We start from the raw sequence: 72,089 nt of genomic DNA, 5'->3' as shown, positions 1-72,089 counted from the left end.
CCAGAGGGTTTGGTGTAGGAGTATCTGGAGTGGAGCATGGCTAGGGATGTCCATCCCCCTAGGCTCGATTTGTTCCCATAGGAGACTTTAGGCCTAACAGAACTCTTGTACCTGAATTCTGTGGGGCAATGGTGCCCATGAGACAGAATCAGTTTGACCTTAGCACTCCTTGGTCTACAGGCCTCTCCTGGGGCCCTAGCCTTGCCACATCGGCTTGCAGTGAAGGCCACAGGAAGTTCCTGTGGCCTGCATCATAGCTTCTGGGCTGGTGGGCCATGCCTGACTAACAGAGTGCCCCAGTGGAGCAGCCCCTCCCCGTAAACATGCACCAGTCTGCCTGTGGTCTCCAACAAATGCAGTCTCACCCTTGCCACTTTTCCTATAGGAACTCGCCATGGCTACCCATTAAATTGCACTGCTGGTGCATGTGTAAATGAGCAGACAGCTTTCCCTTCCCCACCTATGTGCATGTGTGCATGCACCCTGCCATGCCACTGCTGCTGCTGTTTTTGTGAGTGTGCTCCCTCCACTCTATTGCACCACCATTCTGTCAGAGCATTTGCAGGCATAGAGCCCTCCAGCTGTCCCCCGCCTTCCCCACCATCACCAGCCCCTGCACTGGGGTGGCCTTTGCAAAACTAGGCACAGGAAACAGCACCTGTGTGGTCACTGCTACCAGCATGAACATGCACAGAAGGTGCACACAGTCCTTTGCTCGTCAGCACCCCACCCCGTACTAACCCTACCATCGGCAAGAATGCATGCAGTTGCTGGCAGGGGCATGCTGCCTACCTGAGTCATACTACCACTGCCACTGGTGCAAATACTGGCATGGAGCCTGGGATTCCAGCACCTTCCAGCAGCCTGCCACAGCTGATGATCATTCACCCTGCCATGCTACTACTGCCACTGCTGTTGGCACTTGTGAACAAGGAGAGATGCCACAGTCAACACCATACAAATTGCTTCAGCTAGCATTAGTCATTGGAGTGTTGTAACCAGTAGTCCAGGAGCACCTCAGTTTCTTCCGCACAGCAGCTTCTTAATTGCAAGTAACCAAAGATTAAAGCCATAGCTGATTCCAGTCCCCCAGAATTACGGCACACAGTTCAGGATTCCTGAGCTGAGGCTTGGTTCCTTAAAACCTTCTAGTAACAAAGCAAACTTATACCACTATCAAACCCCCAAGGCAAGGTCATCCAAAAAGAAAAAAAATAAAAATAAATAAACCAATCCAAAGGACATCAAATTCAAAGGTTGAGGGAACATCAGCCCACAAAGATGAGAAAGAACCAGTGCAAGAACTCTGATAACTGAAAAAACAGTGTTTTCTTTCCCCCAAATGACTGCACTAGTTCTTCAGCAAGCATTTTAACTGGGCTGAGATGGCTGAAATGAAATTCAGAATATGGATGGGGATGAAGATCATTGAGATTCAGGAGTATGTTGAAATCCAATGTAAGGAAGCTAAGAATCATAATAAAATGAGACATGAGGTGATAGACAAAATAGCCAGCATAGAAAAGAATATTAACTGACCTGATAGAGCTTAGAAACATTCTACAAGAATTTCATAATGCAATCACAAGTATTAACAGCAGAAGGGACCAGGCTGAGGAAATAATCTCAGAGCATGAAGACTGGTTTTCTAAAATTAGGCAGTCTAACAAGATCCAAGAAAAATAAAAATAAAAAGGAAGAAACAAAATATCTGAGAAATAAGTATTATGTAAATAAACAAAATCTATGACTCATTTCTGTCCCTAAAAGAGATGAGGAGAATGGAAGCAACTTGGAAAACGTATTTCAGAATATCATCCATGAGAAATTCCCCAACCCAGATAGAGAGGCCAACATTCAAATTTAGGAGATGCAGAGAATCCCCACAAAACACTTAACAAGAAGTTCATCCCCAAGACACATAACCGTCAGATTCTCTAAGGTCAAAATGAAAGAAAATGCATAAAAGGCAGTTAGAGAAAAAGAACAGGTCACCTACAAAAGGAATCCCATCAAACTGACAGTGGAACTCTCAGCAGAAACCCTACAAGCCAGAAGAGAATAGGGACCTATATTCGACATTCTTAAAGAAAAGAAATTCCAACCAATAATCTCACATCTGGCCAAACTAAGCATCATAAGCAAATAATAATAATGATAATAATAATAATAATAATAAGATCCTTTTCAGACAAACAAACGCTGAGGAAATTTGTTACCACCATATGTGCCTTACAAGAGCTCCTGAAGAAAGCACTAGATATGGAAAGGAAAGACCCTTACCAGCCATTACAAAATCAGACTTAAGTACACAGACCAGAGACACTATAAAGCAACCACACTAACAAATGTGAATAATAAACAGCTAATAACATGATGAAAGGATCAAATCCACACATGCCAATACTAACCTTGAATGTAAATGGGCTGAATGCCTACATAAAAGGCACAAGAGTGGCAAGCTGGATAAAGAAGTAAGACCCAATGCTATGGTATCTTCAAGAGACCCATTTCAAATGCAATGACATCCACAGGCTCAAAATAAAGGAATGGAGAAACATCTACTAAGCATGGAAAAAAAGATAAAAGCAGGGTTTGAAATTCTAATTACAGACAAAAGAGATCTCAAACCAACAACTATTAAAAAAAAAAAAAAAAAAGACAAAGAAGGGCATTACATAATGGTAAAGTATTCAATTTAACAAGAAGACCTAACTGTCGTGAATATATATGCACCCGACACAGGAACACTAAAATTCATAAAGCAAATTATTAGAGAACTTCAAAGAGACGTAGACTCCTACACAATAATAGTGGGAGACTTCAACACCCCTGTGAGAATAAAATATCACTGAGGCAGAAAATTAGCAAATACATTCAGGACCTGAACTCAACACTGGATCAAATGGATATGCTAGATATCTACAGAACTCTCCACTCAAAAACAAGAGAATATACATTCTTCTCATCTGCACATGGCACATACTCTAAAATTGACCACATAATGAAACATAAAACAATCCTCAGCAAACAAAAAGGGACAAAAATCATATCAACCACTCTCTCAATGACAGCAAAACAAAGCTATAATTCAAGACTAGGAAACTCACTCAAAACCATACCATTACATATGAATTAAGCAACCTGCTCTTTAATGACTTTGGGGTAACCAAAATTAAAGCCCCATTGAGGGAGATTGAGACACACACACACAAAAAATAAATTAAATTCAATAGATCAAAGAGCCAGATTCTGTTTTTGTTTTTTTTTTTTGAAAAAATTAATAAGATAGACCACTAGTTAGATTAATAAAGAAAAAGAGAGAAGATCCAAATAAACACAATCACAAATGACAATGGGGATATTACCACTGACCCCGAAGAAATACAAATAACCACGAGAGACTGTTAAGGACATCTACATGCAAGCAAACTAGAAAATCTAGAAGAAATGGATAAATTCCTGGACTCACACCATCCCAGGACTGAACCAGGAATAAATTGAATCCCTGAAAACACAAAATTAAATCAGTAATAGTCTACCAACCAAAAAAGAAAAGCCCAGGACCAGCCAGATTTGAGGTTGAATTTTTTCAGATATACAAAGAAACCATGAGGAGCCATAACCAATAGGAAACATAGAAGCAAAAGCTTTGACATTAATCTATGATCAAAATCGTTCCTACTTAGAGCCATAAAATATATTATTGAAGCAGTTTGGGTCAGCTTATGGGAGAAATGAAACTTCTGTCCAGGTCCTTGGAGAGGGTCCCTTCCACTCATGCTTTCCCAAATAAAAGTGAATCCCTTAGACAAGCTTGCTTTAATTCAATGTAGTTACATAGGTACACACTTCCTTTTTGCAGTTTGAAGGGCAGATTTAATAATTAAATAGTTACTTTTATTATATAGGTAATTCAGATTATCTAAGTGGTTGTGGTCAAAGATGCAGGTGGAGGACAAGAATGTAATTAGAGGGATTTGGCCAGACTGGCAAGGTAAAATAAATATCACTTTGTCAAAATCATCATGTTGCTGATTAATACTTTGTATAAAATTGTTTCTAATATAGTTGTTTTATACATTTATAGAAATGTATTTACTTATTTTTTACTCATACGTACATAGTCCTCTTCTACCCCTTACCCCATGTTAATATTTAAGCTATTGATATAACCAAAGATATATAAAATATTGGCGTAGTTTGAAGGAACTTGTAATCACAAGCCTAAGTTTGTCATTAATTTATTTATATATCACTCATTTACAACACACTTTATATAAACTGTGTTTATATATGCTGGTTGATACAGAGACAAGGTTTAAAATTTCTGTTCTTAAAACTTTAGACCTATTATAGAGGACAAGTTGTAAACCAATGATGGCATTTTTAGATGTTTTCCTAGAATCCTGCATTAAGGCAGAGAAGGACGAGATCATCATTAAGTCAGTTAGGGATGGCTTCATAAGAACATGCTTGAGTTGAGTTATGTGGGAATAAAATATATCCATCAAAGAATTAAAGAAGTACAGTATAGACAGAGGACCCACATTACACAAAAATCTTGAATCTTAAAATTGAATGGCAAGTTCAGGGACGTGAAAATGATTCCATATGTAGGAAGATAGAAGAGCAATCATGAGTCAGAAGGAATTGATCCACAGAGGTCCTTAAGAATCAGATTTAGGAGGACCTTATGTGCCATAATAAGAAACTTAGTTTTATTCAGAGAGAAATGTGAAGAGATCTGTATATTCTGAATAATAGCTAATAATAATAACAGATGTAATATTTACTGTTAATTTAGTATCCAACATTGACAAGAGCTTTTCTTTCTTCAATATTTTAATTGTTACAATAATCTTATACTAAGGAGACAGCAAGAGAATATTTCAGTTAGTGCTTTTGAAAACAACTTTAGCGTTAGTTTGGAGACAGTGTGAAGAGAAGCATGCTAGAAGTACAAACAATAACTACTTAGGAGGATTACCACTTTCTAGATATATAGAATGAAGAGACAGTGGGTTTGACAAGGAAGGCAAAAAACCTGGTTCTGATTCAGATTTTGTGGCACTGCCTACTTTTACCTCTTAGTGGGTCTTTAATTTCTTGCCAGTAAAGGAGGAAAATTGAACTGGAAAGACTTCAAAAGACTCTATTATTTAATTAAGTTTTTCTTGAAAGCAGACCTTGAGACAACGATTTGGGTGCAGGCAGTATATTTGTAAAGTAATTCTAATTGGAAAAGTAAAAACAGGAAGAAAAATAAAGGTCAGCAAAGGATACATGGTGAATAGGTTCTTGCCAAGGGCAACTATAACTTAGTTCCATGGGAATCCTCTGAGGAATCTTATAACATAGACCTCAAAATTACCCCATATGGAACAGGAAACTGGAATACTTATCTACTAAATTCCGTAGCTTACTATTTGAGGATTGCCCCTGGAGGAATTCACTCTTCTGCACTTGTGAGTTACCCTGCTCTTGGGTTGATTAAGCAACCATGGCATTGGAGACAGCCTTCAGGAAAAGAAGTAGAAAGACACCTGTGTTTGAGACGGAAAGAAGTTGTGACTGGGAGCTTTTCTGTGCATCTGGGGGAGACAAAGGGGCCCCATAGGTACTCCAAGAAGAATGAAGAACACCTGCTATTTGTTCTTCCAATGTTTTAATGGCCTTGTTGGATCTTTACCTCTCCAGCATAGCTTTCCCATAGCCAACAGTGTCAGCCATAGCACTCAGAAATCACTCTCCATTCCTGAGTAGGCAATAGTACTCTGAGGTTTTAGGAGGATACTATCACACCACATTCTTAACTCAAGCTATTTATGGAACATAGATTCTCACTGTGGGCCCCAGGGAGTAGCAAGTGATCCTCAGCTAAGCTTATCCACTATTAATTCAGAGTCAGCAGAAGAATTAAACTCTCTGCTATGATCTGAATCTGTTTGGTTGAATTCATGTGTTGAAACTAAAAAGCTAATGTAGTATTAACATGTTGCACCTTTAAGAGGTGATTAAGTAATGAAAGCAGAGCCCCTCAAGGTTAGGATTAGGGTTCTTATAAAGTGTTTACAAGAATGAATTTCTTCCCATTCATTTCTTCTGACTTGTGAGACACATACAACTTCCATCTTGGAAGTAGGGAACAGGCCCTCATGAAGCACCCTACTTGCTGATGCCTTAATCTTGGACTTTACAGCCTCCAGAACTATGAGAAAATATATGTATTATCTTTATGCATTACTCGATCTGTGGCATTTATTATATAGTAGTACACAAATGGACTGAAATCCTCCTAAAAAAGTGAATTTGAGGACTTTTGCTTGGATTAATGCAACAAAATTGATTTCTCTTATTCAAATTTACAGCAGAACTATCTTGCCTTGAGAGTTGCTGGTTACCATCTTGCAATGTGAATAAAAAGTTTTCAGTGTTTGCAGGCAAAACAGAATACAGTGACCCTTCAACAACATGGAGGTTAGGGACACCAACCCCTCACACAGTGGAAAAGCCATGTATACATTTGGGTCCCCAAAAAGTTAAACACTAGTATCTCACTATTGAGCAGAAGCCTTATCCATAATATAAACAATTTGATTAATGCTTATTTTGTATGTCATATGTATTGTATACTTTTACAATAAAGTAAGTTAGCAGAAAAGAAATGTTACTAAGAAAATCATAAGGATGAAAAAATATATTTACCATTCATTAGGTTGAAGTAGATCACCATAGGGCTCTTCATTTTTGTTGTCTTCCCTTGAGTAGGCTAAGGAGAAAGAGGAGGGGTTGGTCTGGTTATCTCAGGGGTGGTAGAGGTAGAAGAAAATCTGTGTATATGAGGACCTGCACAGTTCATACCTGGGTTATTCAAGGGTCAACTGTATATAGAACTTATAAATAGTTACTAGATTTTGATAGTAGAGATTAATGATACTTTAGCTGTACTCTTAACAATCTAAGTTTGTCTTGATTAAAGGCTGAATACTTCAAGTATAGATATGAATCAAGGTAACATCATTTAAATCTCAAATCAAGCTATCTCAAAATATGTCTGCCATAAATCGTTTTTCTCACCTTTGAGAGCCAATAACTTCCCATTTAAGCAATACATTAAGTTTTTGTTCTTGAAACTAAAAAAAAAAAAAAGTTTAATGCATTAATGTGTTTCATATTTTAAATTAAATCTCTTGTTTATTAAATCTTAAATTTTCAAAAGCCTAGATGTATTAGAGTTTGAGATTAAAAAATAATTAAAACCTTCTTCCTGATAGAAAAATATTTTTATAAAAACGTTCTGTTGCAAATGATTGTTTACAAACAGTGCCTATTTTATCAATTCAAAACTATATTTTAAATGATCATTGACACTAAGAACACATTATTCTACCAACCAGCTTAGTTCTATTCAATGGGTTAAATTTTCCTCAAAAAACTGTTCTGAGGTAATAATCCTTCTAGAATTTCCCATTTATAACACTATTTTAGTTCAACTTTAAATTATTTAAGGTTTGCAAGATTTAAAGAAAAAATCTCATACTTAAGGTTTCACTCTCCCAAATGGGGTGAGGAGGAGGACATGTTAGTCTGGTTGTGCTTAGAAGCTACCTTTATACATATATAAGGCAGTTTCCCTTTCATTATTTTTAGTTCTTGAGATTTTAATTTATATTTTCCTATTTTAAGTTTTGGTTAGTGAATTTTAAATGCATCTAGATGGGCATATTTTTATTGTTTTTGAACTTTTTTTTTAATTAAAGAAAGAATGGAATCAAATTTAGACATGCTGTCTTTACCATCTTTTAGTAGAGAAAGTTCTTAGCTGGACTTTTGGGCTTTATTTAGACCCACATATTGCCATGTATGTATCATAAGTTGGTGTCTGAGATTATAACTCCAAGACCTAAGGAAACATAGGGAAAGTGTATATTTTGGAAAGAATAAATTACTTAAATTTTCTGTCTATAATATTCCAAAGTAGAAGGATATTTACTAGAATAAATTACTCTCATTTTGTAGAACACATGTAATTGTTCAAATATGAACTAAATTTAAAAATTTTGAGTTCTAAATTTACTTCTAATTTTCATATTGGAATGGGAAACTAAATGGAAGAATATTCTGTGCGTGACTCTGTAGTCTTTGCAACAAATGTATGAAAAATTGTTTGTAGGTATATCAGATTACGTAATTAATAAAAGATGTCTGAAATCTCCTTGTCCTTGTACTTTAGTAAATTTAGAAATTTATTTTTAACTCCATAAAATGTATCACAGAAGATATACATAGTTACTAGATTTGGATGATAGATACTAATGATATTTTAGCTGTTTACTTGACCACATGTCAATAAAATGTGTCAATAAAATATGGATGACTGAACATTTTTATGAGGTTTAAAAATTTATCCTAAGTATTTTAGAGATAAAAAGTGTGAGATCTGGATGCAGGCTGTGTGGGTTCGCCTTTCAGGTCCACCACTTTCCAACAGGCTGACTTTGGGTAAACTCATAGAGTAGTTTAAAGGATTAAATGAATTAATACATTCAACCATACAAAAAATAATTACTGAACACTAATACTGTAAAAAGTGATGTGCTAGGTATTAGGCATAGAGCAGTGAACAGATGAAACGCCTGCTTTCGGATTTTCATTCTAGAAATGGGAGACAGATATAAACCAACAAATATAAAATATGGCAGGTAGTGATAAGTGTTACGAAGAAAAATAAAGTAAGGTTTCAAGATGTCAATAGAACTATTTTGAGACTGGGTGGTCACGGACTCTGAAGAACTTTGCACCCTGACGATGCGGCCAACTGGGGGAAAGGCATCGGAGGAAGAGAGAACAGGAAATGCAGAGACCCTGAGCAGAGCATCCTGAGGAGCTCAAGTAGAGTAAGGAGGCTGGTGTGCTATGCCTTGAGCTGAGTGAGCAGGGGTGAGAGTGTAGGAGAGAAAGACAGAATGGCAGTTAAAAGCAAGTCTATATTAGGCATTGTAGGCTGTGTAATGAATTGGACATTTATTCTAGGTAAAATAACAGCAACTGAATGGTTTTTGATAAGAAGAGCAACAGTTCAGGGTTTTATTTTGAAAGCATTACCTCACTGAAAATCTATTTCAGCAATTTTGAAATGTGCAGTACATTATTATTAACTGTGGTCACCATGCAGTCACTAAAACTTATTTCTCCAGTCTAACTGAAACTTTTGTAGTATTTTTTATATATATATATATATATATTTATATTTATATATATATATACACACACACACACACACACATATATACATACATCAAAATATCACCTCATACCCCACAATACCCCACATATGTACAAACAATTTAAAAATAAACAATTTTTAAAAATCGTTCTAGCTCCTGTGTAGATAAGAGAAGCCAGGTCAGAAAGCACAGAAACAGATAGACCTGTTCAGAAGGCATTGATTGCAGTGTGCTCACTGAAAGTGTCTGTGACAATGATATTCTAACCATGAACTGTACAATGTGATAATCACTAGCCATATATTGTTATTGAACACTTGAAATGTGGATGAGGGGTTAAAATTTTAATTTAATTCCATTTTTCTAAAATTTTAATTTAAATAACCAAATGTGGCTAATAGCTACTGTATTGGATGCCCCAGAAGCATCTTAGAAGAATGCTTAGAAAAAGAGTTGTCACATAGCAAGCATTAAATAAGCATGATCTTTTTTCATTACAAGCTCATAATCAATACAACCGGGTAATATTTATATTTGAATCATCCAAGCCTTTTGCACACAACATAATGTTTGTAATAATAATTGATAATTTTGGAACTTTATATATGTTTCCCTAGAGAAACAGAGCTAATAGGTTATGTAGGCAATGTGTATGTATATATATGTACATATATGTATGAATTAAAAGGATATGTCCCATACAATTATGGAAGCTAGTAAGTCCAAATTTCGTAAGTCCAAATTTCTGCCAGCAGGGGTAGGCAGACTGGAGACCCAGGGAGAGCTGCTGTTCCAGTTCAAAGTCTGTGATTTAATAGAAACATAAACTATTTAACACAATATTTACAAAATTGAGATTAAACATTTATAGAGTGAAGTTTGTGTAGATTACTCTAGTGTCCAGGGTCAAATACAAAAACAAAATAAAACCCTAAATTGGAAAGGAATGGTCTGGGGAAACTAAAGGTAACTTTTAGAATTTCGAGGCATTTTTGTAGCAGACCAGGGACAAGAACAGTTAGTGAAGATGATTTTGTACATCAAGAAAAAAATGTAGTGGAAATAAATATGACTATTGTTTCTCATATTTTGTGTCTGGAATGGAGAATTATTGTAGGGTAAGAAGAGTTCAATACTGTGATGACTAGTTGAGATACCAGAACATGCAATATTGTAACATAAGAAAGATAATTTGAGTATACCACATCTATATACCTCTATGGATATTTGATAAAACACTTCTTCAGGATGTTAACTGTTCCATAGGTAATGTATCCCATAACCTGAGACTTCATCTGCCAAGCCAATTCTTATTTACCAGTAGTCTACCTTCAGACTCAAACTGCACCTCTTCTGAATCTCCAACCTGCTGGCCTCCCCCATCAGATTTTGGACTCACTAGGCCCCCATAATTGTATAAACCAATTACTTAAAATAAATTTTTATTCACACACACACACACACACACACACACACACACACACACACATCCTCTTGGCTGTGTTTCTCTGGAGAATGCTAATACAATATGCTATTATTAAATAAGATAATTTGTGCATTGAGAAAATTTACATGAACATAGTTCACCTCAAGTAATGTTTAAATTATAATTATTAAACTGAAGAATATCTAACTATGCTTGCTTAAATGAAAGGTAGAGTAAAAAGTTGCAAAAAATTGTTAATTTTGCCATTGAATTTTTAAAATAATTTCACATATGAAGTGTAATTTAGAAAAGTAACATATATGAGTTACATAATAAATTTCATACTTAACAAAATTACATGTTAATTGATTTCCTTAGCTTCCTAGGTACTTAAGTATTTATACTCTGTATTTTCTTTTACCTGGCATCATAATTACATAAATGAAAAGCAGATATTTGTTAGGATTTTTCTAATATCTTAAAAGAGATATGTTGAAACTGTGAATGGGTGAGATTATTTATGAGAATGAACTTTTATTTGATATTTTAACATATTGGTTTAGAATATCTATTGCTTTGACAGAAAAAAAAAAAAAAACTTCTACATAATCGGGTAGGTGTCACTTCAGTACTTTTACATAGATCATTCATCCCAGTGTATATTAGAATTTTTCTTTCATAGAAATTGAAATGAATAACCATCAATTTATTTGTCTATTTTTTTTTAAGAAATATGGCTTCAAATCACTTCTCATGAATGTATTTATTCATGGAATATTAATAACTGGTACTGTAGAAGTTTGATTTCTATGAATGCATTTGTTCAGATGGTCTGCTTTCATATATAGCAAAAACAATTATTTCCTAATGATTACAGCCTGTGTGAGTGATATAAAAATATAAGAAAACATGTGTGGTTTAGAAATTTACTTCAGATATTAAAATGGATTGCTAAAATATGAAGAGAAATTAAAATTATTCAGTTAAATTCAATGGCAATGTGTCCTTCAAATAGCATAGAAACTTGAAGAATATCTCAAAACAGTAACAAATTTTCCTACTCAAAGCAGAGAGAAGACTAGGATCAGGTTTAAGTGAATTTAAAATACAAACTATATTTGATGAAATGGCTTGTGTACATTAGAGAAATTGGAGATTTCTCAAGGACACAAGGGATTATTCTGGACAGACTTATTTTATTTGTTGCTTGGAATGTTTGGAATTCTTTTAACAGCGTGGCAGTCATTTCAGGGCACTGCGAACGTTGCTGTATTTTTTGATAGGTATCCAGTTTTTGGAGAAGGAAGTGGGGACGACTTACATGCCTCCTGTGGTTTGTTAGCCTGAGGCCCCACAATGCCTTTGAGAGTCTGGGAAGCATGAAGCTTGCTGGCAATAGGGGCAGTATTTGCCCCGGTAAAGAGGACAGGCAGGCCACTTCCCTCACCTGAACAACACAAACATGGAGATCAGGGTGCCAAATTTCTTCACTATTGGGCAGCCCAGCCAACACTTTCCTCCATAGAGGTCACTGAAAAGACGTAGAAGAACCAGGGTTCTGCCCTCAGTAATAAGGAAACACCAATACCCAAGAAGTGACAGAGCCCTGGGATAGGTCTCTGCCCAACACAGGTTGTGACCTGAAATGTACCTGAAAGCCAGATCTGAGAAAGTGCCACTCAAGTGGCCTATTGTTCCTATTGCCCAAAGGTGAACCTCACTTGGACTAGTATCTAGCCCACGGAGTTTAGCCAATTAATGCTATTTATGTTGAATATTCCCATTTGGATAAGGAGAAAAATGACAACAAAGCTCACAGGAGCTCTACCCCACTATGCTTTTGCACTGGTTTGGAACCAGTTAGTAAGCAAAAAATGTATAGTTCCCCCATGAAGCTATCGGGAGTCAGTGGTCATGGCCATGCCATCCTGCTCACAGCTGTGGGTATTTTATAAGATTTAAAGATCATCTTATGGGACAGCACAACACAATGAATGACACTCATAAACGAAAAGCAGGACTCTGTTATTTACAGTTCTAAAAGAAAGAAGATTGGCAGACAAGGCTACAAAGGGGGTTGTACCCAGGGACAGGGTACAGCTGGAGCTATAGGGAGTAGCTCGCATATGGCAAGGGGTGTAGGGTAAGTTTCTTTTCTTGGAATCTGACAGATGGGCTAATTTGAACGATTTCTCTTGGTTTAAGGGGCATAGGAGCTGACCCTTGTTGTCTGGTACTTGGCACCAGGGTGTTTAGAAATGATGCATGGTGGCCCAGGAATATAAGAAACATATATAAGGTTAAGTGTGGACTTAATCAACTATTCAAAAAGGGGAACTGACCAGCCTCTAGCAGGGCCTCAACACTAGGTCAAGATGTCATTAAAACTAACTATGTTATAGCATATTGCATTATGTGGTAATTTTTCAAAAGCAATTTTGTATTAGGAGAGGTTGCCTGATGAAGCATGCCTCAATGTAAAGATAATAATTAGTAAAGTGTATGATTTGCTGAAAGATACATAGATGTGCTTGATTCTTTGGTTTTCTAACTGTGAATATTCAACATTGACTTTGTTTACATGGTTATCCATTCTGGTAAAAAATCAATTGGCAGTGGATTTTTTCAGTGTAGACTTAAGGTACATGAAACTCAGATTATAGATGTGAGCAAGTAGATATAAGACAGAACATTTTGCAGCAAGAGGTGACTTCAAGATCACTTTGCTAGATATCCTTATTTTAAAAACAGAAGAACGTATGGCATGTGAAGTTCTTCGGGGACTTAGCCAAAGTCACAGATTTATAAATGTTATCATCAGAATTTGAAACTAGGTCTCTTGACCTCCAGACTTGCTTTCGTTTATACTCTATTTTAAATTATTCTCTAAGCTTTATGAACCAAGTTTCTTTAATCAAAACTGGTTAATTTTAAGCAAGTCATTAATCTCTGGGAATTGGATATTGTTCACCAATTGCAATTTCCTGACATTGTTTCTTATGTTTACACTAAAAACATTAAAAGCCTTATGAAATGTCAAATAATAAAATCAAATTATCAAACTACTGTCTGTGACAAAGTATAAAATAATCCTAACCATGTGGAATACCTGTAATGTTATTGGGGAAACTTTTAAGAAAATAGTAGAAACATCTTTGGGGTTTGTACGACTTAACTTTGCAGAGTCAGTTGATTACTGTTAACCAATTTTAATCTAATTACAGTTATATATACTATGTTTTCTGCTATACTTTACCTATATCCAAATATATATGTTACCTTCAAGTAACATATTATTAAATTTTAAATTAGATTAAATTTACTTTCAAGTAAGATCTGTATTTGGATATAGGTAAAGTATAGCAAAAGAATGATGCGCATAAGTTTATATAACTGTAATCTGATTTAAATTGGTTAATACCAATCAACTGACTCCGTAAAGCTCTGATTATTAGGCCATGAGTAAATTATGTAGAAAATATTTTATAAAAGACAATATAATTTCTATTTAGGCCACTCTCAGTATCTCCTTTCTTAATATCTTTATTATCAGAAATAATAGCATTTCAGCTTCCTCTTTTTTTTTTCTTCTCCTGTCCAATTGAAATGTGTATTACTGATTGTTTTGTAGTAGAACAGCATGAGTTACTATTTCTAAGCAATCTGATTCCACTCAAAATGATGGCTTTGGGCTACCAGTCATAGGCAAACACAGCATGAGAGTAGTAATGCAAGATATGAACTCTACCTATGATCCACAAAGACATGCTTTTTCTATGTATCTTAGTAATTTCCCATACAAATTGGTTTCAAAATATAGCCTATATTTTAAAACTCAAAAAATTTTGAAAGAAAACTTCTACAATTCTTAAAGTCTCTTTTGAACAGCCTAATAGCTGCCATTGATTAATTAACAAAACAAAGATGGATTTTCATAGGTTTTCTTTGTGTATATAGTTTAGCACAATAACATATCTTTTCATATAAGGAGTGGAACAAGATGGTTATATTGCGAGCTGTGTGCTTGTTTTCAGATTTTTGTTTGTTTGCTTGTTCAATTTTTACCTGGAGTGAAGCTTTGTGAGTAAACTAATCTTTAATAAACATTTTAATTTAAGGAACTTTTGAATTTACTTCCAATTCATTGGTGTCATCTAAAATGACTCTGATTATAACAAAAGATTGAAACAGTACAGCAATAAAAGTAGACTGAAAAGACAGAGTATAAGGCCAAAGAAATGTTCATCCCCTTAACAGTATTTAGTATTATTTTTAAGAACAAAATAAATTGTCATATTTTATGTTTTCTGTTTGGCAAAAGGCAGTCTCTGGTTAACTGTTTTAAAATATTGCTTACCCAGGCCAGGTGCAGTACCTCACATTTGTAATCCCAGCATTTTGGCCAAGCTGGGAGGATGGCTTGAGCTCGGGAGCTCAAGACCAGCCTGAGCAGTATAGTGAGACTCCATCTCTACAAAAATTCAAAACACTGGACAGGCACAGTGGTGCTAGGCTGCAGTTCGAGCTACTCAGGAGGCTGAGGTGGGAAAACGTCCTGAGCCTAGCGGAATGAGGCTGCAGTATGAAGGAGCATGAAAGAATGGGGTGGCTAATGAAAAGGGAATAAATACATGAACCTTTCAGTTTTGAAGAAATAAGTATAACTAATCCAACAAGTATTTATTGAACTCATACATCATAACTATACAGAGATGGAGCCAGATGTTGTGACATATGTCGTGAAAAAATATAGACCCAGTCATCATGGAGCTTAAGTCTCATGGGAGGGAAAAACATTAATCAAATAGAGTAGAAATTCAGAATCAGCCTCCATTTAACTAAAGAGTGTGTCTTGGCTATCATGTGAAAAAAAAAAATTTCTATTTTGACGTGTTTTATAGTAAAACAAAAATAACCTATGTTTTCAATTAAAGGACTGGAATGCAACTTATTATGACCAAACAAGCATGGTGTTAAAGGATATAAAAACATGTATTTACAGATATTAGGGAGTACTAAAAAGTGACCCTATCCAATCTGGGTAATAAGAAAAATTTTATCTGAAGAAGTAATACAGGATATAGTATTGAAAGGATAAGAAATCAATTATGCAAAGGGCTTAAAATTATAAAATGTATTACACAATTGCAATAGTTTAATCATTTTATTTGCTTTTACTTATTTAAAACAACTTCTTCTAGTTCTACCACATTCAAATACTTTGGTAGGTCCTGAAACTATAAAAATGAATTAGACACAATTTCTTTCGGGGAAACCAACCTCTCACGAGCCATTTGCCACAGAAGAGCAGCAATCAAATTTGTGTCTCTCATCCTCACAATTCTACTTCTCATTTCCTGTTCCTTCTCTTGCAAGGAGGATGAAAAGCAAAGCTTGTTTCAGTATCAAATGATAAAATGATACCCTGAATATTTTATTATTTCCAGTTTTTTCATCTTCCCTGGTGTTCAGAGGGCACTGAACATTTTTTGGCAAGTTTTTAGCACTATTTTAGCCAGGTCAGTCATCACTGGTACTGTAATAGCTGAACAGAAGTAGAGCACACTCTTTGCAGCTGATTTTTTTCAGGTGTTCTCTTTATAGCAGCCCTAATGGGCAGACAGTTCACTGTATCTCTAGCTGTTGGCATATGGCATCCAGGAGGACAAGAGAGCCCAGACAGCCCATCAGATTAACCATGTAATAGACCCAGAAGCTGCTTTAAAGCCGTAAAACAAAATTGCTTATGGAGTCTGCCAGCACGCCAGATGCTGCTATTGGAAGAAATATCTTCCAGTGCTTAGCATCTGGGTTTCATGGTTGCCAGAAAAAAAGAGAAAAAGAATTGGCAACTCACTACCAATGAGATTGCTTTTGCAAAATAAGACATTTTTATATTTTTTTAATGTCAAAGGCAGTAGGTTATAGCAAAGTTTAAAATTAGGTATCTCCCTGTACTTGTAGATATGTCACTATTAACTGACATCTTCCATACAATCCCTAGGTTGCTGGTTGGTTATTATCTAAATGAATCAGAATACTGAGAATCTTGAATTTGAATGTGAATTTTCAGTCAATACGTTTATTTTATTGATATTTTGCATAACATTCTTGCCAAGTGAATATAAATTCTGTATTTAAACAAGGTAAGAAATAATGTTTTTGTATTAGCAATCACTGGTTTGTTTTCTGACTGCCAATTATATAATTGAATATGATAACTAAAGATATAACTCCCAAATATCCATCAGCTGTTTTTCAGTGAAATTGTTTTTTTCGTAAGCCAAATAAACAATAGATTTGACTAACATAATTTAAAGCCAATTAGATTTAGGATTTATGCCCACACAAGGTGAGTAATTTCTTTTTGGTTATATAATTTATCAATATTGCCTAAAATGTGAAGAATAACTCCTAGCCTATTATAGCTCTTAAAATTGATATAGTATGCACCAAAAACCTTTTATCGACTCTCTTCTCTGATCATAAAACTGCACATTTTACTTGACTCAAGTGATTCTTTCTATACTGTTCAAACCAAATTTGTTGAAATAGTGAATATGAAAGATCATCCCAAATTTAAAATTTTCTGTACTTCAATATTTAGCACTTTAATATAAAGGCAAATCCACAAACCTATTAATTCTCCAATTTGACCATAATGGTCAATTATGCAGCCTAAATCTGTTATAAAGCTACTAGTTTAAAATACTTTTAAATCCAAACACCTGATTTTATACTATCAATAGAGTCAATAGCCAATTTCATTAAGTATGAATATAGTGTAAATTTTAGTTGTTAGTATACTATGAGTCAGTAGTAATGAAACTATGCTTATTTGAATATTACATTATGTAGACTTAGATTATCTTGGAGATGGAAAATGCTACTCACCTCTTGAAATGTAATTATAATAATCTTTTGCCAATTTTCTTGGGACAGTGAATAACTAGGAAGAATTTTACTGAATCTGAGTCTTTTCCATTAATTTATTTCTTAAATTATTTGGCTGTAATGAACAGATATTTATTAATTGATTAAAATTTAAATTATATAGCATTATGTATCCAAATTGTAAATGCATGCTCTTAGGTGTAATAGTTTCAGTTCAAGAGATCTAAATTCTGTGCTCACATAGTCGCAATTATACATGTGCATGCATGTATATATAAAAAGATATTCACAGTAACATTACTTATTGTAGTAAAAACAATAGAAATTATTTAAATGCTTATTAATGGAGGATAGGTTTAATAAATTAAGCTAATCACATAGTATTGGTTATGTTTCTGGTTAAAAAGAATGAGGTAGATTTATTTATAATCTTATAAGAAGAACATTAACATACAGTTTTGAACAAAGAAGAGCAAGATACATTTTCTAGAATATGATATTATTTGTATAACTATTTAAAAATTAAAATCAAAATCTATGGGTTTATATAATTATTTGTGTATAATAGAGTCTCTAGGGATAGAAAGAGGGTGGGAATATTCTTTTTTTTTTTTCTTTGAGACAGAGTCTCACTCTGTCACCCAGGCTGGAGTGCAGTGGTGCAATCTCAGCTCACTGCAACCTCTGCCTCCCAGGTTCAAGCGATTCTCCTGCCTCAGCCTCCCAAGCAGCTGGGACTACAGGTGTGCACCACCATGCCCAGCTAATTTTTCTGTTTTTTTTTTTTTTTTTTTTTTTTTTTTAGTGGAGATGGAGTATCACCATATTGGCCAGGCTGGTATCAAACTCCTGACCTTGTGATCCACCCACTTCAGTCTCCCAAAGTGCTGGGTTTAGCATCTGGGTTTCATGGTTGCCAGAAAAAAGAGAAAAAGAATTGGCAACTCACTATCAATGACTCACAGGTATGAGCCACCGCGCCTGGCTGGAATATTCTTGGCTGGAATATTCTTTTCTTACCTAGAATAAGCATAAATTTTATACTATTAGTTTAAAAACGTGAATTTTAACATATAAACCCACTTGACCAATATGATTCATTTGCTCATTTACACATTGACTAAACATATTCTCTATAGCTGTCATGTCAGGAGCACTGTGCTAGAAGTGAATAGATATGGCCTACAGCATCATAAAGTCTGGGTAAGGTGAAAAAATCATGCTTATTAAGGAAAAATAGTAATAAAATGCTACAGTTGATGAAGGTATTAAAAACCTACTGACATAAAGGGAGAATAATTAATGCTGCTTAATCAAATTAAGGAAAACTTTCCAGAAGAACAGAATAGTGATATTAGTCTTGATGGATGCACAGAAATTATTTTAGGCAGTTCAAGACGATAGTAAAGATAAAAGGAGAATTAAATAAAAGAGAAAAACAGCTGAATGGCTTGGAGGGAAAAACACCAAGTATGATTTGGCTTTGCGTGATGAGATTAGCGATGAGTCCCAGGGATTAAGTTTGAGAAGTCAGGAGAGCCAGATTATAAAGATGTTTGTAAGCCATGCCACAAAATTATCCCATCTTGTTATCTCATGAAACTTTCTCTAAGTTCCATTAGAAATTTTTAAAAATTAGGTTTTAACCTAAGCGTAATAATATGCATTATTAGAAAGATTACTATCTGACAGTTTGAAAAATAAAGTTGATTAGAACACATATGAATACATAAGAAGGCTGATAATGAGGAATATATTTAGGAGGATATTTCAATAATCATTATGTAAATAATTTGGGTCAGTGCTTGTGTCAGCTACTATTTGTAGTAGTAATAGTATTGTTATTTATTAAAGCATCAATAAAATGTCTACCTTGCTATGTTTTTACAGATATGTATGTTTTTACATACTGTGCATATTTCTATATGTGTGTGTATATGTATGCATGTGATAGTTTTATGCATTAACTTCAAAAATGTAAATATATGTTTTGTGCTTTATGTGTATATATTCAACTTCATGTGTTAACTTTATATGTATGCTTTTTGTTTTAACATTATATACGTAAATACTTTATCTGTTAGCTTTATATATGCAACATACATGTATGCACATAGACACACATATATACAATAGCTGTGTACTTTTGTTTACATATGTATTCGTATATAGTTTAATATATATAAAATAAAATGGGCATGAAGTTGTAAATGTTAGAATTAAAACTGAAATGGCATAACAGTGATTTTATTTTTGCTTTACTGTTTCAATGCCTAACACCATAACAAAGACTGATACAAGGAAAGAGCTTTAGAGTAAAAGGAAAAGAGTAAGAATGACTCTCACAAATGATATGAGGTCGGAAAAAATAACATGAGTTTAAAATCTAAATACTGGGCCCGGAGCGTTGGCTCATGCCTGTAATCCCAGCATTTTGGGAGGGCGAGGCAGGTGGATCACAAGGTCAGGAGATCGAGACCATCCTGGCTAACATGGTGAAACCCCGTCTCTACTAAAAATACAAAAAATTAACCAGGTGTGGTGGTGGGCGCCTGTAGTCCCAGCTACTCGGGAGACTGAGGCAGGAGAATGGTGTGAACCTGGGAGGCGGAGCTTGCAGTGAGCTGAGATCGCCCAACTGCACTCCAGCCTGGGCGAAAGAGCGAGACTCCGTCTCAAAGAAAAAAAAAAAATCTAAATAATGAATGTCCTTAAAATCTGGGTAAAATTAGATTGATAAATGGCAAACAATAAAACAAACAAACAAAAAATACTAAGACCATTTAAAAATTGAACCCAATGTCTCTGTATAGACAAAATTGTATATTACATAGAAATGTACTATTGCTTAGTATTTAATTGCTCAGATATTATTTTCCAGCTTAATATTTAATAATATCTCCGTCTCTATCTCTTTATTTTCTTTGATTTTCTGTTGATTAACCGACTTAATGTGCTACAATTTGTCCTTTTCATTCCACTGTTAAAAGTAATCATGACAAAACCTGCTATCATTTACTTAAAATATCATTGGGTCAGACAGCCACTGTTGGGGACTATAGAGTTAAATATTATTAATTCAATTTTACAAATGAGAGAACTAAAACTTAAAAAGCAGAAGAGATGAGCCAAAACTTATAGGCAGACTACTAACTGATCAAGCCAGGGTTTAAACTAACATCCATCTGATTCCAGACCAATGTTCTTTCCAGTACTCAGTGTTAAGTGACTTGAAGCAAATTGAAGTAAGAGTGTGATCACACATTTGCTAGACAAAAATAACTCGATCCACATAAAATAAAAACAGTTTGTCATGTCCGTCTATATTATTAAGTTTCTGGATTGAAAGCTTTCATTCTGACACTAATTTAGACATCTAGATTCAAAATAATAGGTCAGGTATATAGAATTAAAGTGATTAATGTAATATTTCTTACCCATAGCAACATTTTTATATCATACTACCTACATATTAATAAATCTGATAAAATACTACCTCAATTACCAAACTACTAGCTAAAGACATTATTAAATACTGTCTTTTTTAAAAGAAATAGTATAAAAGAGTATAATTAGAAGGATGCAAAAACAAAAAAACCAAGAGACACGTTGTGTCAGAAATGATGTGAGCTGATCAGGAATCTTCAAGCACAATTTTTCAATAAAATATAAAAAATAATGGAACATAAGAACAGATACACAATTGTGAATGGTTAATACTGAGAGTCAACTTGACTGGATTAAAGGATGCAAAGGGTGTGCCTGTGAAGATGTTGCCAAAAGCGATTAAAATCTGTGTCAGTGTATTGGGAAAGGCAGACCCACCCTTAATCTGAATGGGCGCCATCTAATTAGCTGCCTGTGCAGCTAGAATATAAATTAGACAGAAAAGCTTGAGAAGACTAGACTGGTCTAGCCTCCCAGCCTATATCTTTCTCTCATGTTAGATGCTTTCTGCTGTTGAACATCAGACTCCAGGTTCTTCAGTTTTGGGACTCAGACTGGCTCTCCTTGATCCTCAGATTGCAGACAGCCTATTATGGGACCTTGTGATCATGTTAATACCTAATAAACTCATATATATATATATATATATATATATATATATATATATATAAGTTCTGCCCTCTAGAGAATCCTAATACATCAATCATCTTATTATATCACATATCTAGTTATTCATTTGTATGTTAACTTGTATTACTGTTATGTAAACACATATTATGTACATATATATATATACAAGTCTTTCAGAAGCATATTATATTTTTGAATTGACATGTATGTACATATATATTTGCAAATATGATAAACTGTTTCAAAACAGCACTAAAAGTTTATATTTTAAAAAGTTAAAAAATGCATGTTGTGGTGCACAGAACAATGGTCCCCCAAAGATGTATATGTCCTAATTTCCAGAACCTTTGATTATGTTAACCTCATGCCAAAAAGGCTTTGCAGATGTGATTAAATTAAATATATTGAGATGGTGAGATTATTCTAAATTATCTAGCTGGGTTCAATGTAATCTCAAGGGTCCTTATAGGAGGAAAAGCAAAGGATGAGTGGCACAGGGGTAGATGTGACAATAATAGCAGAGGTAAGAGAAAGGAGGAAGAAAGAGAAGAGAGAGAGACAGATTTGAAAGTGCTACACTGCTGGCTTTGACAATGGAGAAAGACGTCAGGCCAGTAGCCAATAATGCATGTATCCCCTAGAATCTCAAAAAGGCAATGAAAATAACTTTCCCCTAGTAGGTGACAAAATCAACTACAGCTATGATGACCAACATAGTGGCCACTAGTCACGTGCAGCTATTTAAATACGAATATAGATTAATTAAAATTAAGTAAAATTGAAAATACATTGTCTCATATGCACATTTGCACTAACTATACTTTAGGTACCTGAAGGCCACATGTGGCTAGTGAAGACCATATTGGACAGCATAGTGGGACATGTTCATCATCACACTGTCCATTTCCATATTAGACAACATGGTCTAAAGGTTTGATTAGGTATTAAATGCATATGAAACAAGTCATTTAAAGTCTATTAGAAATGGAAAAAGCTCATTTTCAATCACAAGAAAAGTCTTATGCAGAAAGAGGATACTTTTCTTGAGTCAGATATTTAGAAGGAGAATAATAAATTCATTTGCTTAACAAAACTGGTTTAATTACTAATTGAAAACTTTTGGATTAAAAAACTAAGTGTCCCACGAGTATTATATAAAAAACTGACTTATCATAAAATATAATTTTATGTAATAATGGTAAAAATTCAAAATTGTTTGAAACTAGATTACATTTCTCTGAATAAAGTGCATGGGATAAATTACCTCTTAAGGCCTTCTCCTGTTTATAAGAGAAAAATGAAAAGACTCTTTTTGTTCAAAAGGTGTGTGCACGTAGATTTGTGTATGTGTGTAGCTGGATGAAATGCAATGTGGAAAATCACAAAGCATAAGGAGAGTTCTAGAACAAAGAGAAATAGCATACATTTCTGTTAACATATTAAAAAATAGACTGCTTCTTTGGCGATATATCCACTTAGGTTGGAAATACTTTTATAGGAGAAGTGTAATTAAATAGTTGTCTCCTGAACTGGAGCAGAAAAGAACCTTATTTAATTACCTTTAAATGAAAATAATTTTGGTAACAATTGTATAGTGTGATTTTAGTGTCAAAAATTATTATTCTCCCCTCTTGATGTACTCACTGCAGAGCAGTTAGTATAGTGAAATTGCATCAACAGTTTCAGCGATGCATTAAACATTAGAAAATAGAAGCATTTATCCTATGGTTATAATTTCATTAGCTATATTAGTAATAGATATATTAATATATGGGTTAATTTGTACTTTAATATCTTAGATGAACACTATGATATAAATGATTCACTTTATTTGTTTTACCAAAAGATTTGAAAGTAAATGGAGAGAAAAAGCATACAGGAACCAAATTCCTGAAAGAATGGGATGGTTTAGGAAAACACACACACACACACACGCACACACACACACACACACACACACAATGAAAATGACAGAGTTTACAGGAAAGCACTGACATTTGAGGATATGAAACAACAACAAAAATCACAAACCACTTTTTGTCTGAAAAGATCAAGGTCAATAAGGTAAATAATAAAAATATCTCAAGACATGAAAAGTATAGATTCTGTTATTTAATCTTGAAATTCGAAGGCACCTCTAGAAACTTGAGATTGCTTTACTTTCAAACAAAGTGCAGTTGATCCTTGAACCACACAGCAGTTAGGGGTGCTGAGCCCCAGACAGTTGAAAATTTGTGTATAAATTGTGGATCCCTCAGAACTTAACTACTTATAGCCCACAGTTGACTGTTAACATGTATCTTTATGCTATGTGTATTATATACTGTATTCTTACAATAAAGTAAGCCAGAGAAAAGAAAATGTTATTAAGAAAACCCATAAAGAAGATAAAGGAAGGAAGACAAAATATATTTACTATTGATTAAGTAAAAGTAGATCATCATAAAGGCCTTCATCCTCGTCATCTTCACGTTGAGTAGCATGATGAAGAAGTGGGGTTGATCTTGCTGTCTCAGAGGTGGCAGAAGCGGAAGAAAAGCTGCCTATAAGTGGTTCCACATAGTTCAAACCTGTCTCATCAAAAAGTCAGCTGTACTGCTTACTATGGAAAAAAAAAACTAAAGGGAACTACTATTTCTCACTTACATTATATAGAATAGATTCAAGCCCCTCACTTCCAACCCAAAATATAAGAGATTTAAAAAAGTAGAGATGAAAAAAACCAAAGATCCTGAATCTACTACTTATTCAATATTTTTTAATTGACAGGTAAAATTTGTATATATTTATCATATTCAATATGTTGTTTTGCTAAATCAAGCTAAATTTAGCTAAAATCTCACTTAGATGTGAAATCCAAAAAAAAATTGAGCTATAGAAATAGAGAGTAAAATGGTAATTATTAGAGGCTGGGTGTGGGTAGGGAGTAGTTAGTCAACGGGCACAACATTTTACTGAGGAGAAATAAATAAGTTTGAGAGATCTATTACAACTACTTTTTATAATCTTATGCCAACCATTTTTTTTCTTCTGTTTCCAAAATAATTTTGGTGTTTATAATTTAAGAAAAAAGAAAAAAACACACACAGAGCTGTGGGACGATTGCAGGTAGGAGATTAAATTTACACTGGGCCACAGGTAGCTTAGCTTTTTAATATTCCACTTTAATAGAAACTTTACGGGTTTGCTATATCTCTTGCACATGTTACAAATATTCCTGCATTTCAGAAACATTTATTAACCACCTGCAATGTGTCAGACATTCCTCTCTGCTTCTTAGCATAGAGTGGCTATCCCTTTTATTCATCTCATATGTAGAAGTATAAAGTATCACTTGTGTACTTTAAAATCACATTATATTCATTTACTGTTAATGTTCTATTTATTAAAATGAATTTAAAGAAAAGATGTCAGGCATAACTTGTTTATCCTGTTGATACCAAACTTCTTCCATCTAGTTACCAAGGCTCCTGCTAACCCTCCATAGGCTTAGTTTGGATTCCTGGAAACTGACCCAGTCACATTGGACTTCATTTTGGCTATTTTGTACTTTTATTCTTTACATTTTCCTCAGATAAATGTATCCATCCCCATGGTTCTAATTTCTACCCATATGTGATGACTCCTTAATCAATTTTTTCTGCCAAGATTACATCCTGGAATTCTACATCCAAATACTTACTGAGCACTTCTACTTGAATGACGTCTAGTAACCACAAATGTAACATGTACTTGACTGAACCCAGTGCAATCATCTTATCACAAACTGTATATACTTAATTAATAGGGCAAACCAGAACCGTAGGTATCATTCTCAACTCTTTAATAACTTTCCACCTAAGATATGATTTTTACAACTACTTTCATTTCGTCTTCCTAAATATTCCTGAATTTATTCCTTTCACTCTGTTCTTACTGCCACATCCTTAGTTTGGACAATGATAATGTCCCTGAAGTTTTATTTTAAAGTAAACCTTGCCTGGCTTTTGCCTTCCAATGTCTCTTTATGCCGATATGCTCCCAAAATTTCCTTTTTTTTTTTGTACTTTCCTTAATAGAAAACATTAACATGTCCTACCATTTTACTTCTCTGCTAAAACATTATTCAACATCTCTCTTACTGTCTTTATAATGCAATCTATTCTCCTAGGTATTACAAACAAGAATTTCCTGTCATATGACTGTGTATAAATGTGTTATACTAAGGATAATATTTCTCTTCTCTTTTGAGGTGACCACTGTGTCACTCTGCAGCATCATGCCACACAAATGTTAACTACACTATGCCCCAACCATTGGGGTATAAAGATGATTTCTTTCCTACGCCTTCTATCAACTTAATTCCTGGAAAACATACTTAAGGCCCCCACTCTGAATGTTTCTCATGTTTCTCTTCTGTTAGTCTTCCATGGCCACCTAACGTAGAGGTGATAACTTTCTACTTATATAATTTCACCACAAAATAAGTTAAGTATTTATTATACTCCTTCATGATTCTTCTAAATCAGAATTTCTCAATCTCAGCACTACTGATTGACTTCAGTTGGGCAGATTTATGTTGTGAAAGGTATTCCTGTTCATTGTAAGATGTTTAGCATCAATCTGTATCTTTACCCAATAGCATCTTACCCCAAATTTCATACCAGAACATAACAAAAGATATTTTAAAAGTCCCCTAATAGCCCAGTGTTATCTCAAATTGGGAACTACTGCTCTAAATACATGTCTTTCTGATTTATGTCTTGTGGAAGCACTTGGCACTTAAATATAGTACCTAACCCATGAAAGGCACAACATAGATAATCATAGTTTGAATGAATAAAAATGAAGGAGTTTCAGGCTACATATTATTTGCCCACTATTTTTCTAAATTGTAGCAGGGGTAGAGTTTACTGTAGCCTGCCTCAGTTGTGTTAAAACAGAGTCAAGAAGGAAAGTTTCACTTGCTATCAAACAGTCCCTACCCTCATTCATAGGTTAATTAATCTATGAATTCATTCAGTGCTTAGGTGAGTATTTTCTAGAGTTCTATTCATGAAATTGGTGCTGGGGAAACAGAAATAAAGAATATTCAGATGCAGCTCAATATCTAAAGCAGGGTGTAGGCATATGAATAAATAATTACAATATAATTTGATTAGTTCACAAAACTCAAATAGATTTTCAGCAAAATCTTTCCTATTTTTCAGGGTGATTTATTTTTTTCAACAAAAACCCTACAAGTTTGATCTAGCTTGATCTGATTTTGTACTTTAGGTATTTGAAGTAGACATATTCACTTTGAAGCAAAAAATTTCTTGCCTTTATTTTTCTACTATGATGGGAAGATGCTTTCCTGATTGAAATTGCTTCACCTTACCAGTTGCTTGAGGTCTTTACTTATAAACAGATAATAGATGCATGCTGCATTGGAAAAAAAACGATGAATTTGAGACCAGACTGACCAAAATTTGGGCAAAACAAATAAGAAAATGTGGATTAGTTCCCAAAGATGTTAACCACTTTGTGCAGTATAAAGCCCATATAAAAAATATTCTTGAAATCCCTTTGGATAATTAATTAGTACAATATGGATTGTGATAAGTGTGTTTTAGGCATCTTATTGTTTAGTGGTCATGTCATGATGAGTTGATGTGAGCTTGTGTGTGTGTGTGTGTGTATACATATATACAAATATACAGATATTTTTATTTATTGCATCTATTGGACAGAGTATTTGATGAATTAGACCACTTTGTTCTCTGATCACGTAAGATTAAAGCAGATGGCATCATGTTAAATGTAAAATTAACAGTATATTTGTGAGATGAAGAGTTTTACACTAAGCCTGTTACATGGATTAACATATTGCAGTCTCACAAATCACAAAACTATTAAGAAAGCGATTTGAATCTTATACATGCAATTGATTTAATTTTATGATTGTTTTTCTGAGTGTGTAATTGCAAGATGGTGGAAAGAGGAAAATGGTATAAAGAAAACAGCTTAATTCTCTTAAGAGGAAACTAAAAGTTTTCATGGAGTTGGTTGCATTTAAAGTGGGCCATGAAGGATAAGAATAATTTAGGTAGGTTATTAAGTGAGCATTCCTTGAAAGAAGGAATTTGTGAGGGAAGAAAAAAGTATGTGAAAAAGCATAGAGAAAGATAGGCAACCATGGGGCATACAAAATTAATGCTAAGTATTAAGTTATTATTCAGTAAATATTTTTCATTTCACCAAATTAAACACAAATACTAAAACAGAGAGGGCACAGAGTTTTCGGATTGAAAAACACTTGTGGATTTGAACTGAGATTAGCAACTGGTTGTTGACAAACCAGTATTCAATATTATATATATTATATATACATACATGTATGTATCTTCAAAGTGCTTTTAAAACATTGGCCAATTTTAAGTATTGAATCTCATAAAATACAATTTCTAACTTTTCTCTAAAAGATTGAGACTATATGGAAACACTGAACTTGCCAAATACAAAAATACATTATTATTATTATTTTTTTAACCTTAGAAGAAATCTGCTGTCCTCCTCCTTCCCCACATGACAGGTATTGCGACTGTCAGGAAAGATCCTCTGAATCATTACACCACACAACATCCTAGAAACTTCTAACCCAAGGAAACAGAGGCAGCACCCTAGGGTCTGGACTCAACTGTCTTCCTCTTCCTTCAGAGTCTGTATTCTACTCTTTCCTCTGAGAAGTCTAATGTAATAAAATATCCCCTTGGGAGAAAACGTATCTCTGCTTTCTCCCAGGTTTTCTACTGTTGTATTGATGAGTGTGAGAACTCTCTTCCAAGTAACAGTATCTCTTCTCCCCAAATTTCTAAGTTTTTCAGGAAACCCAATGTTAATTTGCTGTTTGCTCTCAGCTTTGCAGCAAACGTCTTTTGTATTAGAAACATGTAAGTGTCGATAATGCAGCCGGACGTGGTGGCTCATGCCTGTAATCCCCACACTTTTCAAGGAGGGCAGATTACCTGAGGTCAGGAGTTCTAGACCAGCCTGGCCAAGGTGGTGAAACTCCGTCTCTACTAAAAATACAAAAATGAGCTGAGCGTGGTGGCACACGCCTGTAATCCCAGCTACTCGGGAAACTGAGGGAGGAGAATCGCTTGAACCCGGGAGGCGAAGGTTGCAGGGAGCTGCGATCCCACTACCGCACTCCAGCCTAGTGACAGAGCTAGATCTGTCTAACAGCAACAACCAAAAAAAGTATTTTACCAAATGTTAGAATAATTACATTTTAAAAGCTAAAACAATTAGCAGGCATATTATTATAGACAGCTTCATATTAAGACATAATGATCAAGTTTTAAATAAAATCAAGTTAAACAATACTATCAGATACTGTATTTTACCTTTAATTTATTTCAATTTCTTCTATTTATAAAATCTGCTGTTTTATTCACATTTGCTATGATATGATTTTCCTATATACCAAAGACCACCACCAATAGTGTAATAAATGTATTGTTGTATAAAATGTGCATACACTAAGTGGTCCTGACTAGAGTCAGGAATGCTAATAGGGGACTGCTTTGTCTTTATCTTTGCATTTTAGAATGACACAAATGTTGCCTCAAATTTTATAATACAGAAAAACCTCAAAATACATTTGTGGAGAAAAGTGTTAAACTTTAAAAAGAAAATATTGTTTGGGTAATTAATGTGATGTTGGCTATTAGGAGAATTATAAATTATATTTTAATTACTTAATATTAGTCTACAAATATGGAACTCTCTTATATTCATGCCCAAACATACTCAAAGAATATGTGATTAACTTGCTGTTATATCTCCAAGATATTCTGCTTGAAAAGATGCTGTGATTGATTACAAGTCTGCAAACCAATATCTTCCTGCATCAAAATTCAAGTGCATTACCATAGCACAGAAGGGTGTTATGGCAGATGTCATCCAACTGCTTCGTAGCTGCATGATCGATGGTGCGAATGGTGATTGATGTTATTGACATGCCCTGGCACCTAAAATAGAGTGTATATGTATGTGTGCCAGAGGGAGGGAGGGGCTCATATTCAGATTTTAAAAAAGCAAAACTATGGGGCCTGAAAAATAATTGGCTGTAGAAAAGGAGTGAAGTGCATAATGAAAGTAATAGTTGTTTTTTAAAAGAATGAATACAGGTCCAGCAAGAAATATGGATGCAGAGAAAACCAAAACGGTTTTGTTTTACTAAGCAGAAAATGCATGTGTCTTTCCCTTTCCAACCATGTTCATATTTCACTTAGTTTTATTATCTGAGTAAGTAAAAGTGGGGATAGAAAGTGGTGCTCTTGTTTAACAGAAATGACATTTTATCTGTCACACTTCACCAGTGGACAAATGAGGAAAAGGAAAAAGAGTTATTGAAGGACTTAGGATTAAAAAGTAAATTGCATCTGGTATAACAATTTTGAACCAAATCTTATCTAAAGTGTTATCTGATTGTATGCTGTAAAACATATAGATAAAGAAATAGGTTAGAAATCTGTTGATATTAATTTTTTATATTCAGTTTAGAAAAACTTATTTTAAAACTTATTTTAAGAATGGAAACAAATTAGTTCAGTCAGGAAAGTCTTTTTAGAAAAGACTCATTAAACAGTGAGTCTCACATATAAATGTAAGAAATTTTACACCAGTCACATGAATAAGGAAACTTGATATACATTCTTTTTCAAAAGGGGAAAGAGGAACATGATTGCAAGACACATTATAGGGTGAAGAATGCTAATTACAAATGAAGTCATTGCATAGACATTAAGCATTACTGATTATATTTATTTCAGTGTTTTTTTTTTCTTCAATTGGAAAATCGTTACTGATTCTTTGCTGTGGAGGTATAAAACTATTTATTTCTTTTTGCATTCTTTAGAAACCATAAACAAAATTGTACAGAAAATGCACAGGATATCATATTGCAAATTAGATAATATGGTTAATTTTCAAATATAAGAAGCTAGATCTTGACATTCTAGAAAAAAACACCTAAATAAAGTTATGAAAGGTGTTTTTTATATTTATAGAATTTAAAAATACCCATGTGATATCTAAGATATATTGAACAATTGTCATGTTTCAGGACCTGTTCTAAGCATGATGGATATAAATTCCTGGCCGTGTTAATACACACACACACACAGATACATGCCACACTAAGTTAATAGCTACAAATCCATGTGAGGTAACTGTAAACGTTGTTATCCACAACATACCAATGAAACAAATTAAAGAAAGAAAAGGTGAGTACTTGGGCCAGTGTTCCACGGGAAGTTTGTGGATGAACGAAGATTGCTACTTAGGTGGTCTACTTTCTGGGGCTGCAACCTTAAATGCATGCTCAATGTAGATGGTTTGCGATTACAGAAAAACAAAGATCAAAGAAATTATTATTATTATCCCAAAGTCCACTATTTACATGTATTAGGGAAACACATATAATGTTTAAAAAGTGTTCTAATCTCTGGATTCTTAACTTGGAGGCCATAGACAGGCTTAAAACTCATCCAACATGTTTTGCATGTTTCTCTTTTTTGGAGAGGAAGTTTCCAAAACTTTCTTCTAACTCTCAAGGAGATATTAGAACAATTAATCTAATCCAAATCTCTAATTTCACCTGTGAGAAAAATGAGTCCTGGATCTGTTGCTAGATCTGTGAATGGACCAACTATGAGACCTTGGCCAGCACTCAGCCTTCTGCTGTGAGGAAGGGTCAGTGCTGCCTCGAGAAAAGAGCACTAGACTCAGAGAAAGCAAGGACAAAGCACAGAGATCGTGGGAGAAACCATCATGGACTCAGGCTTCCCCTGGCATTCAGGTGTCTGCTTTATGTTCTCTTCTCTCCTCCTTGTTGTATTACCCCATCTCTCACTGCAGAAATGTACTTTACTTTTTGATATACAAGATATTGAAACTGCATCTGTCAAATTTTCACTGCCAAAATTATTTTGCAAAACTCTACTCATAGTTTTATATACTTGTGTGGTTGTTTCTCTTGGTTTTTCATTAACATTGAAAACAAATCTATAGGAAATACTTTTCTTTTTCCTTTGGAAGAGGAATAGAGGTGACAATCTAATTTGATAAGTACATTTATGAAATACTAGGAAGCTAAATATTCTGCATTAATTTGGGGAGGTGGACTTTTAAATTTTAATTGGCAGAAACTACATTTCCTATTGACTTATTTAACAGCCTAAAGTCTTTCTAAATAAAAGCAAATTTTAGTGCAATATATAGACAACCTTAATCCAGACAACAATATAATACTTCAGCAGCCAATCCTGAAAAGATTATTTAGGATGCAATCCAGTGCTACTGGTAACTGTATACATCACTGGAGATAAACCCAGAATAAATAACATGCTTGATGCTTCTAATTCCTTAAAATCAACATAAAAACTTTGCAAACTATTTCATGCCAGGTTTGACAGGTGGTGATAGTGTTTGAGGAGGCATAGGATATACTGCAGTGATAGCAATGAATGGTGCAGCATTCGAGGTGTGCTTGGGTAGAGAGCAAAACAAGCCTGAAGAAGTTAAATTGATGTGTTTCATAGCATACCACTTTCCTGAGCTGCCTTTAAACTACCTGAAAATATTTTCCACTTTTGGAAAGTTTCAGAGATCAGCAATGCATAGAATGGCATTTAGATGAAAATGTGGTTGATAATTGTACAAAATTAAGAGTTTGAAGAGCATAAAAAATACTGCTGAAATATTTTTTTTAAATCTGTGATCTTACCAGCTTTGTGAAATCTTTGTAATGCTTCCGATTTATTAATTCTACTAATTGCAGGTTTTTGCTTTGTCTGTGTGCATTATGAACCCTCTCCTGTCCATGCTCATATCAAGTCAGATAAGAAGTATAAGTTTTAGTTACAGGAAGCTGTTCAGTGAATAGAATTATGGTAATCAAAATAAAGATATCATTTTATGAAGTATTTTGTGTCATTTTAAGTACTATTTTAGCTACTAAGCATAGAAACACACTAAATGTTCAGAACATGCTTTAAGAATTAAATTTTAAAGTTGAGCAAAAATAATACTTTCAGTGGATTCCCTCTTAAAAAAGAACAGAAAATGATAAATTGAAAAGATAATCTGGACCAATCACAAAATAAGAGGTTATATAAATGTTTCATGCTCTTATTTTCTTGAGTGAGAAAAACATTTTAAAATAATATATTCAACCTATTTAAGAGAAAAATTAATAAATGTGCTTCTATCCTTGTGTCTAGAAATAATTTTAAAGCCAAGTGAGATTTGTACCTTTCTTTGCTTCCATTTGGAGTACTACCTTTGACTTTTGGAAAAATTCCTGTTTATTTTGTGTCTTAAAACATAAAATGAATATGCCTTTATTGAGTTTCTACTGAAAGTCAGGAATAGTGATCAATGCAAGCCTTATTTATTTATTATTTTTTTTAAATCAAAGATGTGTAAGGGACGGTCTCAGTCCTCAGATTGTCAGGTTATACTTCAGTTGAGAGGTTTCAATACAAGATTTTTTAAAATAAGATTATAAAATTGAAACAATTCAGTCTTTCTTAGTTTTCCAAACTTACTCCAAGTAAGTTTTCCTGAGATTTAAGTAAAGGAGATCTTGTTTTTTAGAAAAGTTGGAAAGATAAATAGTCACAGACTAAACAATTGCTTACTTGAAGAATTGTCTAATTTGGTTTATGATCAATTCAAAAAAGAACATGCTACAATAATATTATTTAAAAAGTCTTCTCTTTTATTATACAATGGAAGTTGTAAACATGGATAATCATTTTGACTATTCTTTTAAGTGCTTTTATAATCTTGGACAATTTTTCTTACTTGCAAATGAGATTCTTTGAATTTCCTTTTCTTTCAAAATATGTTTATGTTCTCTTTATGGAGAAGCAATAGTGTCAAAATTTAAGCCAATATATAGAACTTCATTTTAGTTATTTTAAAATATCAATTTCTGTGGGGGCACTCGATCTCATGTTCTTAAAAAATTATATTTGTAGCCAAGAATGAAGAACAAACACAGAACAATGCAAAAAAGGAAAGGGTTATAAAAAGCAATTCAGTGTTTCCGTATTTTTAAAAAAATTCAATTAGCAAGCCACTGCATATTTCATATTTAATATTCAAAATGATTTTCTTTTTTGTTTTATTGAATATTCTTAATATTTCCATTGTTGACTATTTTCACTATCAAAGGTCAATTATACAAATTTTATTGGGAGAAATGTCAATGCTGCCTAGTTTTAATTCCATTCTGGAACTTCTTTTGCTTAGTCTTTCTGTATAAATTTTCTATATGGAATAAAATCCATTGTGCATACAGATGTTTATGAATTTTTCTCTGATCTTTATTTTCTGTGTAATACATATAAATACATTTGAATGCATTCACTTGTTATACAGACAATTTTGCTTTTCCTGTCTTGAAAATTGAAAGGCCAACTAAAGTATAATATAAAAATTATTGGAATGCATTCAAGTCCATAATTCTTTCATTCCTCAAAAGATACCCCGAAACAACTGCAATTAAAACATAACGCAAAGTCATTTAAAAGGAGCCAATTGTTTCCTTTCATCATTGCAGCAAACATCTTTTCAAAGTGGGAGCAATCATGTTTAAATGCACAATAAAGTGTGTATAAAATATTTTATTTATGGGAACAGCTTTATGCAAAAGATGAATTTTGACACTGTATCCAATAAGTGAATGTTCTAAATAATTCTATTGCAAATGAATTGGTTTGAATATTTCTTATTTCTTTGTAATTAGATTTCATGCTTAAATCATAAATATGGGAGATGACATGTTAGCAAGCATGGAAAAACAAACTCTCCGTCAATTGAGTGGCATCCAATATCACAATCAAGCAACACGGAGTAAAGCTGTGGATTTCACCCTGTAAATCATGATTAGGTTTGAATGTGATTCCTTAATGATCTTAAGTAATGAATTTGCTTCTGGTGTTCAAGCAGTAGGACAGGTCCCTGTGGTGGGAACATATGTCTGTCTTTAAAACTGCTGATTTGAAATGGTACCTCTTCAAATGTTCTCATTATATCCTTTTATAATGGCTCTATGTTTTCCTTCTAACAATATTATTTCTAAAATGAATTATTGTCTGGTTAAGAAGTCAATGACAGTCTCTTGAGATGGCTCCTTAGAGAGTAAATTTATTTTAGAAATTAATATCGTACAAAAGAAAACATAAAATCATTATAATAGGTTGAAAGGAAGCTCCCCATACAGTCCTGACTGACAGAGAAGAGAAAGCAATCTTAAATCTTGGCTTCTTTCCTCACGCTGGCAATAAGGGTGCCAATAAGTGCTGATTATGATGGTGGTTTTTATGAGGTAGACACCTGTTAAGTAGGAACTGGACTGTGACCATCAACTCATTTCCCACACACCACTAAACAGCTATCCATTTTTAATGACTTCTGGCCAATGTTCATTTCTAAGCCAGTAGTTCTAATATGGCCCAGGTTGGTATTACACCCTTTAAACTCCCCAATGTATAAGAATAAAATAGAATTGAAATAATCTCTTTTAAGCAGAAATACAATATGCTACGGCAAATTGCACTATTAAAAATAAAAAATAACTTTTACTAAAATATTATTTTTAGCTGTAAGTAAAAGAAATATATACAAACATATGTATATAACATTCATATGACATATACATGAACTCAATGTTGTAGCCATATCCATGTGTAGCTATGCAAAAAGGGACATGCATAGATGCATAGCAACATTGCTGCAGACCACCTTAATATTGTTACTATACACATACACACCTCTCTGAGTTTCCATGTAGTGCTTCTCAAGCACAGCTACAAACACGTTAATTCCTTAGTGAAAAACCTTCCCTGATATCCTATTTCTTATCATTTCTTAACACAGCTATCAAAGTCCTCCATGGTGTATCCAGTCTGTTTTTCTAGGCTTACCATCAAATATCTCCATCCTTTTCCACACGTATGTACATCTTCTGTTCCAGTAATATCAAACTGTTACTGCATTACAGGTCCCGAGGTTTCCTAATTATATTTTGTTATCTTTTTACTCTCATTAATAGTTTTCCTCCCATAAGTCTACCAAGAAAATCTCTATTAATTTTACCAAGTCCTATTCCTATGTAAGTGGTCTTCTTTATATGTTCTTCCTAATTCCCCTATTTAGAATTATGGCCTCTTTCTTCTGCATTCACATAGTAAATTATACCTCTCTCGCATCACTGATCAAACAGGTAGATATTTTACTCTCAAATGATTATATTTATTCAACATCTTATATTCCCAACTGGACTGTAAGTTTCATGGGTTTTGGGGCTACACTCTTAGCAACTAGTCAGGCAGAGACCATGCCATGTTATAGCATCTGTGGGAACAAATGTGGAGCAAGAAGGATATGGGGAGGAACATCTGTAAATGGATCCTAGGCAGTCAGTTGGTAAGAGGGAAAGCTCTTACAAATACTTCTTGATTATATTTCCTACATTCCTCATAGTTCGCACTGCTTGCTAGAAATGTTTTTAATCCCTCTTCTGAGTTAATATTTATGTCAAGTATTCCAACTTAAACTAATTTGTTGAAAAGATGTCATGTTTGGAAACTTTTCTCAGGTGGAAAGACTGCTGCCTGTATCCAGCTCTACATGCATTTGAGTCCAGTGCTATGCAAATATGATCATGAAAACTCAGAGAGGCTTGTTGATATGCCGCATTTCAATGGGTAAGTCTAAAATCCTGATGAAAATAAAATCTGCTCTGATTTTCACATTTATAAACTGAGACACCATCTGACAACTGGACAGCAATATGCAAATAGATTTGCTGGGATTTTTAAGCAGCTTTCCCTGTAATTCAGATGTGCATAGTGCAGAAAGTCTCCTGTGCTTTCTGCACACGTCCAAAGTAATTGTTCTAAATCTGAAATGAACCTGTCCCCTTGTTCCAGTGAAAAAATACTGCTATGGAAGCTCAATTGGGCTGGGAGGAAAAGACTGAGACCACCAAGTATTTTCAGAATGACCCCAAAGGCTATCTGTCTTTCTGACTTGTAACCGATATTGGTGCTAAGACTTTGGTGGATCAGTTCCAGCCCAGACAACTCTCATTTTATGTATACACAAATAAAATGAGCTTTGGGTTACAAATAATCAGCTTAATAACAACATCAGCATCTGCTCAGTATTACAGTTATTCCTATCCTTGGTTGGATTCCTACTTTGCATTCTAATCTCCCAGAGTGTAGTTTTTACCATAGAACGAACCCTCTGCTTTGTGCTTAAGAATATAGGTTCCAACTATTTAACCCCAACTCTTCATTTTACGTTACTAAATTTACTTTACCCATGCGAATATTCCATTTTCTTTATTTGTAACATTTATAGTTTAGCAATCTTACCATGCTTTGCTTATATATTTTTCCATGCACCTCACATAGGGGTTTTCATATTTTATTACTATCCTTTATTAATTTGCTTGCTTTATATACATACATATTTCTTGTCTTGTACTCTTGGCTTAGCATAACTTTCCATCAATCATTTATGTTTCGTGAGTCTGTGTTGCAACATGTCTTCCTCTTTGTTGACTTCCTGGTGCTTCTTGTTTTTTGTTTTTGTTTTTGTTTTTGTTTTTGTTTTTGTTTTTTGAGACGGAGTCTCACTCTGTCGCCCAGACTGGAGTGCAGTGGCGCAATCTCGGCTCACTGCAAGCTCCGCCTCCTGAGTTCACGTCACTCTCCTGCCTCAGACTCCCGAGTAGCTGGAAGTACAGAAGCCCGCCACCACGCCCGACTAATTTTTTTTTTATTTTTTATTTTTAGTGGAGACGGGGTTTCACTGTGTTAACCAGGATGGTCTCGATCTCCTGACCTCATGATCTGCCCGCCTCGGCCTCCCAAAGTGCTGGGATTACAGGCGTGAGTCACCACACCCGGCCTGATGCTTCTTTTAAATGCCATTTCCGTTAATATCTGCTAGAAGACAGCTGATAACTAATATACCAACTGATAAGACGTGTGCCTCCTTCTAAAATATAATTGAATGTTATAGGACCTCTAGAAATTTGTAAATAGAGAGCATCTCAGGTCCCATTCCTGATGTTTAATTTTCAGGACCCGAGATAAATTAGCAAAAGAGGTTAAGAACTAGTAATGAACTAGACTTATTTTGCTAACTAGAATTACTGTAATGTTGACAGGCCCTCCCTGGAAACAGATTCCATCAGAGCCGGTGTTTTGCAGCACCACGCTTTCCATTCTCAGTCACAGCTCATTGGCTATGCATTGTGCCCCTTACTCAAGGTCAGCAAATCTATAGGCCCATAAGTCGAATGTAGCCTGCTCTTGTTTGAAAAGGTATGACTGGCAAGTCATATTCTCCCTCATTTGGGAATTTAGTAGGAGAACAAGTCAGGATGAGAATTAGGCAAAATTATAGTGTAGAGAGAAGTTACAAAGTAAAAATTTGCTTTCAAAGAACTGGAGAACGGAAGAGACTTAGGGTCAAATTATAATGGGCAGAGCATTAGGGTGCTAGTTCTGGAACTATAATAAATCTTTTCAGTTTTAAAAGAAGAATCATTTGTTTATGAGATCTAACGTGTTTTTTTCTCACAGTTTCACATCATATTCTCAATTTCCTCATTCCTACATATAGACATCATACGAACATATTACAAATTTTGTTAATGTTTAAATTTTTGTTGGGTACATAGTAGGTGTATATATTTATGGAGTACATGAGATATTTTGGTACAGGTATGCAATGTGTACTAACTACAGCACAGAAAATTGGGTATCTATCCACTCAAGCATTTATCCTTTGAGTTACAACAATCCAATTATATGCTTTTAGACATTTTAAAATGCACTATTAAATTATTACTGATTATAGTCCCCCATACTATACTATCAAATACTGTGTTATTAATTCTTTCTATTATTTTTGTTGTACCATCAAATACTAGGGCTTACTAATTTGTGCTATCAAATACTAGGTCTTATTAACTCTTCATACTATCAAATACTAGGTCTTATTAATTCTTTCTATTATTTTTGTACCCATTAGCCATCCCCACCTCCACCCTGCCCCATAAATACCTTTGCCAGTCTCTGGTAACCATCTTCCTATTTTTATTTCCATGAGTTCAATTGTTTTGATTTTTAGATTCCACAAAAAAGTGAGAACATGTGATGTTTGTCTTTCTGTGCCTGGCTTGCTTCACCTAACATAATGATCTCCAGTTCTATCCACGTTGTTGCAAATAACAGGATCTCATTTTTTAGGAGTGAATAGTACTCCGTTGTGCATAGGCACTACATTCTCTTTATTCATTCATCTGTTGATAGACATGTAGGTTGCTTCCAAATCCTGACTATTGTGAGCAGTGCTGTGACAAATATAGGACTGCAGATATCTCTTCGATATCCTAATTTCCTTTCTTTCCAGCATGTACGCAGAAGTGGGATTGCTGGATAGTATGGTAGCTCTACCTTTAGTTTTTGAGGACCCTCTGAACTGTTCCTCATAGTGGCTGTATTATTTATATTCCCACCAACAGTGTACAGCGTTCCCTTTTCTCCATAGCCTCACAAGCATTTGTTATTGCCTGACTTTTAGATAAAAGTGATTTTTACTGAAGAAAGATGATATTCCATTGTAGTTTTAATTTGCATTTCTCTAATGATCAATGATGTTGAGCACCTTTTCATATGCTTATTTTACTATCTGTATGTCTTCTTTTGAGAAATGTCTATTCAGACCTTTTGCCCATTTTTAATTGGGTTATTATATATTTTTTCCTATAGAGTTGTTTGAATTCATTATATATTCTGGTTATTAGTCCCTTGTCAGAGGGGCAGTTTGCAAACATTTTCTCACACTGTGTGGGTTATCTCTTCACTTTCTTGATTGTTTCCTTTGCTGTGCAGAAGGCTTTTAACTTGATGTCATCTTATGTGTACATTTTTGCTTTGATTGCCTATGTTTGTGGAGTATTACTCAATAAATTTTTGCCCAGACTAATGTCCTGGAGATTTTTCCCAATGTTTTATTTTAGTAATTTCATGGTTTGAGACCTTAGATTTAATTTTTCAATCCATTCTGATTTGATTTTTGTATAAAGTGAGAGACAAGGGTCCAGTTTCATTCTTCTATGTAGGGATATCCAGTTTTCCTGGCATCATTTATTGAAGAGACTATCTTTTTCCCAGTGTATGTGTTTGGCACTTTTGTCGAAAATGAATTCACTGTAGGTATGTGGATTTGGTTCCTGGTCCTCTGTTCTGTTCTATTTGTCTATGTGTCTGTTTATATGCCAGTACTATGCTGTTTTGGTTATTATAGCTCTGTAGTACAATTTGAAATCAGGTAATGTGATTACTCCAATTTTGTTCTCTTTGTTCAGGATAGCTTTGGCTATTCTGTCTTTTGTAGTTCCATATGAATTTTATGATTGTTTTTCTATTTCTGTGAAGAAAGTTATTGGTATTTTGACAGAGATTAAATTGAATCTGTAAATTGCTTTGGGTAATATGAACATTTTAACAAAATTGATTCCTCTAATCTACCTTTCCATTTGTTTTGTGTATGTCCTCTTTAATTTCTTTCATCAGTTTTTTGTAGTTTTCATTATAGAGATCTTCTACTTCTTTGATTAAATTAAATCCTAGGTACTTAATTTCATTTGTTGCTATTATAAATTGGATAGCTTTTTAAATTTCTATTTCAGATCATTCACTGTTGGCATATAGAAATGCTAATGAGTTTTATATGTTGATTTTGTATCCTTAAACCTTACTGAATTTATTAGTCCTAGAAGTTTTTTGGTGGAGTCAAGGTTTTTCCAAATATAAGATAATATAAACTTCAAACAAGAAAAATTTGACTTCACTTCCAATTTGGATGCCCTTTATTTCTTTCTCTTGTCTGACTGTTGTAGTTAGGACATCAAGTACTATGTTGAATATCAGTGGTGAAAGTGGGCATCTTTATTATATTCCAGATCAAACTGGAAAGTCTTTCAGTGTTTTCCCCACTATGACACTAGCTGTGGCTCTGTCATATATGGCTTTTATTATGTTGAGGTATGTTCCTTCTATACACAGTTTTTTAAGAATGTTTATTGTGAAAGAATGTTGAATTGTATCAAATGCTTTTTAGCATCAATTGAAATGATTATGTGGTTATCTTTTATTCTGTTGGTATGATGTATCACATTTATTGATTTGTGTATCTTGGACCATCCTTGCCTCCCTGTGAGAAATCTCTCTTGGTCATGATGAATGATCTTTTAAATGTATTGTTGAATTTGATTTGCTAGTATTTTGTTGAGATTTTTTGCATCAATATTTCTCAGAGATACTAGCCTGTAGGTTTATTTTTTTTTTTTAATGTATTTTTGTCTGGTTTTGGTATCAGACTAATACTGGCCTTGGAGAGTTTGGAAGACTTCCCTCTTCCTCTATTTTTTAGAACAGTTTGAGTAGAATTAGTATCAGTTCTTTAAATGTTTGATACAATTCAGTAGTGAAGTCATTGGGTCCCAGGCTTTTCTTTACTAGGAGACTTTTAAATAAGGATTCAGTTTCATTACTTATTGGTTTATTCATGTATTGGATTTCTTCATGGTTCAACCTTGGTAGGTTTCAGTTTTTTTTCAGTAGGCTTCTAGATTTCTCAGTTTACTGGCACATAGTTGCTGGTGGTAACCACTAATGATCCTTCGAATTTCTGTGGTATCAGTTGTTATGTATCCTTTTTTCAATTCTGGTTCTATTTAGTTGGAGCTCCTGTCTTTTTTTCTTTGTTAGTCTGGCTAAACATTTGTCAATTTTGTTTATCTTTTCAAAAAATCAACTTTTTGTTTAATTAATCTTTGGTATTATTTTATTCATTTCAAATTCACTTATTTCTACTCTAATATCTATTATTTGCTACTATTTTTGGGTTCAGTCTGTTCCTGCTTTTCTAGTTCTTTAAGATTCATTATTACATAACTTATTTGAAGTTGTTCTTTTTTGATGCAGGGACTACTTTTTTGGTGTAGGCATAAATGTTTCTCTTAGTATTGCTTTCACTGTATAGCATGTAGATTTGATAGTTTGTCTTTCCATTGTTATTTCAAAAAATTTTCCATTTTTTTCTTAATTTCGTATTGACCCACTGATCATTCAGGGGTCTATTGTTTAATTTCCACCTGCTTGTATAGTTTCCAAAATTCTCCCTGCTTTTAATTTCTAGTTTTATTCCTTTGTGGTCAGAGAAGATGCTTACTATTATTTCACTTATTGTTAATGTTTTAAGACTTCTTTTGTGACCTAACATATTATATATCCTTTAGAACGTTCCATATGCTGGAGAAGAATGGGTACTCTGCAGATGTTGAATGAAATATTCTGTAAACCTCTGTTAGAACCAATTTTTTGTAGCACAAATTAAGTTTGATGTTTCTTTGTTGATTTTCTGTCTAGGAGATCTGTCCAGTGATGAAAATGGGATGTTGAAGTCTCCAACTATTATTGTATTGGCATCTGTCTCTCTCTTTAGCTCTTTTGCTTTGTATATCTAGGAGCTACAGTGTATGGTACATATATAATTGCAATCATTATATGCTCTTGCTGGATTGACCCTTTTATCATTATGTAATGGCCTTTGTCTTTTTTTTACACTTTTCGTCTTGAAATCTGTTTTGTCTAAGTATAGCTACTCCTACTTTGTTTGATTTTCACTGGCATGAAATATCTTTTTCCATCCCTTTATTTTCTGCCTTTGTGTATTTTTATAGGTTATGTATTTCTTGTAGGCAACAGATCATTGGATCTTGTTTTTTTTTCCCAATCTTTCAGCCACTCTATGTCTTTTGATTGCAGAGTTTAATTCATTTATATTTAATGTTGTTGTTGATATGCAGGGACTTACTCCTGCCATTTTATTAATTCTTTTCTGGTTTACATATTTTTAAAAATCAATTTATTTATCACCTGAAATAATTTAAGTGTGTCTCTGTTGTTCACAACGAAATGTGCAAAAATGCACCAAAATGTATAGGTGGTGGGGAAACAACAACTTCCAAAATAAAGCATGGAAGTTGTTGTTTCCCAACTATCTACATCTACCCTGTTAAAAATAAGAAATATTAAAGTTTGAGTCATCTCCAAACATGACTATTTTCTTCTTTTTGTCTGAATTTTCGTGATTTTAATTTCTTAACCTAAGACTACTATATATGGTATATATTGAAAATTGAGTACCTTAATGCAGTTTTTATAAATCTCTATATAAAAGTAAATAATATTCTTTACTTGGATCAATTAAAAAAGATAAAACCTAACATTCTCAACAGATAACATCCTATTATTATTAAGATATGAACTAAGTTTTACATAATAACTCATGTTAATTTGTTTGCTAAATTGAACTTAATGTTTCATGCTATTTGGTGATACATGATTAGGAGACTTTTGTGTATGTGAACCCTCATGTTAGGCAGTACTAAGATGGCCTTACCTGCTGATATTCATGATCTTTTCTAATTCCCTTCCATTAAATGTGGGCTAGACTTACTGACTTGTTTCTAACAAACATGATGTGGCAGAAGTAATGGAAGGTTGCTTCTTGGCAAAGGTAACAGAGATTGTGACCTCCATTTTGCATGCTCACCAATGCTTTTACTCACTAACTCTGAAAGAAGGTAACTGCCCTGTAAAGCCTTACAGGACAACTAAGCAAACTCTTTGACCAAATAACCACATTGGACTGAGTTGAGGCCCTCAGTCTGATAGCTCACAATGCTTAAAATCCCGCCAAAATCTAGGTGCATGAGTTTAGAAGCAGATCTTACTTCCATAGAGTGTTCATATAGGAATGAGCCCTGGCTGATACCTTGATCACAACTTTAGGAGAGTCACTGAAGCAGAGGCATCCAGCTAAGCCAAGCTGAGTTTTCTGACCCACAGAAACCATGAAATAATAAATGTCTGTTGATTTATGCTATGAAGTGTTGGGGCAATTTTTTTATGCAGCAATTGATAACTAATTTTATCATCAAGAATGTTATTTTTTATTGTTGAAAATTGCTAAGATGAACAAAAACTTCTAATTGAGAAGAAAAAATCAAATTCTATCTTGAAATTTCTAGAAAGTTAATAAATGAAAGGTTTCCATTTGCTTCAGCTCTCATTTCTTTATATCCTGGTAATTAGCAAGGTTAACCTATAGATAAATTTATTGTAAATATTCATTCTGCAGTTATTCTTTGCTAGATCAAATAAGTTTGTTGTGATATTATGAAAAATAGATAATCAACCACTCTGTCATATATACTTTTTTTTTAAAATTTAACTTCACTTTTGTATTGACTGTAATGATTCAAATTTTTAAGGGAAAACATCAACATGATCTTTCTGTGCATTATGTTCCAAATTCACTGATTTTCTACAGTGTATCTTTTTATATGTATATAATCTCTTTTTAAAAGCCAATGGGTCAATGTAAAGTTTCTTCTCTAAGTTATTAAAATCTTAATTATAGTAGTTCTTATGGTAGACATTCTAAATTATCTTCTTTTGTGAATTATTTCTTTGTGCCGGTTTTGCTCATCCATTACTGTTTAACAAAATACTCTGAAACTTAGTGTCAAAAATAACAACCACTTATTTGCCCATGAATCAGCAACTTGGGCAGGGCTAATTTTTATTCCAATGATTGGCTGGGATATTCATGCAGCATATTTGGTTGGGAGTTTGACTGGAACTGAGATAGCTAACAAGTCTTTGCTCACATAACAGGTGCCTCCACTGCTGTGCTTGGTCCAGCTATGAGCTGGCCAAGCATCTCATTTTTCTTTGCTTATTTCCTATAGCACAGAAGCTATACCTTTTTACATGTTACCTCAGGGTTCCAAGAAATTGAAATGTAAAGCTGCAAGACTTCTTAGGGACAATACTGAAATTGACACTGCAATAGTGTCAATTGATAAAAATTCTATTAATAAAAATAAATCCCAAGGCCAGCCCAGAATCTATGGGAGAGGAAATAGACAAGAGCTCTTGATGGAAGAAGTGGCATCTGCATATAAAAATTGAAGATTTAATGGTGACTATATGTGGCAATTATTACTCACAGTGCTTGGGAGGTTTCAGCTTTAGCTATATGATGCTAGTTCTTGATTATGGTTTCTAGGAAGAAAGATAGGAAATTTAGTAATAGACAAAGTTTGCTGAACTTAAAAATACAAAGATTAACACAACTCAGAAGAAAATCAGCATTTCTCTGATCTGTAGATTTGAAATTATAACCCTAGAAGAGTTGAAAGAGACTGAAACATTTTTAGATTGAGAAAGAGATATTAAAGTCCCAAAATAAACACTATCTGAGTGACAGAGGAGTCAGCAGAAACTTTATAGTTTAGTGGAAAAGGACGATGAAAGGAAAGCATTGAGGGGGAAAAAAAAGTAGGTAAAGATAATCTTTAAAGAGTTAGAACAGTGCCTGGCTCTATAGTTTAAACTGAGAAGAGAGGCGGTTTCCCTGTCAAAAGATATTAATAAAAGAAACAGTGACATGATATGTTCTAGAGATTTATAGTCTACATTGTGATTTCTTTGAGCCCCTGTTGCTTCCAGAAGCATGGTATTCACATTGTTAAAAATACAGTAGAAATGAGATAAACTGTGTTTGTAATCCTAAAATTTTCACTTGCTTTAAAATATAAGATCTTATCACTTTTATAGGAAGATAGAGGAGGTTGCTATCAGTGAGTAAAAGTAAATGGAAGGATTTATGTAAGGTATTTGGAATTGGATATAATGTGCACATTACAGTTCAGGGAATTTGTGGAATCCTGGCATAACACAAATGAAAAACAACACTTTTCTAAAACTGAATTAAGGGGATACTGTAAGCCAATTGGAATGGTGTCTAAAACCTGTACTATTTCTGTAATACTTATTTTATGAAATTTAAACCATCTTTAATCAATGAATGTATAATTCTATTACAGAATGATTTCTATTAAAAAAACTTATTAAGAAATTAGTATATTATACTATACTATGGTAATTTTAGTAGGTTTGAAGTGATATCTCTTTTGGTTTTAATTTACATTTCCTTAATGACTAATGATCTTGAGAAGTTTTTCTTGTACTTATTGACCATTTATATATCTTATTTGGATAAATGTCTATTCAGATCCTTAGCTCAATTTTTAATTGGTCATTTGTCTTTTTATTATTGAGCTATAAATATTATTTATATACTCTGAAGACAAGACCCTGTCACATGTATGATTTGCAATAGTAGTATTTTGTGTTTTTTCTCTTTCTTCACTTTTTCGATGTAGTTATTTTCAGCACAAAAATTTTAAAATTAGATTTAGTTCAATTTATCTTTTTCTTTTGTTGCTTAGGATTTTGTTGCTGTGGCGAAGAAAATCTTGTATAAGCTTTCATCAAGACTTACTATGAAATCATTCTTAAAAGTTTTAGAATTTTGACTCTTATATTTAGGTCTAAGATTTTCAGTAATTGTTATGTATGGTATAAAATAGGCAGTCAACATCACATTTTTGCTTATGGATATCCAGTTATCCCAGCACCATTTGCTGAGGAGACAATTTTTTCCCAACTGGATTGATTTGTCACCCTCATTTAAAATCAATGAATCTTAAATGTAAGGATTTACTTCTGGATTCTCAATTCTATTCCATTGAAATGTATGTTTATTCTTACACCAGTGCTAAATGTACTAAATTAGTGTAGGTTTGCAGTATACTTTGATATTGGAAAATATGAGTCCTCTGAATTCGTTCTTCCCTTTTGAGTTTGTATGAGCTATTATGCATCTCTTGCACTTGTGTATGTATTTTGGAATCAATTTGATACTTTCTGCAAAAAGACAACTGGCATATTTGTAATAATTTTGTTGACTCTATAGAACATTTGGGGTAATATTGTCATTTTAACATTAAATCTACCAATTCTTTCATGAGATGCCTTGTCATTTAGTTGAATCTTCTTCTTTCAACAATGTTTTCTGGTAATCATTGTGCAAATTGCATTTGTTTGTCAAGTTTATTCCTGTATTTTATTCTTGTTGATGCTATTAGAAATAGAATTGCTTCCTCCATTTTGTACTTTTTTCATTTCTTCTGTGTAGAAATTTTTTTATTTTTAAATTTCCATCCATAGTCTGGAACTTCGATGAATTTGGTTATTGGTTCTAATATTTTTAAATGAATTCTTTAGGATTTTCTATATATGATATCTTGTCATCTGCACCTAGCAATAATTTTATGACTTACTTTCTAATTTCTATAACTTGTTTATTTCTCTTGAAAACTTGCCATGGCTGTACCTCCTTTATGCAGAAGTAGTAGGAGTGGATGTCCTTAACTTGCTTCTGATTTTAGAGGAAAATTCTTAGTTTTTCACCATGACATACGATATCAATTGTGGGATTTTCACAGATACACTTAATCAGGTCAGAGAAGTTCTTTTCCATTCCTATTTTATAATGAAAGTGTTGGATTTTGCCAGTTGAATTTTCTGCACCTATAAAAATAATTATGTTTTAAATTTTTTATTCTATTAATATGATGTGTTACATTGACTGGTTTTCTTATGTCAAGCCAACTTTTCATTTTTCAGATAGATCTCATTTGGTCATGCTGTATAATCTAATTTATATGTTGCTGGAATTGATTTCATGTAGTTTGTTGAGGATTTTTATATCTAAATGTTCTGGATATTTGATCTATAGTTTTCTTTTCTTGTATTTTCTTAGTTTTAGTACCAGTTTTGACCTGATAGAATAAGTTAAGAAATGTCCCTTCCTCTTAATTTTTTTGACAATTTTGAGAAGAGTTGTTATTAACTCTTCTTTAAATATTAGTAGGATGCACTAGTGAAGCCAGTACACCTGCTTTTGGGAGAAATTATTCGTTACTAATTCCAACTTTTCACTTGTTATAAATACATTCTGATATTATTATTTCTAGTAGTTTGGGTATCCTTATAGCATCACCCCACTCATGGTACCAATTTACTGTATTAGTCCATTATCATGCTGCTAATAAAGACATACCCAAGACTGGGTAATTTATAAAGGAAAGAGGTTTAATGGACTCACAGTTCTTCATGGCTAGGGATGCCTCACAATCATGCTAGAAGACAAAGGAAGAGCAAAGGGATATCTTACATGGTGGCAGATAAGAGGGCATGCGCCAGGGAATGTCCATTTGTAAAACTGTCAGATCTTGTGAGACTTATTCACTGTCGTGAGAACAGCATGGGAAAAATCTGCCCCCTTGCTACAAGTATCACCCACTGATTCCTTCCCATGACACGTGAGGATTATTACAATTCCAGGTGAGATTTGAGTGGCGACACCGAGCCAGACCATAACGTTCTTTCTCTTTAGTCATGTTTGGTAGATTATGGCTTTCTAGTGACTTGCCTATAGTTCATTTAGTTAATATACATTTTTCGCCAGTAGATGCTCATAGTGTATCTTTATCATCTTTTCTTTAACCTTCTTTAAGTTCTATAGTAATTGTCATGTCTTCTTTTGTGGGTTTTTTTTTTTTTTTTTTTTTTTTTTTTTTTTTTTGTAAATTGAGTCTTCCCTCTCTTTATAGTATTTTTGGTCTATCTACATAAAAGTTTGTCAATTTTGATGACATATTAAAGGGCCAATTTTTTGTTACATTAATTTTATTTATTTATTGCTTTTATATTCTCTATTTTTATTTTTACTTGTTTTTAATACTCCCTCCTTTTACTTGTTTAGAATTAAATTTTAACTTAGTTTTCTAATTTTGTAAGGTTGCAGTTTTAGTTACTGATCTGAGATTTTTATTTGTTTTTTAAAAGATTGTTATAGCTATAAATATTCTTCAGAGCACTTCTCTAGCTACATTGTGTATTATCTTGTGATGTTCTGATTTTATTTTCATTTATCTTAAAATATTTTCTAATTCATTCATATAATGGAATTTTTCAAATTTTCCATATGAGTTTTTTTCTTAACCCATTGATTATTTAGGAGTTCATGTTGATTAATTTTCATCTAGTCATGCAAACCTTCATGATGGGAATATGTTCTGAGAAATTTGATGCTAGAAAGTTTTGCTGTGTGAGCATCATAGAATGTTTACACTTACATGAACCTAGATGGTATAACATACTACACAACTAGGCTTTATAGTGTGAGCTATTGCTCCTAGGCTACAAGTGTGTACAGTATGTGATTGCACTGAACACTGTAGGTAACTGTAACATAATGCTAACTATTTCTGCATCTGAACATATCTAAACATAGAAAACGGACAGCAAAAATACTAAAAATACAGTATTATAACCTTATGGGAACAATTCGGTATTTGCAGTCCATCATTAAATGAAATGTTACTATGAAATGTGTGATTATAATTGTAAATGCCCTAAATTGCCTTATGTTATTGAATTCTAGTTTAATTCCTTTTTTTTTTTTTTTTTTTTTTTTGAGACAGAGTCTCACTCTGTAGCCCAGTCTGGAGTCCAGTGGCGCGATCTCAGCTCACTGCAACTTCCACCTCTCAGGTTCAAGCAATTCTCCCTGCCTCAGCCTCCCGAGTAGCTGGGATTACAGGCACCTGGCACCATACCCAGCTAATTTTTCTACTTTTAGTAGAGACAGGGTTTCACCATGTTGACCAGGCTGGTCTTGAAATCCTGATCTTGGGTGACCCACCCACCTTGGCCTCCCATAGTGGTGGGATTACAGGCATGAGCCACCATGCCCAGAATTTCCATTGCATTTGAAAACTTATTTTGTATGATTTCAAACCTTAAATTTATTGAAGCTGGTCTGATGCCTACCACATGGTCTCTCCTATGGAACATTCTATGTGCACCTGAGAAGAATGTATTGTCTACTACTACTGTTAAGTAAAGTGTTCTTCTATAGATACTCTTTATTTCTAGTTGGTGTATTTTTCAATTATTCTATTCCCTTCTTGATCTTCTGCTTATTTGTTTTTTTCATCATTGAATGTGGGGTATTGAAGTTTATAATAATAATTGTTCAATTTTCCATTTCCCCTTTCAATTATTAGTTTTTGCTTTATACATTTGAGTCTCTGTGTTATGTGCATATTTTGATGTGAATTAAAATAAAAACACAGCATACCTAAACATATGCAATGCAGCTGAAGAAGTACTCATATACATGTGTATATATATACACTCACACAGATACTTATAAAACAATAAATATATATTTCTTATATATAAAAATGTATATATACACAAAGAAGTGCTCAGTAATATATATGTGTGTGTGTATATACATAGACTTATAGTACAAAAATACACTTATTGTGTATGTGTATATTTATATATGCTTATAGTACAAAACAAGAAATATGTGAGATTTTTGTAAATATTTGAGTCATTTATAATCAGTAAATATTTCTTTTTTCTACAGTAGCACTTTTTTTGTTACTGTTGAAAAGTGTTTATTACTATACTTCAACTCCCTTATGGGTGCCATTTGCATTGTATACTTTTGTTATAATTTACTTTCAAACTATTTATATTATTATATATAAGATGTGCATGTAGTTGAATCATTGTAAAAGCCAAATTTGATAATATCTTCTTTCTAAGTAATTATTTATTTCAGTCAAATTTAATGATATTGATATAGCTGAATGTACATTTTTAATTTTGCTCTTGGTTTTCTCTACATCTCATTTGTTTTTTATTTATTTATTTATTTATTTATTTATTTTTGAGACAGAGTCTCACTCTGTCACCCAGGCTGGAATGCAATGGCACGATCTCGGCTCACTACAACTTCTTCCTCCTGGGTTCAAGCTATTCTCCTGCCTCAGCCTCCTGCATAGCTGGGATTACAGACACATGCCACCATGCCTGGCTAATTACTGTATTTTCAGTACAGATGGGGTTTCTCCATGTTGACCAGGCTGGTCTCGAACTACAGACCCCAGGCAATCCGCCCACCTCAGCCTCTCAAAGTGTTGGGATTACAAGTGTGAGCCACCGTACCTGGCTCTATGTCTCATTTATTTTTAGTACTTCTGTTTTGTTTTTCCTGCCTTCTTTTGTGTGCATTGAATATTATCTAGTGTAATATTAAAGTAATTTTAATCACTTTAATAGTTTTTAGTTATATTTTTGTATTATTTTCTTAGTTGTTCTAGTTTTATAAAATACATTTTAACTTTGTTTATACCATCTTAATTTCATATTTTTACTGCTTCATATTTACTTCATATTTATACTAACTCAATTCTAGTGAATTATAACAACTTTATTCCTATATAGCTGTATTTCCTTTCCTTCTCTCCTGTTTTTTTCTATTTTTATATGTATATAATATATCCAAAATAAAATATTAGATCTATACATTTAAATATAAAATAATATATACTTTATTTATACATATAAAATAGAAATATATATATATACTGTGCCTATTTATGTCACAAAACCAGTGATATATTTTTATAATTACCTTTTTTTGAAATGTTACATATTTTAAAGAAGTTGAGAAAATAAAAGAGAGCACATAAATATTTGCAATTGATTAAACTAATATTCTATTTATAATCTCTGACTTTTTATTTTTTCATTTGAATTCACGTTACCATCTGTTATTATTTACTTCAATAAAGGTTTGTTCACAATCGTCTCCTGCTCTTACTGTCAAATATATTACATTTCTATATGCTATGATTCCAACAATACATATATATACACATACATATTTAAATACATAGTTTAACCTATTGCTTTTTAAATCAGTTACGAAAAGAAAAAAGAAGAAAATGTAATTATATTGTCTTTTATAATATCTACCTAATTTTCTTTATTGGTACTCTGTTTTTTCTTAGGGATTAAAAGACTGTGTTGTCACTTGCTTTCAGCCAGAAGAATTTTCTTTAGAATTTCTTTCAAGGCCGATTCTCTGGCAATGGATTTTCTCTTCTTTTGTTTATCTGGTAATGTCTACTTCACCTTTGTTTTTGAAAGATAGCTTTGTTGTGTATATGATCCTTGAGTATTTTGACTTACAGCATTTTGAATATGTTATCACATTGCCTTCTCACCTTCATTGTTTCTGAAAATAAATCAGCTATGTTATGACCTGAACGGTGTCCCCCCATACTTTGTGTATTGAAGTCTTAATCGCCAAGGTATATGATAGAGCCTACTAAGTCCTAATCCCCAATGCATATGATAGGTCCTATTAACATTCAATTAAGTTTTAGTAAGGTCATAGGAGTAAGCCCCTGACCTCCTAGGATTAGTGTCCTTATAGGGATAAACACCAGAGAGCTTTCTCTCTCTCCCCCTTTTTTCTCTCTCTGTTTCTGTGTGTGTGTACATTCTGAGGAACAGCTTTTTGAAAACAGACAAAAGGTGACTGTCTGTCCGTCATTAGGAATAGAGCCCTTACCAGAAACCAAATTTGATAACGCCTTGATTATGAACTTCTCTCCTTCAGAACTGTGAGAAAGTAAATTTCTATTGTTTAATCCACCCTGTCTATGATACAGACATACCACAGAAATAGTGTGACTTTGGTTCCAGACCACTGCAATAAAGTAAATATTGCAATCAAACAATTTTTTTTGGTCTCCCAGTGCATATAAAAGGCATATTTGCTCTATACTGTAGTCTCTTAAGTGTGAAATAGCATTTGTCTAAAAACTGTATACACCTTAATTAAAAATACTTTATTACTAAAAAGAGCTAATAATTACCTGACACTTTAATAAGTCATAGTATTTTTTTCTGGTTGAGGACCTTGTTTTGGTCTTGGTGGCTGCTAACTGATCAGGTTGGTGTTTGCTGAAGATTTGGGTAGCTGTGGACATTTTTAAACATAAGACAACAATGAAGTTTGCTTGGACTGGCTCTTTCTTTGGCATGAGATTTCTTAGTGGCATGCAATGCCATAAAGAATTTTATGGCATTTAAAGCATTTTACCCACAGTAGAACTTCTTTCAAAATTGAAGTCAGTCCTCTCAAATCCTGCTGCTGCTTTATCAGCTAAGTTTATGAAATATTCTAGAACTTTTGCTGTCACTTCCAAAATGTTCACAACGCCTTCACCAGAAGTAGACTCCATCTCAAAAAAACACTTTGTTTGCTCATGCATAAGAAGCAACTCCTCATCCATTCAAATTTTATCATGAGATTGCAGCAATTCAGTCACGCGTCTTCAGGCTCCACTTCTATTTATAGTCCTTTAAATAGTTTTATCACATCTCCAGTTATTTTCTTCACTGTAGTATTGTACCTCTCAAAGTCATCCATGAGGATTAGAATGCACTTCCTCTAAATTCCTGTTAATATCGACATTTTGACATCGTCCCACGCATCATATGTTTATAATGGCATCTAAAATGGCAAATCCTTTGCAGGTTTTCAATTCTTTTCAGGTTTTTAGGTTTTTACTCCGCCTGGATCCATCACAAGAATCACTATCTATGATGGCTTTAGCCTTAGGAATGCATTTTTAAATAATAAGACTTGAAATTCAAAATTGTTTCTTTATCCCTGGGATGCAGAATGGATGTTTTGTTAGCAGGCAGGAAAATAGCATTACTTTCTTTGAACATTTCCATCAGAGCTCTTGGGTGACAAAGTGTATTGTCAATGAACAGTGACATTTTAAAATGAATCTTTTTTTTCCTAAGCAGTAGGTCTCAATGGTGGGCTTAAAATATTCAGTAAACCATACTACTCACAGATATGATGTCATCCAGGCTTTGATGTTCCATGTATAGAATATAGGCAGTGTAGATTTAGCATAATTCTTAAGGCTCCTGTGATTTTCCGAATGGTAAATGAGCACTGGCTTCAACTTAAAGTCATCAACTGTGTTATCTCCTAGTAAGAGTCAGTTTGTCCTTTAAAGCTTTGAAGCCACACATTGACTTCTTTGTAGAGAAGATAAATCTTCTGAATAGTTTCCTGCAGCTTCTATATCAGCACTTGCTGCAATACCTTGCACTTTTATATTATGGAGATGGCTTCTTTGTTTAAACCTTATAAACAAACTTCTGCTAGCTTCAAACTATTAGGTTGGTGCAAAAGTAATTACAGTTTTTCTACTCTGAAGTTTTTGCACCTCTTTCAGCCTTCATAGAATTGAAGAGAGTTAGGGCTTTGCTCTGAATTAGGCATTGGCTTAAGAATGGTGTGTCCGGTTTAATCTTTTATCCAGACCACTAAAACCTTCTCCATATTAGTAATAAGCTGTTTAACTTTTTTGCATTTGCTTGTTCACTAGAGTAGCACTTTAAATTTCCTTAAATAACTTTTCCTTTGCATTCACAACTTTGCTGTTTGTCACAAGAGGCCTAGCTTTAGACCCTTCTCAGCTTTTAACATACCTTCTTCACTAAGCTTAATCATTTCTAACGTTTGATATAACGTAAAAGACACGTGACTCTTCCTTTCATTTGAACAGTTGGAGGTCATTGTACTGTTATTAATTGAACTTGTATTAATATTGTTTTGTCTCAGGGAGTTGGGAGGATCAAGGAGAGATAGAAAGATGAGGAAATGGCTGGTTGGTGGAGCAATCAGAATGCAAACAGTCATAGATTAAGTCTGTCATTCTATATGAGCGCAGTTTGTGGTGCTCCAAAACAATCACAATAGTAACATTGAAGATCACTTACCACAGATTACCTTGGCAGATATATTATTAATAAAATTTGAAAGATTGCAAGTATTAACAAAATGTGGCACAAAGATACAAAGTTAACACATACTATTGAAAAATGGTGCCAATAGATTTGCTTGATGCAGGGTTGCCCCATTTGTTAAAAAAAATTTTAAAAAGAAAACATTATCTGTGAAGTAAAATAAAGGACAGCACAGAAAGCACAATAAATCAAAGTATGTCTACACTTTGTTGTAGCAGATTGAACAGATTAATACAGCTATTAATTTTATTGGGGTTATCTTGTATATGATGACTATGAGTAATTTTTCTCATTGCTTTTAAGGTTTTCAACATTTTCACTATGTTATGTCTGGGAGTAGTATTTTCTGCATTTATTCTATTCTGAATTTTGTTTGGTTTGTATATGTTGATTTATGGTTTACACCAAATTTGGGAAATTTCAGACATAATTTTTTTCTTTCTCTTATTATTCTGGTAATCACATCATGCAGGTGTTGTTGGCGTACCTAATAATGGTATCCCATATTTCTCTGAGGCTATCTTCAGTTTTCTTCGTTTTCTTTGCTCTTTATTTAGATGGCATAATCTATATTGATTTATCTTTAAGTTCATTGATTCTTTCTTCTGTCAGCTAAAATCTACTTCTGAGCCTTTCTAGTCAATGTTTTTGTTGTACTTTTTAACTACAGAATTTCCATTTAATTATTTATTATAGTTTATCTCATTATTTTCTCTGGATAAGACAGTACCATTATGCCTTTCTTTAATTTTTTTAGATGTGAATTTCTTTAGGTCTTTGATCATATTTATAATAGCTGCTTTGAAGTCTTTGTCTCCTAAGTCCAAGTTCTTGTACTCCACTAATGTAGTTTCTGTTCCCTGCATTTTCCCCGTGCTTTGTTCACTTTGTTATTTCTTTGTCTATCTCATAATTATTTGTAGAAAATTAGACATTTGATATATTATTTACTTAGTCATGTGCATGTCTGTGTAAGATTTGGCTGACCTAGTTTGTGGAATATGCTCCCTCAGTACTGTGCAGCCTCTGATAGCCTTGCTCAGATTTTTCTTTCTTGATATTATCTTCTAGCCTGGACAACCAGAGATTGTACCTTGTATCTGGATCCGTATGAGTCACTTGTTTGTTACAATATATGCTTAAGCCATTTTGTCCCATTATGTTTTTACCCTTTACCATTGGTTAGTATTTGGCTTTGAATTTTGCTAGTACAGTCTAAGGAGTTTGTGTTTTTGCTTCATGGTCAGACAGTGACTAGAAGCTTGGATATCCCTTTTTGATCAGTCTTGGGAGAGTTCAAACTTTGGCATTTATTTAGGTCTTCCATATTGCCAGAGATAACAGCAAATTTATTTTTTTCCTAGGGTCAGAGAAACTTATTGTTCAGTCTATGTTTCATCCAAAGCTGTGCTTAAGCCCATATTGCTGGTTAGGCTTCTGTCATTTATTGATAGATCTAAATGTAATGTGGTGAATAATTTCCCATATCCAATTGTCCCATATCTAGCTCTGAATGCTCCTGAGTGGATGCAGCCAAGCACATATTTACTAACATTCATACCTTCAGAGTTGATAGCCTGATCTCAGAAGGACTTTCCTTACTTGTTTATTTTCCTAATTTTCTGTGAAAATTCTGGTCACTCTGGCTTTTTACTTATTGCTATCAGTATAATGGAGTTACCATAATCCCCTCTTATTTTTTCTCAGTATCTCCATTGTGTTCAACAATGCCCTTAGATACAGAATTCCTCATGTACTGTTTCTAATAATGACTACCCCCTCATCAGGTGTACAGAGTTCTTTATCCCTAATGTCTGTCTCATTCCCTGGGAAGAACCTCTGCACCAGAACACAGAAATTGCGGGGAGGATATTCTCCTGGAATGACACATCTATTAAATGAGTGGACCCTGAGGCAGTAAGAGCCCTGGTCTTCTTGGTTTCCCCCTCCATGCATGGAACATTCACCCCATGAGCAAGCTGAGATGGGGCAATTTTATCCCATTATTCTCATCTTGCCACTTTTGAAGTAAAGTTTTCCATTACAAGTAGGGGATGGGTGGTAGCAAAGAATTCTTTTGCCATGCCCACTCAGAATGCAGCTACTGTAGCACAGGGCTTGTAGAATAAAAAGCATCAGTGATCTTCCCTTCCAGGGAGAAATTATAGCCTTCCACTGGGATCTGGGGAAAAGACAGGTTAGTCTTTTTTATGTTAATTGCCTAGGAAAGAATGGCCAGAGTTACCTTTCCATAATACTGAGATGCAGGAGGAGTGAAAGGAGTAGGTCCTGGCTCAAATGATGATATGGCTATGTCCCTTTGAAATCTCATTTTGACTTTTAGTTCTCATAATATCCATGTGTCATGGGAGGGACGGGGTGGAGATAATTGAATCATCGGGCAAATTCCCCCATCCTACTCTCATGATAGTGAGTTAATTCTCAAAAGATCTGAGAGTTTTATAAGAAGCTTCCCCCATTACTGGACATTCATTCTCTCTCTTGCTGCCCTGTGAAGAGGTGCATTCAGCCATGATTGTAAGTACCCTGAGGGCTCCCCAGCCATGTGGAACTGTGAGTCAATTAAACCTCTTCTCTGGCTGGGCATGGTGGCTTACACCTGTAATACCAGCACTTTGGGAGGCCAAGGTAGGAGGATCACCTGAGGTCAGGAGTTCAAGACCAGCCTGGCAAATATGGTGGAACCCAGTCCCTACTAAAAATACAAAATTTAGCTAGGCATGGTGGCAGTTGCCTATAATCCTAGCTACCTGAGAGGCTGAGGCTGGAGAATCACTTGAACCTGGGAGGTGGAGGTTTTCAGTGAGCCCTGATCCGCCACTGCATTCTAGCCTGGGTGAACAGAGACAGACTTCATCTCAAAACAAACAAACAAAAACAAATAAACCTATTTTCTTGATAGATTATTCACTCTTGGTTATTTCTTCATAGCAGTGTGAGAATGGACTAACACAGTAAATTGGTACTGGGTAGTGGGGTGCTGCTGTAAATATACTGGAAGATGTGGAAGCAACTTTGGAACTGGGTAACAGGCAGAGAGTGGAACAGTTTGGAGGACTCAGAAGAATTCAGGAAAAGCTGAGAAAGTTTGAAACCTCCTAGAGACTTGGAGGGCTCAGAAGACAGGAAGATGTGAGAAAGTTCGCAACTTCCTAGACACTTGTTGAATAGCTTTGACCGCAATGCTGATAGTGATATGAACAATGAAGTCCAGTCTGAGGTGGTATCAGATGGAGATGGGAAATTTGCTGGGAGCTGGAATAAAGGTCACACTTGCTATACAAAGAGACTGGCAGCATTTTGCCCCTGCCCCAGAGATCTGTGGAACTTTGAACTTGACAAAGATAATTTAAGGTATCTGGCAGAAGAAATTTCTAAGGAGAAAAGTGTTCAAGAGTAAGCAGAGCATAAAAGTTTGGAAAATATGCAGGCTGACGATAAGATAAAAAGAAAACCCTGTTTTCTGGGGAGAAATCTAAGCCAGCAGCAGAAAATTGCATAAGTAAGAATGAGCCAAATGTTAATCACCAAGAAAATGGGGAAAATGTTTCCAGGGCATGTCAGAGACTTTCACGGCAACCCCTCCCATCACAGACCTGGAGACCTAGGAAGGAAAAATGGTTTCGTGGGTGGGGCCCTGGGCATCCCTCCTCTATACAGCCTTGAGACCTGGTGCCCTTCATCTCAGTTGCTTCAGCTCCAATCAGGGTTAAAAGGGGCCAAAGTACATCTGGGGCCATTGCTTCAGAGGGTGCAAGCCCCAAGTCTTGGTCATTTCCATGTGATATTGAGTCCTTGGGTACACAAAAGTCAGGAATTGAGGTTTGGGAACCTCCACCTAGATGTCAAAGGATGTATGGAAATGCCTGATCACCCAGGCAGAAGTTTGCTGTAGGGGCACAGCCATCATGAAGAATCTCTGCTAGGGCAATGCAGAAGGCAAATGTGGGGTTGGAGTCCCCACACAGAGTCCCCACTGAGGCACTGCCTAGTGGAGCTGTGAGAAGAGGGCCACCATCCTGCAGACCACAGAATGGTAGATCCACTGACAGCTTGCACTGCGTGCCTGGAAAAGTCACAGACACTCAACACCAGCCCATGAAAGCAACCAAGAGGGGGACTGTACCTTGTACCCTGCTGAGTCACAGGTGTAGGGCTGCACAAGGCCATGGAAACCCATCTCTTGCATCAGCATGCCCTGGATGTGAGAAAAGAAGTCAAAAGATATCATTTCGGTACTTTAAGTTTTAATGACTGCCCTGTTGGATTTCAGATTTGCATGGGGCCTGTAGTCCCTTTGTTTTAGCCAGTTTCTCCCATTTGGAACAGGTGTATTTACTGAATTCCTTCACAGCATTGTATCTAGAAAGTAACTTACTTGCTTTTGATTTTACAGGTTCATAGGCAGAAAGACTTGCCTTCTCACAGGGGAGCCTTTATCCTTGCAGTTTTGAGTTAATGCTGGAGTGAGTTAAGACTTTGGGTGACTGTTGGAAGGGCATGATTATGTTTTGAATTGTGAGAACATGAGACTTGGGAGGGGCCAAGGTTGGAATGATATAGTTTTGACTGTGTCCCCACCCAAATCTCATCTTGAATTGTAATTCCCGTAATGCCCACACATTGTGGGAGGGACCAGGTGGAGATAATTGAATTATAGGGGTGATTTCCACCATCCTTTTCTTGTGATAGTGAGTTAGTTCTCACAAGATCTGATGGTTTTTTAAGGGGCTTCCCCCTTCGCTGGGCACTCATTCTCTCTCCTGCCACCCAGTGAAGAGGTACCTTCTGCCATGATTTTAAGTTTCCTGAGGCTTCCCCAGCCATGCAGAACTGTGAGTCAATTAAACCTTTTTGCTTTATAATTTACCCAGTCTTGGGTATTCCTTCATAGCAGCATGTGAAGGAATTTATACAGTAAATTTTCATACTGAGATTTAGGAGATTAGCTTGAATGAATGTTTATCCATTTACTGTATACCATATGACAATATCTAGAAACTTTATCTTAAAAATTATTTTCTTTTTTTTTCTTAAGGATATGACTTCACTTTTATACTCCCCTGTTTTTTATTATTATACTTTAAGTTCTGGGATACATGTGCAGAATGTGTAGGTTTGTTACATAGGTACACATGTGCCATGGTAGTTTGCTGCCTCCATCAACCTGTCATCTACATTAGATATTTCTCCTAATGCTACCCCTCCCACAGCCCCCCACTCCCCAACAGGCTCCAAGGTGTGATATTCCCCTTGCTGTGTCCATGTGTTCTCATTGTTCAACTCCCACTTATGAGTGAGAACATGCAGTGTTTGGTTTCCTGTTCTTGTGTTAGTTTACTGAGAGTGACGGTTTCCAGCTTCATCCATGTCCCTGCAAAGGACATGAACTCACTCTTTTTTAAGGCTGCATAATAGTCCATGGTATATATGTGCCACATTTTCTTGATACACTCTATTATTGATGGGCATTTGGGTTGGTTCCAAGTCTTTGCTATTGTGAACAGTGCTTCAATAAACATGCTTGTGCATGTGTCTTTATAGTAGAATGATTTATAATCCTTTGGTATATACTCAGTCATGGGATTGCTGGGTCAAATGATATTTCTGTTTCAAGATCCTTGAGAAATCACCACACTGTCTTCCACAATGGTTGAACTAATTTACACTCCCACCAACAGTGTAAAAGCATTCCTATTTCTCCATATCCTCTCTAGCATCTGTTGTTTCCTGACTTTAATGATCACAGTTCTAATTGGCTTGAGATGGTATCTCATTGTGGTTTTGATTTGCATTTCTCTAATGACCAGTGATGATGAGTTTTCTTCATGTTTGTTGGCCACATAAATGTCTTCTTTTGAGAAGGGTCTCTTCAAACCCTTCTCCCACTTTTTGTGGGGTTGTTTGTTTTTTTCTTGTAAATTTATTTAAGTTTCATGTAGATTCTGGATATTAGACTTTTGCCAGATGGATAGATTGCAAAAATTTTCTCCCATTTTGTAGGCTGCCTGTTCTCTCTGATGATAGTTTCTTTTGCTGTGCAGAAGTTCTTTAGTTGAATTAGATCCCATTTGTCAATTTTGGCTTTTTTGCCATTGCTTTTGGTGTTTTAGACATGAAGTCTTTGCCCATGCTGCTGTCCTGAATGGTATTGCCTAGGTTTTCTTCCAGGATTTATATAATTTTAGGTCTTACTTTTAAGTCTTTAATCCATCTTGAGTTAATTTTCATATAAGGTGTAAGGAAGGGATCCAGTTTCAGTTTTCTGCATATGGCTAGCCAGTTTTCCCAACACCATCTATAAAAATTATTTTCTCCAGTTAAATGGTTGTGTAACAGGGAAGAGGTCCTGCTGAATACTTCGCTATGTCACTCTAGAAATCTGCCTCTTTTGGTTGTATTTTGAATGTGCATTTTATTTTTGTGATTCAGAAGACTTGATTGTTAAGTTTGTTATCATTTGGACATAATAATCACACCAAATTCTGATTTTTAAAACATTTTAAGACTAAAATGATATCAATATATATATAATATAAGAGTAAAACTTTAACAATTTATAATTTTGGTCAACCTAATATCAAAGCATTTTCTTGATAAAAATATCAAGCCCATTTTATTGATAAAAATGCAGTGATCATTTAGTTTAATTTAGGATATTTTTTCAAAAATGTTGCCTGAATAGGCTGTGGTTTTGTTATTTGTTTTTCACCATATCTACATAATATGCAACAGATTGGGGTTTTAAAATGAACTCAACAATAAGTTTTCAAATTCTGTATTGTTACCTTTTTTTAAACATGGATTATTCAGATGTGTTATTTATACTGGTGAATTGTTAAAAATTAATTCTCAGTCCTTTCTCTTTTAACATGCTTGTTTGAACTTGTTTAAACATAGTCTGTGACTATGCCTATCACACTCCAACAAATGGATCAACACATCCTTATGCAATTGAATCACTTATTAACACAAAACATTTCTTTCTTGGCTAAAGTGCATTTGCCTCTATTTAAAGTCTAATAAACCCACTTTGGAAAGGGAATTTATATAAGTGAATGTATGACTTAAATGTAGACCTAATAAAACCAAGTGAAAAACAATTGTTAAAGTAGAGGTTTCGTACTAGGTAAAGCAAGCAGTTATCAGTGACTAAGTAACTTTGGAGGGGATTTATATTGAACCAAACCCTGGAAAGGTGATAAGATAGATCAAAGCACTGAACCTAGAATGAATTTTTGCACATGTGAAGGGAAAAAGAAGTGCGTATGGATTCCAGTCACATAAAACTGTCAACTCCAAAATGTACTGCTTCCATAGTCAATCACTTGGATAGCATTATTCTGTGATGTATTAAATGTATAAGCTATCTCTTATGGTTTTTGAAATATAATAAACAAAACAATAATCTTATTTTATGACATGTTTAATGAAAGAAAAAACAGTAAAATTCATCCAGACATAAAACTGATTATAGATAACTATATGCTAGTTTAAAATTTTTAGTCTTTTGATAATTTTTTATACATTGTAAAGTCTGCTAAACAATGAAATCTTATTTATGGTTTGAGACTACAAATAGTTCTCCAATTCTAAATACAAACTTAAAAACTATAAAAATTAATTCAACTGCATCTAAAATGCTGTGTTTTAAACTTTTATTTTACAGATAGTCAGTTAAAAACACATAGTTGCAATACTGAAATACAATGAACCATATTTTCACATTCTTTTTGCTTCCCAATTTCTGTGAAGTAAGATCATTTGCACAAGCTTCATGAAAACTGTATAGGAATTTAATTAATTGATTTTATCTAGTTCATACTGTCTTTACTATTCTTTAAATGATAAGAAATTATACTTGCCATTGGAGCAATTTTATCTTTAAAAAATACAAATTCAAATTAACTCATAAAGAAAATACTGGACATACATTGTTTTGCTTTCATAGTGTGTATCTGAGTTTGGGTAGACATTTAAAAAATAAACAGCCTGAATATTTAAAACTGACATAAGGGAAGTGAATAGGAAAGTCTCTGAAGAGTAATAGTAAATATTGTGGTCTACTGAATATGTGAATTATACTGAGCAGTTTATCAGAGATGTGTCAAAGATGCATGTGGTGCTGAAATTTTATTGTTCTCTTCATTGTATGAACTGAAATGTTCCCTGAATATAAATAGCTCTTTATTTTGTGTTTAGTAGCCATAGTCACATTTGTGACTCTAAAAATTAACTCTATATCCAACTGAAAAATACGAATCCTTTACAAAAACAGAGGAATGTTGCTTATTATTACTTTCAAAAAAAATTCCCACACATTGATAAAACCTGTGAATACTAGTCAACAGTTATAGAGTAGGTTTTCAATTACCGTACATATGACCTTGAGAGATAAGACTCAGACTCAAACTGATCTTCCACAATTTAAGATCCTTGTTTCCAAGTTTGATTGTAAATTTCATAAACAGTAAAATTTGGCATGCATGTTTCATTTAAAGTTTCCTTAGCAAGAAACCTCCTTTTTCCCAATGACATTCAGTTTTGAAAGGAAACACTTTCTGAGAACAATTTGTGGTTAATGCCTTTCAGTGGGCATAATCCCACTGAGAAGTGCTCTAGCTAACTTGCTCTGGGTTGTGTTCCAACTTAGTTTAAGGGACTTTAGGGGACACATTCCTGCTGATTCCACTGTTCTTTCCTGTCTTCCTTTTTTTTGTAATCTTGACCCAAAAACTATTTTAAGTGATGTCTGATTTGGCTTCCTATGGTGCTCAAATGTTCACTGACAAAGGATTATTGAAAGAATGTGTGACTCTCCCTTTCTTTTCTTGAATTCAGTTTCTGATGTCGATATTAATGTGAAAGGGTCATCCACAAAGAGACAAAGAATACTGATGTTACAAGGCTTCTCAGCTCTTCTCCTTTATCTCAGTTGGTGGACTCCAAACCAAAGGGATCAAATATCTTCTATCACCTCCTTAAAAACATCACCATCTGTGTCATCATTGGCCTTTAGGCTGTGAAGATTATTCCAAAAGTGCTCCTCTCTCTGTACAGTCCATCAGTTGAAAGCTATAGAACCATGGGATTTTAGGGCTAAAGAGCACCTTAAAGGTGAAATAGTCCAGCCCCCTTATTTATAGAGTTGGGAAATTGTGGATTATAGTGAGTAGGTTATTTGTCCATGGGCATGGGCAAAGATAAAGAAATGGACAAGAAAACAGTATTTCTAAATTCAGTATTTCAGCAACGCAGCTGCACACTGCACTTGTATTAGGGATATGTGTCCCCTTGTTTCTTTAATACCTATGTTCATCAAACCTTGCTCAGATCCTAGCGAATCTTTTGATATAACTGAGTTAAATAGATAACAGGCTTTAACATTAAGGACTCACTAAACAATTTTAAACCACAAGGAACCTAAATATGACAATGTTACTTACTTTTTCTAAACATGTCACATTTTATATCTAGAAAAAAAAAGTGATAGTGGCTTTTACTCAAAAGAATAACAGAAAGAGTTTAGTAAAAAATAAATTAAGATCTTAGAGGTAGATGACTGTGGGCATAGTGAATATTGACTCTCAACCAAGGATATCTACCAAAATTAAATTACTTAGATTAATAACAATATCATTTATTAAATAACTTCAGAAGGATTTTTAATCACCATGAAGACTACAAAAAATTTAAAAATCAGAAATATTTTTAATTACATAGCTTTTAGAAGTGTAGGTCAACTTGAAAACAACATGACTTAGCATGAGTCACATAAGTAATGTTTTTTGGTAAATTATACTTTAATGAGAACTTCAATGTGAAAGCAATTCACTTGGTAAAAGTAACTTAATTTGTCAAAGATATTTTCCTTCAGTGGAGTAATAGCACGTTTCAACTGAAGAGAGACTAGAAGTGAAATATGTACTTTATGTGTGATATGATGTAGACATGTCTATTGTCTATTTCAAAGAAAATAATAATAACCTTTTCATTTTGAGATAGAAGGGAGATTGAGAGAATCAAGACAGAGGTTACACAGCAAGTGATTTTCCTAAATATGTTGAAAGGGATGCAAATTCCCTTAGAGAGCATCCAGTCCTAACTTCCTCTCAATGAGGGTAGAGGGAACACTGATTTAGCCTTGGCTGTAATGCTTCTCATTAAGGTGATCTAATTCTTCATGAAGTTGCCGCTTCAATTCTTAGCTCAGGTTTTGTATCTTCTTCCACATATTGAGTGAAAATTTACATCCCTGTATCTACTTCAAATATATACTTTGCCCCTTTCTACAAATCTCAGGTTTAATTTCCAAAATAATATTTTTAGCATTAAGGCCAATTTCCATTTATCAATGATAAATTAGAGTGAAATTAATAGTATTCAATATTCATGGTCAAACAAAGAATTATTTTGGCTGAGAATATTTTTCATCATTATTAAATTATACGCATTGTGTCGCCACTTGGCGACACAAATTTATTTCACAAATTTATTTCTCCTGTTCATTTAAATATTTAAGAGTTTCTAGTTATATGATACTAAATGCTTAGAAGAAAAGATGAAAACAGCATATTCACATATAATCAAGTTATATCTTTACATTGATTGATATATTTGTAGTGAAAAGAGCATTTTCATTGATGCTCTTGGCTCTAATCAAGAATCCTAGAGAATCTTATTTTTTAATGCTGAAAAATGATTGCTTACTAGCAATTGTTCAGTATGAAGTATGACCAGTTTTTTAAATGTTTTATTGAAAAATGTTTGATCTTGTGCATTTGGTTTTCAAATCTGCTTCCTATACAATAATTTTATATTCTAAATGTGGAAAAATTTGTGTTATTTTAAAAGTTGTTGAAAATGGTATAATACAAAGGCAGTTTACCAAATATTCTGGGCTACATACATTTCTGTGAAGTGTCATATGCAACCTTTGAAATGTCTGTGAAGACAGAGAACATCATATGGATGATATTAATGCTTTGATTAATGTAGAGCCTTTCAGTGAAAAGCTATGGCCAGTTCAAGTCCCCAAGCCTTTCTCCCTATCACTACCACTTTTTAAAATTAGAGGTGAAATGCTTGAATTCTAATACCTGAGAATTCAGATGCATAAAAATGGTGTGGTGGTAAGAACAGAAGGAATCTTCTCAAACAAACCAGCTCAAGCTCATCTGAGCCTATGAGCCTTTTCCTAATCAAGTACAAGAATTTCTCCTAATCAGAAATACTGTGTAATAGCTATACAGTTCGTGGCCAGGCGCGTTGGCTAGTGCCTGTAATCCCAGCACTTTGGGAGGCCGAGGAGATTGGATCACCTGAGGTCAGGAGTTTGAGACCAGCCTGGTCAACATGGTGAAATCCCATCTCTACTAAAAATTAAATAAATAAATAAATAAATAAATAAATAAATAAATAAATAAATAAATTTTTAAAAAGTTCTCAAACTTTAGACTCCAGGAGAATCCCCCAAGATGCTTTTTTAAAAAAGCAAAATCCATGACCGTATTCAGCCACGTCATCTAGAGGATGTGATATATGCAGTAGCACAGGGCCCTATGCTCAGGAGGGCTTCCACACTTGGTTTTATGTCATATTTTCATCATCTTGAAATTCTTAATACATTTTTTTGAACTAGTGTTTTATAAGCGAAGTCAAATGAGACCATTCAGCACGTGCATGAAGTGAGGAGACACACGCAATGTTTGCCCACTATTCTTTGCCACACCATTTACATATAGCATTTGTGAACATGTTAAATGTTCTTAATATGTGCGTCTTAAACTGGCATTACACAATATAAAAATAAATGTAAAATTCATGTTATTAATTTAATTTTTTAATTTTTCTTCACTTATAACAATATTAAATAGCAAATAATAAGCACCATGACAAGGTGAAAGAGAAGTCCTACAAGAAAAAAGGAAATTTTACTATTTAATGGCAATACTTTCTGCTTTTTGGAACAAGGGCACCCATGATTTCATTGTTTCTAGGCCTTGAAAATTACTCTTTTTTCAAAAGGTCTAGGGTGGGACTGGGCATCTGTATCCTTATCAAGCTTGTGATGCACATAGTACATAAAACACATTCTCTATATAACACTCATTTGAACCCTGTGAAATATACTCCTGTGTTATTTGTGTTTACATGAATGTAGCTCAGACCATACAAGATTACAAGGTTTATCAAGGCAAGATATATGAAATAATTTTAGGTCTCTTCCACTGTTTATCTGAGTGTCTTCCATATGGTGTTTTTTAAAGAAAATATTTACATATTAATAAAATTATAAAGAGATACCTGATGACAGTTTTACCAAGTAGCAATAATTTTTTTAAAAAATACACAATAAGACTGAATTTAGAAAAAAATGTAGTCTGTTGTTACATTTGTGACCTAATTTAGCGTAGTAACCATGAAGTTCGTCCCATTTCCACCTATAAATTGTGAACATAAACATTTTCCCCAGTTCTTAAAAGGTACTTGCAATTAAAATAAACTATTGGATGAATATACAGTTGTCCCTCGGTATCTGTGAAAAATGAGTTCCCACCCCCTCCCATGACAAAGTAGATGCTCAAGCCTCGTTTTAACGTTATATTTCATATGACTTATACACATCATCCCACATGCTTTGTTTCACCTATAGATTACTTATAACACCTAATACAATGTATATATTATATATATAGTTATTATATTGTATTTTTATTGTCGTATTGTCATTTTTATTGTTTTTTTTTCCCCCAAATTATTCAAACCAGAGTTGGTTGAATCCGCCAATACAGAGAGCTGACTCTATACAGATTCAAGTTTTAGAACAAAATTTTCATGAAGGATTTCAGTGGGACATATTTTTCTCTAAATGATACCTCACATGTAAACTCACCATACTGAACAATTTTTGTCAGAAATGGCAGGAGACCAGAGTCCCACTCATCAGGATCCAACTCACTTTTCTATCTACATCCCTTGAGGCACTGTCTGAAAAGGAGGTGTTGAGTTTCCAAATAATGTAATTATCAAATGGTCAATTCTAAAATATAAAAATAAAAATGACTCTTTATAAGGTTTAAGATATACTACCTTTCAACTCAAATAAATTTAGAAATTTAAAAGTTATCTAAATTAACTTTTATTAACTTAAAGTATCTTAAAATTTTAAATTAAACAGAAATTTTTAAATTAAAATGCCTTAGAAATACTGGAGGTTAGATTCTTAGCACTGCTAAGAAATTAAAATATTGAAATATATTTTTAAATAAGCTTAATTTTTAGAAAATAATTGTTTAAATAAATTCAAAGCCAGTGACAACCTGAGTCAGCCATGAGAGTAAATTTTGTTTTTTTCCCCCCTCTGCTTCTACAACAACAAAAAAAATACAAAACAAGAGATTATTTAGTTTGGAGTTTTGCCAACTAATCTTTACAGAAAGACACCCCTAAGGGAATTGTCTTACAAATGAGGATGTGGGAAGTTATTCATAAATTCAAAATCCCTTTTTAAAAATGTCTGAGAAAGTGTATTACAAATGAATGATCCATAAGGTATAATCATTGAAGATTAAATCTTCCTGATTTACTTACTAAAGATTACATATGGGCTTCAGAATTGCAAAAAAGGGTGACCTGAGTAATAACAACAGATGGATGGATGTGAAATGCTCAGGAACTTGTAGTATTCTAGGTCAGTAAACTGTGAACGAAGGAGGTCTTCAATGATAGTTCATAATAATTCATTTGGAGCTGTTACAGTCAGTTAGTTTAAAATTCCTGTTTCAGTAGTGACCTACATATGGTTGGACAAGGCAGATGAAAGCAAGTTTGTTTCTAATGGTAAGCTGTCAGTTAATAACTCCAAACCGTAGATTTCAGTCAGGTTCTACTGTCCCAAGAAAACTATACTATTTTACTTGAGCCTATATTTATGAAAACACAACTTGCAGCAAATATATCCTACTTTTCAAAAATCTTCAATTTTATAGGTTTTCGCTCTTGAATCAAGACTGCAATTTCTATGGATAGACTTTGGTAACTCATCAATGAGTTTTAAAGTTGCAATGTAATTTTGTGAAGTTACCTGAGTTATCTGACATCTCCAGGCAGTAGTTTCTTCTGTATATAGAGTATGACTAAATTACACCACAAAAGTATTTTTGAGTAACAATTTATGCAAATGAGTGCTTCCTATATATCATCTTCCATAATAATAACTGTTGCAGCTGAAAATTAACAAACTGTGGTAGGGAAAAGTTTTCTTATTTGATGCCAACCCATAGGTTTTTTGAAGAAAATATATATACGTGTATATGTACAAATTTTAAAAATGTACGGCCTCTCTATATATACATCCCGTATTTGTGCTAAAAATCTAGAAATGATTTCAGAGCCAATTTGTTGAAAAACCTTGATAATGCATTTCATGAAGAGGATGGAAGATAAAGTTCATGGGGGGGAAAATTGGTCATGAATAGCCGAGATGATCTGAAGTGATAAAAACATCGGCACATCTGTTATTGTGCTCCTCGTCCTGTGAAGGAGAGGTGGATAGCCATATAGAATGCTGTTTTGCACTTGCAGTTCCATTACTATTGAAAATGAAAGTACTGACCTTGTTAGAAATGCACTTACACCTTTTTTCCTTGCTTAACAGGAATCAAATATTTAAGGTATGATGCCCAGGACTACTTCAGATTTCAGTAACTCTCATTATTCATTTTCTTACCTCTTTCTAGATCGCCACCTTTTACTCATGCATATATCATGAATATGTTCACCTATATGTTGCATACAAGTACCTGCCCATAGACAGGCATGTGCAAGGTATCCAGTTCAAATACCGCATTAAAGGGAAATTATTATTTTAAAATTGCTTTCACTGCTATTCTTTAAAAAATAATCTATAATGACAGACAAAATAAACTAACAATAAAAATGTTCTAATTATACTCTAATGATAGTTCAGCTTGATAGCCACCCCGTTGAAACTTTTATATTGTCCAATACATCTTTGTTTGTTATATCCAACATCAGCACAGATTTCTGAGATAAATTAATATTTTACAGACCTCCGAATATCTTATTTTAACCTCTGCTTTTCTCTACATCTTATATCACATATTCATTCAATCAATCTGGAATCAAGTTTTGATCAAAAATAAATTATTTTAAAAACTCAGATTATCTTCTTTTAATTTTTGCCATGCCCCTTTATTCCATGGAGTAAATGAATGAGAGAAGAAATACTAAAGAGATGCTTTTGAGTGTAATCACTATACAAATATACCCAGTAAATAAAAGTACAGAAATGCCTTTGAGACATTGAAAGACACATTGCTTGGAGCAAAAGTGACATGCTAGATATATCTTATAAATTGAAACAGCTTGACAGCATTCAGTACTCTCTATCCCTTTCATGACCCTGTTAATTTTTCTTGGTACCAATTGACTCTACTAAGTATATGTTTACTCCATAACTATCCACAGCAAAGAAATATGGGTAGTAATATTGTTGATACATGAAGTGCAAGACATTCTCCTTTTCTTTTCCCCAGTTGTGCTGGCGTTTGCTGACAGTTATAAAAACTTGTTGTTGTTATATGCAGAGACAACTCCAATGGCATACAGGGAACAGATGTATGCTATCATAGTAACAAGGTGCCACTTTTAAAAAATACTTTTCAGCTTAAGGCTACATTTAAACCTTCAGGTACAGTTCATGAAACTCATAATGTGGGAGAGTGAGTACTAGTGGTGCCTTTGAGAGTCTCTAGGGGAAAAGACTCTGAGATATTGTTATCATTATCACCATCTTGCTAACTGAATCACAGTTAGTGCCATGATTATTACACCTAAGGGAGTGACTTACTACCCTCTAGGTTGAAATAAAGGGCAAAATGAGATTCTTCCATTGTAGGAAGGTGGAACAAATTCAGGACACTCTGAGAAAAAGGCATTCTATTCAATCTCAGTCTTTTAAAAATAGAGAACTAAATTAATCTGAATATTCAATTCTCAGTTTGGCCATATAAACTAATTGGGCATGCATTTCAACTAAACTGAATACGGATGGAAAGGCTTTGTAGAGTTAGACACACTCTTCTAAAATATATGCATGTCTTATTTTTATAGAAATGCAAAAACAAAAACAAAACAATAGGCAAGAAGGTTTCACATAAAAGCAGAGTCATACCTAAATATGAAAGGACATAAATGTGCCTCAGATTGCATCATATTTTATCTTGCAGTCAGTTACATTGTAAAATTGTAAGATGCTGTTGAAGTAATTCAATCAAATAAAGTGAAAGTAATATTGATGGAAACCGCTTTCATTTTTATTGACTCATAAACATTAGAGTGTAAGTGTGTAGACTTATTTTCACACCATGTAGATAGAACTGACTGTTCTAACTTTAAATATCTGGAAAGGAAATATAAATTGCATGTTACACTTGAACCTGAAACATAAAATTGTCACTGTGTTTTGATGATGAAAAGTTGAACCCTTTGAACAATGCTCTATTTTTCTCTGGAATTGTATTTTTTACTCTGTTCCCCGATGTAAATTTTGTTTCTTATTTCTATTATTTGTTTCTGATTGTGAACCTAATTTATTTTGCATAGAATTCTTAAATTCCTTGTCTGTTTGTAGTAGTTCAAATGTAAAATAGCTAAAATGAATAACCCTTCAAAGTCAATTCTGGCCTTGTGCCTTTATATTTATTTACAAATGCCGTAGTCTGAAAAATAGTTAAAAGATGAAAATGCCACGGGGCCAGTTTTCTTACTTACTTTTTGAATAAATCTTAAACTATCAGGACATTTAAAACACCTGAAATACGTCTAAATATAATTAAACTAGAATACCTCTTTATAGGAGAGAGTAGAGGATACTGGCATGAACAATTTTGATTTTAAGTGTGAATCATGGAAATAAAAGTGGCTGTGCTTGATCATTTACTCAGCACTGGAGGCAATAATCAAGTTTCACAAATCAATTACACCTTCCAAGAGTGATGGCAGGGAGCAGAGGCTTTGTCAGAAAACCTCTGTGTTTTGTATCCATTTGTCTCTTTGTATTTTTAGACATAAATCTGTAACATAGAGTGTGTATCCAGACAACATTCTCTCCTCCCTCCAGGTATTGATGGCACAATAGGATTGGTGGATTTTGAGCACCTGAGGGAAAAAATTGTAAGCTGAGTAAAAATTGATATTATTACATTAAAAGAAGATTTATACTTTAAATATATATATCTCTTCAGAGTAACAGAGTATTTAGGGGAAGAATATATGCATTTTATGAAATATTTTATGTCATATGTAGATGTTAATATAGAGAGCTAGGAAGATTGATTAACTAATATTTTATAATTGTGTAAAATATATTCTATATATTAACCTAGGTATTATTACTAGCAAACAATGGCAGTCTTATTTCACAGCTTAATGTAAATCAAAAATTCTGTGTTTTGACTCATGTCAGATAAGAAACAGAGCAATATTTTTTCTGCTGATTTTCTAAGTAAACACATATTTTCTGTTTTAAAAGCTGTCAAGATGGACTTAATATCAAATTGTTTAGATATTGTATTTCCTAACATTAATCCAGACTTAAATTTTTATTGCATTTTTCTTTAATTTGACTAATTATAAACTTCTGAATGATATGGATAAAGGGGACATGTA

The sequence above is a fragment of the Chlorocebus sabaeus genome, chromosome 23, assembly GCF_047675955.1.
Source record: "Chlorocebus sabaeus isolate Y175 chromosome 23, mChlSab1.0.hap1, whole genome shotgun sequence".
Classification (NCBI taxonomy): Eukaryota; Metazoa; Chordata; class Mammalia; order Primates; family Cercopithecidae; genus Chlorocebus; species Chlorocebus sabaeus.
The sequence above is the reverse complement of the archived record's forward strand: the minus strand, read 5'-3'. Positions refer to the sequence as shown.